The following is a 72,089-nucleotide window of genomic DNA, read 5'->3' as shown; positions in this document are numbered from 1 at the left end:
GCCAATGCGCTCTGACTGTCAGTGTAGATAGTGTTGGCAGTGTCGTGTCCAACACCCAAGTCATCCATAAGGCGTCTGAGCCATACACACTCAACCGTAGCTGGGAAGACTGCCCTGTACTTAGCCTCACAACTCGAAGTGGCCACAGTAGGTTGCTTCTTGCTCAACCATGATATACATGAACTGCCAAGCATGAAACAAAAACCACTTGTGGACACTCGCGTGTCAAAACAACCAGCCCAATCTGAGTCCGAAAAAGCATGTAAGTCTGGCGGCAATGATCCCCCCTTGGGATAAAACAATCCAAGATGTAAAGTGCCACTAAGGTAGCGGAAAATCCTCTTGATAGCCTGCCAATGCTTAGACCCTGGGCTATGCATAAATCTGCTGACCTGCGAGACTGCAAACTGAATATCTGGCCTCGTGTTGCATACATAAATGAGGCAGCCAACAGCAGTTTGGTAAAGAGTGACATCAGCAGGATCGCCAGCATCATGTAGACTCAACTTCAAACCTGTTTCCATGGGAGTGGCAATAGGTTTGCAATCCTCAAGTCCAAACTTACATAGCAATGTCTCTATGTAACTTTTCTGACACAAGGCAATACCACCATCACACAGCTTAAACTGTATACCCAAGTAATGATGTAACAGCCCCAAATCTTTCATCTTGAAAGTAGCATTCAAATCAGCCTTAAATTCAGCAATATGTCTTTCATTTGGTCCAGTGATTAGCAAATTATCAACATAAAGAACCACAATGAGAAATACATCATCCTCACGCTTTACATACAATGTGCTTTCTGTTGGACTGTTACGAAAGCCTCGTTTAACCAAATGAGTGTCAGCTTTCTCATACCAAGCACGAGGAGATTGCTTCAACCCATACAAAGCCTTCTTACATTTGCACACTTTGTCCTCTTGTCCTTATATGACAAAACCGCGAGGCTGCGTTACATAAACTTCCTCAAATATGTCACCATTCAAGAAAGCAGTAACAATGTCTGATTGATGTACATCCCAACCAAAATGAGCTGCCAATGCACATAGAAAACATACAGTAGTCATACGACAAGTGGGAGCAAAAGTCTCTTCATAATCTATGCCTTTTTGTTGTGCATAACCCTTTGCAACAAGTCGAGCCTTATGGCGATCGATCTCACCATCCGGCTTGCGTTTCAACTTGTAAACCCACTTCGTACCAATGGCCTTTTTGCCAGGAGGCAAATCACATAAAGTCCATGTGTCATTCTCTATAAGTGCATCATATTCTGATTTCATGGCAGCAATCCAATTTTCTAAATTCTGTGCTTCATCAAAAGACAAAGGCTCCTCAACATCATGTAAACTAGACACAGCCAAAGCATAACAATCTGATGCATAAGATGCATGGCGAGAGCCTGAACGAGTACGACTAGATAAAGGTGCATCCAATTTACTGTCACGCAAAGTGTGCACTAGCCATTTTGGCATACCTCTAGCCTGCTCATTTTCAGCCCTTTCCTCATCAAGTACATCATGTACATCTGCATCATTAATAGGCTGCTCTAAAACATTTTCAGAAACCCCCATAGGCTGTACATTTGCCTCATTGGAACTTACATTCGTATTTCCACCACTGAAAAGAGGCAACAAAGTGTCATAAATGTCCTGTGAGCTTACATTACTGTCTCTAGTACATGACAGTAAGGGCTGAACAGAATCTTCCACAAACACTACATCCCGTGAAACCAGAATACGTTTTGTTTGCGGATGATACAACCTGTAACCTTTGCTTTCAGCACTATAACCAACAAAAATACATTTGACAGCCTTATCATCCAATTTTCTGCGCTGCACTTGTGGCACCAAAGCATATGCCAAACAGCCAAAAACACGCATGTGCTCAATAGAAGGCTTTCTATCATGCCATGCTTCATATGGAGTAATAGACTGCAAAGCTTTCGTAGGACACCTGTTAAGTACATAAGCGGCACACATGATGGCCTCAAGCCAAAAAGAATGCGGCAAAGCTTGACTTTTGACCATACATCGTGCCATTTCCGTTAGTGACCTATTTTTCCTCTCAGCAACACCATTTTGCTGAGGTGTATAAGGCACTGTACATTGGTGTTTTATCCCACGACTAGCCAAAAATGCATTAAATTCATGAGACATATACTCCCCCCCTCGATCGGAACGGAGGGTGCCCATAGTACATTTTGAGACATTTTCAGCCATAGCCAAAAATTGTTTGAAGCACATAAAAACTTTGGACTTCGCTTTAAGCGGAAATACCCATGCATGCCTGGAGTAATCATCAATGAAAGTCACGAAGTATAGGTAATTGCCCAAGGACGGAGTTTGCATGGGCCCACAAACATCACTATGCACAAGCTGCAACCTGTATGTGGCCCTAACTGAACCATCCTTTGGAAACTTAGAACGCTGCATTTTACCCAGAATACAGCCTTCACAAACATGTTTGACAGGTGCTTCAAGAGGCGGCAAAGAAGCAACCATATCAGATTTCTGCAAACGCATCAAACTGGCAAAATTCAGATGACCAAAACGTGCATGCCAAAGTTTTGCATCTGAATTAGCCCTTGAATCTGCAACAACATTTGCAAAATTTTGTCCACACTTGTCATACAAAGTGAGCTTATACAGCCCACGGCACAAAAGCCCAGATGCAACAATTTCATCACCAAAACTGAGATCATGAACTGTACATCTGTCATCCACAAATTTGACTACAAGTCCAAGTCTAGCAAGTGCGGATACAGACAAGAGATTCTTCTTGATCCCAGGTACATAAAGTGCATCAACAAGTGTGAAGGAACTGCCATTAGCAGCAGTGAGCACAATTTTTCCAACTCCCTGAACTGGATAAGAGGCGTTGTTGGCACAAGTGACTGAATTCCCATGAGGGACAGACTTGAGAGAGGTAAACAATTCACGATGTGAGGTAATGTGCTTTGTAGCACCACTGTCGAAATACCACACATGTGAATCTGCAGCAACTGACAAGCATGCATCATGGACAACAGGATTGTAAGTGCACTCTGCGCTAAAAGCCCATTCTGCATCAACATCAGCATCACAATCTCCTTTCACAGAAGACTCAACAATGGCTACATTTGTAGTGGAACCAACATTTGCAGTGGAACCACCCTCTTTCTTCTTAGCCTCTTTGGCCTTCAACTTAGGACACGACTTGATCAAGTGATCATTGGCTTTACAATAATGGCAACGCATCTTCTTTTTGCCCTTATCACCAGAATTGCCAGATGAAGTGATGCCAACAGAAGCATTAGGAACAAAATTTTTGCCACTCGCAGCAGAACCATAAGAAGTGGCTGCATTACTGTTGCCACCCTTTCTTTGAGAAGCAATAAAAGCCTGTTCAACTGCACGCTGCCTAGTCCTGTTTTTTCTAGAAAGTGACTCTTGCAACAGCAATGTGTATAATGCATCAAACTTGACAACTTCAGGATTTCCTTGGGTCATTAGTCTCCAAGTACTAGCAAAAGTCTGGTAGGAATCTCGTAAGGCATCAAGAACAGTCTGCACAAGGGAACTGTCCGAAATGACTTCACCTGCAGAAATGAGTTGCTCATTGATATCCTTGACACTAGCAAGGAAAGTGTCCATATCATCTTCCTCATGCATAATCTTCGACTCTAGCTCTTTACGCAGCAAAGCAATTTTAGCCTCATTGCGGCTTGCATAAAGACCTGCTAGAATATCCCAAGCCTGTTTTGCAGATTTTGCTGAATGGATGTGAGGAATAATGGTGCGCTTCACAGACAACGCAATCAATGCATGAGCCTGCGCATCATTAGCATCCCAACGAGCTTGTTCTGCCGTAGGCAAAACAACTCTAACAGCTGCAATCCTTGCAGCAAGACCTGCAACATCCTCAACATCGCCTACATCTTCAGAACCAGGACGTACATCAATGCCCTGCACAATGTTCCAGACACCTTTTGACACAAGAACATGTTGCATCATATAAGCCCACATAGGGTAGTTGTCCCCATCCAACCTGTCCTCAGCAGCAAACATCTTGAACACATCTGTGTTGTTGTTGTCAGCCATGGTAAATGTTGCACTTGATGTGAAAACTGCCCGAAAATAGGAGAAATGGAGCGGGAACAACTTGTGCTATATAGCACAAACCATAGAAGACTATAAGGCACTTGTTATGCAGAAAACGGCACTGACAGAAAATCTGCACAAAATGACAAAATAGCTTGTGCAATACTGCCTGTTGTGGAAACGGAGGCCGAAATGAGCCCAAATCAAAATTCTGAGCAGACCGAGCTCTTCGAGCTCGCCCAAAATATTTGTCGACCTGCGAACGCTTGCCAAAGCTCACTAAAATCGGAGAAAGTGAGCAGGCGTGTGCTGGAGTAGCTGGCGACTAAGCCCGGGAGGACGTGACCTGCTCTGATCCCAATTGTTGGAATTAGGGTTGCAGAGAAACACACATTGCTTGGAGAAGAAGAAGGAAGCTCTAGGCACACAATAGAGAATGTGTGACTTAGTGTGCAATGGAAAGATAGATAGCCCTAGAGTGATGGGCGTATATACAATGCACGGGGGAAAAAACCTCCTAAAGAGGGAAAAAATGCCCCGGCGGTCCTAGTGTGTTCACACACATCACTACCACATGTTTATGGTAACAAAATCTTCAAGAAAAGGGACTTAGTTTTAGTGTACTCCCTTAAGCAACACATTCCCAAGTTTAAGAAAAAGGGAAACGGACCGTTTATCATTGAAAATGTATCTCCAAGTGGAGTTGTAAAGTTGTCCGCCCTAGATGGTGAACCAATGGCTAATTGGATTAGTGGATGTTGTTTAAAGAAATACAACTTGCCGCTAACCAATGAATTGTTAGAAAGAACCCTGTCGAGAAATTTTCGATCTTGCCAGGAAAGCACCGGGCTTATGGCTGTGAGAGTTTGTGAGAGAACTCAACAAAAACTATATGAAGGAGTTAAACCATAGATGCCATGAAGACTAGGGTTTGGAAAGAAGTGCAATCAAAGAAGACTCACTCTTTCTCTCTTGCACTCACACACACAAAGAAAGAACACAAAAGAGAATGTCAAAACAATACGAAGATGAAAACATCAAGGCTATGGTCATATCGTATCATGGGTAATATGAAAGGGTTAATAGATGAGTTAATGGCATTCAATCTTGGCTGACCAAATAGGCTACGAATTGTTCTTTGGAATTGTAGTTTTGTGCTTACCATAATATATATATTTTGTCTAGTGATTGGGATTAATTGTGTGTACAAATCCTCTTGGTTCATAGCAAGATAACTACGCTTACATCAAAAGAAAAATTATAGTCTATGAGAGGTAGTATGATGGGATCCGGTGATAGAAGTATTTCATTGAGCCTTTGAGGGCCGAAGAGAAACACTATACGTTGTTGAAAGTGTATTTTACGGCTAATCCATACGTTAATTCTAATAGATCGTACAGAGTGAAAGCGATAGAAATGATCATCATGTGGGTTATTCATCTAGGATAGTATGTGAGAAATGTAAATATGAGAAAAATGTAGATATGAGAGAAGTGAAGAGATGAGAAGTTTCCTTCCCAAGCCCTATTCTTGCCCGTGGGCAATAAGGATACTGCGGGGAGAGATGTACTTGTAGCTAGGAGAAGCTAAAATTTGTAGAGAGGATGAATTACTAAGAGTGAGAGAGATAGGTTTGGATAAGGAGATGAGATTAGATACATATATATATATATTTTGGATTAGAGATGAAAATGAAAACAACAAGAAATCAAGAAAACATCAATGTAGAACACATCTTACTTGACAAACCCTTCGGCACCATTATTGATGGAGAGAGAAGAAGAGGGAAGAATTCAACTTTGATTGATATGCCAAGTCCACGCCCTTCTTTGATTATAGTTGATCTTCCAAGGATAGCATGCAAGGATGGCTAGTCTTCCTCTAGGAGAAAGTGTAGGCTTAGGCTTATGTTAATGGCTAAGTACAATTAGGCATTACTACTCACTCCCTCAAGAATTCCTCTCATCAATGGCTTGAATTCTTGATTTTCTTTCCAAGGAAGAGGAGGACCCATTTTAAAGGTGAAGGGAACCCCCAAGGGTTTACACAAGAAGAGAGGAGCCAGTGTGAATAGGAATTGGAAAAGTTGGAAATGAGCTATCCCTGCATGATGTGGGCAGACGGGGGTCCAGTATTTTGATCATATCTCCTCAATCGTGGCTCCAGATAAAAAAGTAAAAATATGGGCAGAAACTTCAGCTCATTAGCTACGATTTTCATTTTAAAATCATTTTCCAACTCGGATTGGAACCTTGTGTAAAAAATTCATCAAAATAGGATCCATTTCTGTCAGCAAAAGTCTTCCCGTGGTCCCCTTAGCGTAGACTTTCATCTAATTCCAAAGGACACCTTATGCCATATGAAAGCATGACATTGCTCCTTGAAAAAGTTTTGTAATCATGCTTGCAATAATGCATTAAAATAAGTGTATCTTTGAAATCATGCCACCTAGTGTCCCACTAGGATTTGATTCCCTCCTAGTAGCTATTTAAAAAGAAATATAAGAAAAGTATAAAAAATACATAGAATATATATATATTGGAGTTTACCCTAGATATAAGATCTAGCTAGGGTGTGAGATGATAATGAGATAGTAGAAATAAAGAATCAATGCTTTTTGCCCCAAGTTAAAGAGGCGGAGCTATTGAGCTTTTCCCATAGTATTTTCTGATGGTAAAGTAAGGATAGGCTACCCTTAAGAAAAATAATAGGATGAGATAGAAGGCTTATTATTATACTTAAATATGCATAGGTACATTATAGGAAAGATAATTATGTATCTAAAAAGTTACAAGATAGATCTTGTAGCATGCGTTCCCACTATGTACGTGTCACAACACGACATCCACCCCCTCTAAACCTGCACATCCTCCGGTATGTGCCACATTATTTCTTTGTAAGATGAGCCCTCTTATACATCGTCCTTGATTTCTTCTTCACTGGATGATTCCAAATCTTCATCTTCGCTTTGATCTTTACCTGTGGTTTGCTCTTCTTCCTCATCAACATCTTCTGGATCATTGTCTCCTCTTCTCTTAAACATTTTGATCCTTTTTCCTACAATGGGAATCTTTACGTCTGTACCATCTAGTTCAGACAAGCTGTAAGTAGCATTTTCATGCACATGCTTTACAACATACGGTCCAAACCATCTTTTTGAAAACTTACGCATGACTGTGTGCTGGTTATCAAAGCTACTATCATACACCAAAACCCAGTCACCTTTGTTAATTGCTTTGCTCCTGAGTCGATGTCGCTTATCAAAGTATTCCTTGTTTTTCAACCTTGCATTTTTGAGTCGTTCTTTTGCAGCTTCAATGTCTCAGGTCTTCTCTCTAGCTTCCTTATACGCAGTGCAAGGAGATCTTCCTTGCTAAGCCCCTCTTGCCAAGGTAGTACATTCCATGTGGGAATTGTATCTTCAATCGGCATCACTGGATTTTGACCATACATTAGCTCCGTAGGCATGTAGCCATTTACTGAGCTATGTGTTGTACGATCAGACCATAAAGCATATGGTAACAGTTTTGGCCACTCACCAACTCTTCCTTCACAAGCCTTGGCCAAAGCTTTGATGATAGGAGGATGCCCTCTTTCACTCTTTCCATTGCCTTCAGGGTTGTAAGCTGTGGTAAGAGAAAGCTTGATTCCTAATCTAGAAAAGAACTCCTTGCTTCTTCGGCATCCAACTCACCTCTATCTGCACTGATCTTTCCCACACAACCATAACGGCAAATCACCTCATCAAGAGGGAATTTGCACACAGCTTCTGTGGTTTTAGCTCTTAATGCTCTTCCTTCAACCTGGTTAGTTAGGTCCTCTCGTGCAAGAACCAAGTATCTCATCTGCTAGAGTCCTAGAGACATTGTGACTAGATCCACAACCCATTTATAGTGCATGGATAGTGGATATGTAGGGTGCAATCCATCACGATGTTGAACATTTGAATACACTTGACAAGTTACACATGTCTCTACAAACTGAGATACATCTTTATACATACCCTTCCACCATTATTTTTCTTTCAGCTTGGAGAAGGTTGCCCATACACCTCTGTGTCCAGCCCATAGACTCTCATGAAACTCTTGCATGAGCTTTACTTGACTCTCTTTTTTATATATAACCCTTTGTGGTGTAGCACCCTTTTGTTTAGGATGCTTCCACAAGTAACCATCCCTCAAAAAGTACCCATATGCTTTCCTGCGTATCCTCTTGAATTCTTGTTCAGACCAATCATCCTGTTTTGTTAGAGTACTCAAGTAGCTTCCAATAAGAAGCCAATCACCTTCATAAGGCTCTTTCAAGAATGATTCAAGTAGATTAGTCATGCAGACATTGTTACCTTTGACATGAGAGATAGAATAGAACTTTGTGCCTACATCATCTCCCTCGTCAATCATTTGTGACTCATCTTCATACCTTGCCCTTGATAGCATATCTGCCACTGTATTGTCTTTACCTGCAATGTGCTTAAACTCAGGATTTAAGGACTTAATGTAGGCAATCCACCGCAACATAGCAATGTCTGGAGTTGAGCAGCTTGTAATCATCCCAAGAAGTGGTAGACAATCTGTTTCTACAACCACACATGCACCAATTAGGCACTCTTTCCCACTTTTCAAGGCTGTAACCATATCCCATAACTCTCTCTTTATCTCTGGATAGTTTCTTTGGCGAGCACTTAGCACCTTTGCTCCAAATCTTACCACATACCTGTGTCCTTCTTTGTCATCTTACCCTATTGCCCATCCAATCCCTGTAGGACTGGTGTCTACCGTCACAATTACTGGCCTTTGACACTCATAGTCTACCTTTCTCAAATTTGTTGCTGTTTGGAGCAACTCCTTTAGCTTTTTCATGCATTTTACATGTGCTTCTGTCCATTTAAACTTCTGATTCTTTCTAAGCAGCTGATAAAGAGGATCAGCTACATGTGCATAATGTGGAATCCAAATAACATAGAAGACACATGCACCCAGAAACCTTCTAACCTGAGTGATGCTAGTGCACGTTTCTTTCATTCTTTGGATGGCATCTACCTTTGTTGGACAAGGTTTCCTACCATATGGCCTGCACATGTGCCCCACAATAAGCACTTCATTGACACCAAACATAGACTTTTTCCCTGACAATGTAAGATTCACTTCTTCCAACCTAGACAAAATTTTATCACAATCATTTATGTGATTTACCACAAACTTGCGACATCCCTTGAGATCCAAAGCTTCATCTTTGTCAATTTCTTCACATCCTTTGATAGGCAAATCATCAATGAAAGGCATTTTTATTTGAGGAATAAAGTCACGTAAGACCTTATTCATCCCATTCATCGTATGTGCAACCGAGTTGGTTGCTCCCTGTGGCAAGGTACACATCCTTACCAAACCCAAAGGTGTCCTCATAGTTGTCAAGTCTCTGCTTTCGATTGCAAGCTGAAATTGATCATACCCTGAGTAGAGATCCCCCATTGAGTAGATTTCCCTCCCTGCAAATGCCTGTGCAAACTCATCCACAATTGGACCTGTACCTACATTTCTAATTGTCACCTTGTTCACTGGTTGCATATCTTGGATGAAGCGTAGAGAACCATTCTTCTTCAGAACTGTGAACCACCTGTTTGAGTATGGAGCACAAGAAGGCTCCAAGATTCCCATTTTGATTTTCTCATTCAGTAGCTCTACTAACTTTGGCAAATGAGCCTTTGGAACCAGAATAGGCCGCAGATTCCAAGGGACATGAGGTATTGTGAAAATTACCATAGGAGCTACAATAGAAGGATCAACACATCCTATCTCATGTGGCTCAAATGCAAAAGCCTTACCATGCTTTGAAAGAATTTCTTTGAAGCACTTTGTCTCCTCCTGTGTTAGAAACTCCTTGCGACCAATCTGCAAGTCTTGGAAAGACTCCTTTGTGAAGGTATGCCCAATCTTTTTAGGATTCCTCAAACTTGGTTGTAAAGAAGCCTGCTCAATCTTTTCTCTGTTGTTGGGTGGTAAGGGTGAAGCTACTGGTTTCACCTTCTTTGCTACACTCTTGTATTTAGTTTCAACATGGACTTCTGGGCCAACTGTTTGTCTTTCTTTAAAGGCTTCTATTTCTTGATACATTTCCATAGAGAAAACTTCCACAACTTCATTTTCAAGATGCAAATTAGACCCCATTATAGCATCAAGCTCACCCATAGTATCTACAAAAGAAACTTGTTCACACAAACCCAAAACATTTTCAGTAGGCTCTAGCAACCCACTCTTTTTCATGCCTATTTGTACATTATGCACATATTGCCTCTCACATCTCTTCAAATCTTCAAGTTTTGTAACTGATCCATTCTTTGTTACCAAGGAGCTCATTGAAAACGCTTCACCTATTTTTGGATCAGGCGAGACCCTTTTTCTTTCTTTACCACTGCAATCCCGCTTTACAATGGTACTTGGCCAAAACCCATCATTTCTCTATGATCAAGAAACTCTTTGCTCACCTTTGGTAGAGGATGTTCTCTGAGGTTGTCACGATTTCTTTCATGGTTCACACAAACTGTGAGAAATTGGACAGCTCGTTTACCATATTTGCTATGTATCCTAGCATATGCTGAACCATCATCCATTACTTTGTTTCCATTCGAACTCCCACAATGTAGAGCTGTCCAAGGATGAGATGATATGAAGATGTATCCTGTACAAAGAAGTTTTGGTCAATCTTTACATCGCCTATTGTTACCTTCACACCTGGACATGCTGCATACAATTCACCGGATGAATTGTTTGCCACTTTCACCATCCCACCATGATTTGTGTCCATTGGCCATTTGCACTTGTTGTAGAGACTCTTTGACATTATGTTTATTTCTCAACCATGGTCAATCAAGGCAACAAATGGCTCTTCAAGATCACCTACCTTGACCAAAGTTTCTGTAGTATCCCTTGCCCAATGACTTCGTGAATAGTAACTCCTAGGAATATCTTCAACTTCTTCATCATCATTTGAGAAATGCACTTGCTTCACTCTCCCACTAGATTGGTAGCATCCTACCACAACTCCATCATTCTCCTTATTTTGTAGTTGCATCGCTTGTGACTTTGAGGTTTCCCCTTCAACCTGTGGACGAGAAACTGCAGCAAGGGTTTTTCTCTTCCTCTTGATGATGTCAATGATCTCCTCATGGAATTCACGCTTTGCAATGCCAAGAACTTCTCCCATAGTAAACTCGATCTTGCTATTCAAGATCCTTTCCTCCAAGACTTTCTTTAAATCTGTAGCAACCTCAATATCAGATTGTAGTTTATAAGTTGGGCCTTTTGTCTTACCTTTCATTGGCTCTTTCTTCTTTCCTGTTGTAGACTCCTCCATGAGTACTTCAGGTGGAGATGCTCCTTGTGTTGAGCATGTTTGAGAAGGCATTGAGTCGCTTCTTCCCCCACTTCTAGAAGCTCTTTTTGATGGTCCTTCATCAACATTCTCACGTCTGTGCTTCTCTTCTACAATTGCCTCATTTTGTTGGCATTTTGTAATGTAGGCATGCACTGACAATGAGTCCACTGGATCATTCCATCCTGTTTCTAGACGTATGCAATCACCTGCTTCATGTAGAATCTCTTTTGTAAGCTTTACCTTTTTAGCTAATTGCATGACATTTGGCCAAATTTGACCATGATGGTCACTCACCTATTCATCACAAAAATGTTCAATTTTTACTCCATAAGTAGCTGCCTCAATTGAAGAGGTGGCATGCTTAGTTGCCATATCTTCAACTAAGGTTTGCATTACCCCCTTCCCAAAGTTAGTTCTCAAGGGTAGACCTGTCTCTCTTAAGTGGATTTTACCATCCTTAAAAAAGACAACATCTTTTGACAAAGCATCACTAAAATCATCACAACCCCTTCTTACATGGTCTGTACTATCACACCAAATACATCTATTAACAAACACTTCTTTGGGCTGTTGTCTTTGCCTAGGAAGTGGCCCTGATGGTTGGCCTTTTTCTTCAAGCTTTGCAAACTTCACCTTCAAGTCACGCATTCCCTTCACAACCTCATCTAGCATCGACTCATCAAACTTAGGAGCAATAAAAGTAGGCTTTACCATTCTGTCAGAAGTTGAGGTGGAAGGACTTGTAGTGTTTACTACCATCTTGTCCCTTCTTCTTTGTCGTTTGGCAAGCAGTGAGACAACACCTTCAACCTCATTCCAGTCGGTCTTTAGTCCTTGCTCAAAATCTTTATCTTCAAGAAGAAGCTCCAAATTTTCTTGAAACTCTTTACCTGCAACTTGTAAGAAAATATCTATCTTCTCTGCATCTAGTGTGGCCCTTTCTGTCCTGGTAAGTTGTGCATAGCGCCGCTCAAATTCCCTAAGTAGCTCTGTTATTGATAGTCCTTTCTTTGGCTTGACTACCCATTCTAAGAATGTCCTTTTGGTCACTCTCTCAGAGTCCTCCATGAAATATTCCTCCTTTAAAGCTACTTTAAGTTCTTCCCAATTTCTCCCATGCCCATCTTTAATTACCCTAACATGCTCTCTATGTTCTGGAGCAACAACTAGCTCAAAGCTTTGAATCATCTCACCTTCTGACACGCGATGCAGCTCCATCTCCTTCACATACTCGTGTAAGTACTTGGTTACATCTTTGCCATTCTGTTGATGACCTCTTGTATGGCCTTCGTTGCTGAAATCTCCCTTCTTTCAGAAGCCTGTTGTTGTTGCATGAACATTTCAAATGCTTGAAACATTTGAATTGTTGCTGGGTCAAAATGCATACCCTGTTGCTCAACATGATCACCCATGGTTACCCACAAACTCTCACCCTAGCAGATTCATGTCGGGTTCACCAAAAATATGTCGAGAAATTTGCGGTCTTTCCATGAAAGCACCGGGCTTATGGCTATGAGATTTTGTGAGACAACTCAACAAAAACTATATGAAGGAGTTAAACCATAGATGCCATGAAGACTAGGGTTTGGAAAGAAGGGCAATCAAAGAAGACTCACTCTTTCTCTCTTGCACTCACACACACAAAGAAAGAACACAAAAGAGAATGTCAAAACAATACGAAGATGAAAACATCAAGGCTATGGTCATATCGTATCATGGGTAATATGAAAGGGTTAATAGATGAGTTAATGGCATTCAATCTTGGCTGACCAAATAGGCTACGAATTGTTCTTTGGAATTGTAGTTTTGTGCTTACCATAATATATATATTTTGTCTAGTGATTGGGATTAATTGTGTGTACAAATCCTCTTGGTTCATAGCAAGATAACTACGCCTACATCAAAAGAAAAATTATAGTCTATGAGAGGTAGTATGATGGGATCCGGTGATAGAAGTATTTCATTGAGCCTTTCAGGGCCGAAGAGAAACACTATACGTTGTTGAAAGTGTATTTTACGGCTAATCTATACGTTAATTCTAATAGATCGTACAGAGTGAAAGTGATAGAAATGATCATCATGTGGGTTATTCATCTAGGATAGTATGTGAGAAATGTAGATATGAGAGAAGTGAAGAGATGAGAAGTTTCCCTCCCAAGCCCTATTCTTGCCCGTGGGCAATAAGGATAATGCGGGGAGAGATATACCTGTAGCAAGGAGAAGCTAAAATTTATAGAGAGGATGAATTACTAAGAGTGAGAGAGATAGGTTTGGTTAAGGAGATGAGATTAGATAAATATATATATTTTTTGGATTAGAGATGAAAATAAAAACAACAAGAAATCAAGAAAACATCAATGTAGAACACATCTTACTTGACAAACCCTTCGGCACTATTATTGATGGAGAGAGAAGAAGAGGGGAGAATTCAACTTTGATTGATACGCCAAGTCCACGCCCTTCTTTGATTAGAGTTGATCTTCCAAGGATAGCATGCAAGGATGGCTAGTATTTCTCTAGGAGAAAGTGTAGGCTTAGGCTTATGTTAATGGCTAAGTACAATTAGGCATTACTACTCACTCCCTCAAGAATTCCTCTCATCAATGGCTTGAATGCTTGAGTTCCTTTTCAAGGAAGAAGAGGTCCCCTTTTATAGGTGAAGGGAACCCCCAAGGGTTTACACAAGAAGAGAGGAGCCAGTGTGAATAGGAATTGGAAAAGTTGGAAATGAGAGATCCCTGCATGATATGGGCAGACGGGGGTCCAGTATTTTGATCATATCTTCTCAACCGTGGCTCCAGATTAAAAAGTAAAAATATGGGTAGAAACTTCAGCTCATTAGCTACGATTTTCATTTTAAAATCATTTTCCAATTCAGATTGGAACCTTGTGTAAAAAATTTATCAAAATAGGGTCCATCTCTGTCAGCAAAAGTCTTCCCGTGGTCCCCGTAGCCTAGACTTTCATTTAATTCCAAAGGACACCTCATGCCATATGAAAGCATGACAATGCTCCTTGACAAAGTTTTGTAATCATGCTTGCAATAATGCATTAAAATAAGTGTATCTTTGAAATCATGCCACCTAATGTCCCACTAGGATTTGATTCCCTCCTAGTAGCTATTTAAAAAGAAATATAAGAAAAGTATAAAAAATACATAGAATATATATATATTGGAGTTTACCCTAGATATAGGATCTAGCTAGGGTGTGAGATGATAATGAGATAGTAGAAATAAAGAATCAATGCTTTTTGCCCCAAGTTAAAGAGGCGGAGCTATTGAGCTTTTCCCATAGTATTTTATGATGGTAATGTAAGGATAGGTTACCCTTGAGAAAAATAATAGGATGAGATAGAAGGCTTATTATTATACTTAAATATGCATATGTACATTATAGGAAAGATAATTATGTATGTAAAAAGTTACAAGATAGATCTTGTAGCATGCGTTCCCACTATGTACGTGTCACAGCACGACAATGCATGTAGTCAAGCAAAAGAGGATTAAACGACAACAGGTTATTGATGAAGACCAATAGAAAGCTGCTTTCAAGAATCAACATATAGCGATTCCCATCAACAATCTAGAAATAGATGAAAAACAATGGGAATTGCCTAAAGATGATGAATAGTTAGATGGAATGGACCTGCACATCAAAGTACAGCTCAAAAATTATAACACCAATGCTCTGGTCGACACAGGAGATAGAGTATATGCAGTCAGTTATTCCACGTACAAGAAAGCAACAAGTCAAGCATTGATGGCGGGAATAGCAACTATCAAAAGATGCAACAAGAACCCAACACCAATATTGGGAGTAGTCAACTTAAATGTGATAGTACATGGATGTTCATGTCCTCGTTAGTTTGTATGCTTATCAGATGAACACATGAATGTGACGATAATTCTTGGAATTCCCTAGATGCGGACATACAAGGCAATACCTGATTCGGATACAAAGCAACTCAAGCTATCACCCAAAGGCGGACAAATCATTGTTCCAATTGCACCAAGCAAGGAGGAATGGAAGGGGAGTAATTAACAAAGCAAACCACGAAGCAATCAATATTCTCCATCCTCTCGGCAAGCAAATGCTACAAGTAGCATGCACGGAGTCAGGTAAATTTGGGTACCAAAAGCATAGCATAAGGACAAGCCAATTCAAATCTGGGTGCCCAAAACATCACTGACAAAACCAAAGGAGGTCCCAAAAGTCAGAACACAAAGACGAGCACCTCTGAACAAGGAACCTAACTTGAAATGGTTTGGCAGAAAAAGGAGCACTTATCGTCTCCACAAACCATAACACTAACTCACCCCATATCTCATACACAGAGTCTACATCATGCCTAGAACCAAGTTGCACCAAAAAATGTACATTTTGATGAAAAAGTTAATAATAATGATTATTTACTTTCTTACCAAAATGGGTGAAAATTGCAACTTTGACCTTATGGACCAAAGAACATGATGTGACAAGTCCATTGACTAGGTTTGAGCAAATTTGGATCTCAAAAACTCAAAATTCTTTTATATGTATAGTTTCAGAGACTGAAGCCTAAATCTGACACCATTTCCACCCAGTACATGAGCCCACACTGCACTTAGAACACCCAAATGCGATATGTTTCAAGCTTATGATGTCAAAAATACAAAAAGTTGCAAAAAATCCTCAACTGTAAATAATCGTGATTATTTATTTTTGCTGCAAATTTTTGCTAGAACTGTATGATTTTGATCTCTATGTGTTTTTATACATCTATGTATGCTCCAAAATTGATTTGAAGCAAATTGGACTCAATTTGCCAACAATTTAAACTCAAGGCATGTGAGAGTGGAATTTGCAGAATTTTCTAACTTTGGTATTGTATTCTTCTAACAGAAGCAATGCTGAGAAGGCCAAGAAAAGGGTGTCCCAGAAGGAAAAGTTGCAAGATCTTCCACCCTACCAGGCTAGACCCAACTTCAGTGAAGACGACCAAGGCAACATACTTATCAAGAGAACAACTTGAAGAAAACAATACATTGGTTTTCACAGGCAGGTTCAAGAGCGAAGAAGGACACCAAGTGGAACTGAAAATTCTACCAAAGGAAATATATGATGTGGTTGCAAACCCAGACACAAAAGAAGCCAACAGAAGGTTGGGCCTCTCAGACTTCTAAGACCAGGAAGCGTGCGATGTAGATTTCCAAAAGCCTATGAGTTATTGTCTACTATTAAAGAAGATGGGTCAGCCCAAATCACCGACCATCAAGGGAAAAAAGTCAAAGTAGTGAACACAACAGAGATTTTGGCCGAGGAACTGAAGCTGTCGACTAAAGGAATGACAATGCGGGCCCGAGACAAAAAGACAGCAGGCAGATTCACCAAGGACACTGCTGCTGCTGAGGCGGTCCGGGGCGGGCAACAAGAAGAGCAACCTCTAGACACCCTTCAAGGCTCCCGTGCTGCTCAATGGGGCTGGGGCACAACACAACACAAACCAAAATAACAAACCCACAGCCAAATCCCAACTACATGAGGGGCACCACCTAGTTTAAGAGCGAACTAGGACGCAAAAGAGGAGAATCGTTAGAGCAACCCACAAACAAGCAATTAATTTACACTAACCCTAACACCAATGGAACACTCTCACACACTAAAACACGAGAGAGAGAGAGAGAGAGAGAGAGAGAGAGAGAGATAGTTCTCGGGCTGCTTTGAAACGTATCGGCAATGATCAAGCAAACCCAACTATATATTTAAGAAAGAGAGAGGAAGGGGGAGGGGGTGCTTGTTGCATTAATACCTTCTTACAAATCTGTCATGACAAATCAAAGTGAGATTAGTATTTGTTCAACATAGCTTGCGTAAATTTCACCACAACACATCACAAAAAAAACCACCCCAATCACTGTCTTAAAGCCAAGGGAGTCCTCTCCACCCTGTCGCCCTCTTACAGTATGTGGGATTTATGGCTAGATTGATGACAACACCAGAGACAAGCTATCAAGAACTTAACAAAAAACACCAAGACACTTACGCATCATTGTTGTCCATTACTTCACGTTGGAAGGGAGACAAAGTATCCAAGCTTAGTCCAAATCCACCCTCCTTGATTCAACAAATGTTGGGCCTACACTAGTAGGAGAAATGATAGATTTCCTACTCTCAATTGAATGATCACTCTCTCTCTTACAATGGCATAGAGTTCCCTTGCTAATCCCCTATTACAACACATGCACATGCATAAGACAATGAGCTTCCACTCAAGAGCTCCTTCTAGAGAGGTTGAGCTTGGCTTCTCAAGCTATAGCATAGTGCTCTTGCTTATGGCTCCCCCTTTGTGCTAGCTACACCTCCTTTTATAGCAATTTTGAAGGCTAGGGTTACTCCTCTAACCATGGTTGGGTTAGATTTTCAGCAATTTATCTAATTTCTTTTGCTTGGAATTATCAAGAAGTTGGTGAGGAAAGAGAGAGGAGAGAAATGGAGGTGATAGGACTTTTCATAGTGGGTTAGTGTTAGTAGAGTTAGTATTAATTTACAAATGGAATTGGATATTTACAATGGGAGTATCCATGTAGGATACAAATAAGGAAGAAAAAAACTCTTAAGAGGTAAGAAAAGGTGGCTTTCTTACAAGGTTGATGCTCCAAGTGTCTTGAGTAGGGCCGATTTGACGCCTGTTGACGGTCCACTAGCTTTGACGGTACATTTTTTCTCCACTCTTGACCTTCCTTGAGAGACAAGATAATTGAAGCTGAGTAATCAACCACCATGATGCTGTCTTTTAAGAGAAGAGGCTGAATTTTGTGGTTTTTTTGATAGATATGGGTAAATTGGAGGAGGAAAAATGAGACTAGGTGGTCAATTTTGGAATGGAATTGTGTGTGGGAGGTATGAGTTCACCATGGTTTCTCTTATTCTTCAAGGTTGAGGAGAAGTTGAGTAGTGTGCAGAGAGGAGTGGTGAGAGAGATGGGGATGATGAGTGGAGAAGTTTGTGTGAAAGAGGAAAATGATAAAGTGGAAGAGAGAGTGTGGCTGCATAGCATGGGAAAACTGGGGTCCACTAAAAAAATCATAGCTCACAACTCGTAGCTCAAAAAATATGAAAAAATTTGAGGCAAAAGTTCAGCCCACGAGCTACAACTTTTGTTTGTATTACCTTTTCAAATTTGGAGAGCAAGTGAACTTTAAAAATTCAGCAAAACCGACCGTGTTTTTCCACTGCAAGGTCCTTGTGGGGTCCTTCTTTGGATGATTCTTTTGAATACCTCCAAGAGTGAGCCCTCCATAGTGCATGTATGCATGCCACCTACCCTTGACCTTATTTGGTAGGTCTATAATTGAAGATATTGTTGAGATTAGGATATAAGTGAATAGTACAACTAAGAAAATCAAATATTGAGGGGTCTAAAAAATATGTACAAGTCAAATATTAATAATATAAGTGGAAAAAATATAAAGGGGTCAAAAGAAATCTCTCTCATTATGAGGCTACCATAAAAAGATAAATACTTTTGGTGTTCTATTTTTTTAGAAAAAAACAAAATAGATGTAGGAAGGGAAAAATCAAAATAGTGAAAAAATATACACATAAATAAAACTAGTTTTTTTGGATTTTTGTTGGGGTGGAGTTGCACCAAATATAAGAGAAGCTTACATGAAAATATTTCTATATGGAATAAAGAGTATGAAAAATGGTAAGAAAAAATTGTGGTAATGGTGAGGCAATGTACAGAGCATAAATAACACACACCTAGGTAGAAATATTTAAATAAATACCAAAATAATTATGAAAAAATCTTTTATTTAGGCGCTATATATAAAGAAATATTTACATACGCATGGGCCATAATATACTTATATTTTTTTTATTTATTATTATTATTATTTTTTTGGCTCAACTAGCCCAATGACTAGCTAATTGAGGGTTTTTTAATAAGATATGGGAAAAGTCCCGTGACTCACGCACGCCTATGTACAGTGAAATGGTAGGGATAGCCACAATGTTTGGGTGATTTTGGTAGGGTGAGGTAACTCACTGTGGTAATTACAAAGAGCCGAAAAAACAGCTATCATTAGCCCTCCCCCTGGATGATGGTATATTCATGTACCATCATAGAGCATCTTTTTCAAAGAGAGTGCTTCAGAGTCCTTGACAAGATCTTCATTGTTTGGCCCCTCAGAATTTTGGCTGGAGTTACACTCATGCTTCATGTAACAATACTTACATGAGACAGTGGCCTTTGGACAGATCTTTGGTAGATCCTTTGGTAGAAGGCGACTCAAATAGGGCTTCAAGCGATACCCGTTTACCTTCCTGGAGTGCTCTTTACCATTCAATTCATAAGCTGATAGTAACTAGAATTGAAAGCCTTCTTGACTATGTATTGTCAAGTCGATTGTCATACCTTAGCACAAGCTCTCCTTCCTTGATGCCTTTGTCCTTCAGTTTCTTGTCGTGCGTTTCTTTCGCTTGTGTGGCTTTCCTCTTGTAGCACTCGTATGCTGCTTCTCTTTTCCACTCAAGCTCAGCTAAGGTAAGAAGTCGATCCATCCATGCTTCTTGATCATCTTGTGCTGATTTGCCATGAAGTCGCATTGTTGGAATGTTTAGCTCAATTGGCTGTAAAGCCTCTTGACCATAGACCAAGTGAAATGGTGTGAACTCCGTGGCTTCCCTATATGTGGTTCGATACGCCCACAAGGCACCATCCAAGAAGTCATCCCACAACTTTGTCTTGTTTTTCACCATCTTTCTAATGATGCCTGCAATGACACCCTTAGCTTTTTCTACCAAACCATTTGATTGGGGATAGTAGGGTGTACTGTGACGATGTAGAATGTGAAGTTCTTCACAGACTTCTGTGAGCAATCCCTTTCTAAACCCTGGACCATTATCAGAAACAATCTCCAAAGGTGTGCCAAATCTAGTGTAGACGAATTTGCTCACTGTCCTCTCATTTACCTTTGCCACACTTTGTGCTTCCACCCACCTAGTCATATAGTCTACAGCCACTAGAATGTAGAGTTTACCATTTTTTGTCCTAGGCAGAGGACCCATAGCATCAATGCCCCACTTTTCAAACGGTCCATTTGTAAGCACGATTTGCCTTGGACCATAAACCAATCTTCTATTCCCATTTACCTGACAATTGTGACAACTTTTACACCAATGTTGGACATCCACATGCAGACTTGGCCAAACATACCCCGCAAGCAAAATCTTCTTCACAGTTAATTCTTGGGCAAAATGACCACCACATGCTTCTTCATGCAAACCTTTTAGAATGGCTGGAATTTCCTCAATAGTTGGTACTCTTCTGCACACTTGATCCTTCCCTCTTTGATAGAGGGAGCCTTCTAGGAAGAGATATGCGCTTGCCTTCTTCATGAGTCTCCTCTTCTGAGCCTTCGTGAAGTCTTGTGGAAACTCGCCCTCCAAAATGTAGCTAATAATGGGAGTCAATGACTCCAATCCCTGGTATCTCGGTTGCTTGACAGTTGCTGCCACCATGATGACCTGCACTTCTTTCTCAACACATGTAACTACTTGTTGTGCAAGTAAATCGGCATCTTCATTTTGTTTCCTAGGAATATGATATAGTTGCACTTCTTCAAACTGATTAAACATCTTACGAATGGCATGAACTTTTGTCCTTAAGCTTTCATTCTTGCATGCCCAAATGCCATAAAATCTGTTTAACAATGAGATTGTGCAACACTAGCCCCTCCCCCCTGCTTTTCCTGTGGCTCGACGAAAAGCTCCATCAAAGAACAAGGTAAAAGCATTAGGAATACTTTTTGGTGGTGGCAATGGTAGGGTCTTTACTTCAGGCACCTTAATCTCCTTTTCATGCACCCTATAAGTGAGAATCCCTGCCAATTGTGCACGCACACTATCTTCTACCTTGAAAGAGTATTGAAACTCTTGCAACTCCATAATCCACTTTGAGATCCTAGTACTAAGATTCATTTGAGATGACACCCAAGGGAACAAATTCTCTGCAGTGAGAATTACAAAAGGTTTTGGTAGCAGGTAGGATCTAAACTTTCTCACCGCATGTGTCTCATGAGAAGTTTGAATGTTTTTGCACAAGCTTTGGGCTACTCTCCTCTTTGTGGATTGATCATGTCCTTAGGGCATGGCAGTTCCCTTTAATCATGTGCTAGCTCTCGCTCACTACATCACTACAGGGAATGTGTTACCATACACATGGTAATGAAGTGTGTGAAACACACTTGGGACCGTTAGGCATTTTCCCCTCTTTAGGAGTTTTTTTCCCCCGTGCATTGTTCTATACACATTCATTCTAGGGATATCTACTTTCCATTTCACACTAAGTAATACACTCTCAATTGTGTGCTTTGAGCTTCCTTCCTCTTCTCCAAGCTGTGTGTGTTTTCTTGCAACCCTAATTCCAACAAAAACTTTTCATGAGGGGATGATAGGATGTATTTCCTTGCAAAAAATAAATATCTCAATGATCATTGAATTTTTGTTGATAAATTCATTCTTGATGTTCTCTTGTGTAGTCAATTCTTTATGATTTTCCATTTGCTTCCACCTTTAGATTTGTAACAAACATTAGGAAAACATTGGGGCCTTGTTTGCGCCGTGCAAGAGTTTCAACTTGAGTAAATTTTTCATGCAATTCTTCTAGCATAAAAGTATTTTAAAATTATAGAGAATAAAAAAGAATTTTTTTTTTTTATAGTAATTAAAATTTTGCTACTAAAAATTTGTGCCTTAAAGGATCCTAAGAGATCTAAGTAGATATTTTACTTTGAAATAGAGAGGGAAAGTTCAAACTCATTTGAGCTAAAAAAATTGGCACCGAATCAATGTATTTCTATGGAAACTTTCACAAAGATCAGCCATTTTGCTAGACAATCCTGACTACGTACAATGCACAATCTAGCAGCAGCCAATATTCTTTACTCTTTAAGCGTAAATCGTCTCCCTTGGTGGGGCCTTCTTTGTTACATAATCTAATAGATTCTGGAGCACATTTGGTTACTTGGTTAGTTGGTTGTATTGTTGTTTCCTTGGGTTTTGTTGTGGAACACGAGCAGATGAGTAGAGCCAATTGATAGGCACTAATAATAGCTCAACTGGGGACTTGATGAGAATAGGGAAGAATCAAGTTGTGTCCCATGGTGCTCGGTTAGTCTTTAGCAAAAAGCCTCGGAAATTTCCTAAGCACACATTTGAACTCCTCTCTTTCATCCTTTGTAAGTGTTGTAGACAACATACCTTCTAACATTCCTTCATCTTCCACCTTTTGGTTCTCTTGAGGACCTACCTCCTCCAAGCCTTGACAAGAGGTCTCTTGGTTGCTTGGCTTAACCTTACCCCCATGACTTCGATGGAAGACCTCCTCTTCAGTAATGCTGCCGCTACTTTCTTCTTCTGAAGTGCTATCGGTCCAACCTTCTTCCGTCTCACTTTGAGATGATTCTTCATAGAGCTCCTCTTGGCGTTGCTCCTTCATGTCAAAGACAACCTTCTTATGATTGTCATTTCTGCAAATTAATTTCCCAATCTCCCAATCCTGTAAAGCTCGCATTTTCATTAGCCATGGTCTTCCTAGGATAAATGGGTAACCATTTCCCTTGGTAGACATGACATAGAAATCCACTGCCTTCTTAATGCCAAAGGCCTCCACAAAAACATTTTTACAAATGCCTACGCACCTAGCCTTGCTATTGTTTGCCATTTTCACTTTGATTTCAGGTGTCTCATGGATGTGCATGCCTAGTCCTTGCATGAGCCCTTCTGTCATAATGCAAATTTGTGCACCCCCATCCACTAGAACTTTCCTAACCAATTTTCCTTTTATGTAACAATCTAGCACAGGTGTAATATCCTCGTTCATTTCAGCATGTGCAATTTTTACAACAGGAAAACTATCTTTTACCTTTCTCCTAGTGCTAACTGCCTTTGTTAAATCCCTCCTAACTTGTGGGCATAATGCAAGAAACTGAGGCCATGAGATATCAGGACCCTTACCTCGCATGTCTTCCAACAGGTTGTATGGAGCCATACCATGTCCAAGAGGGAAGTCTTGGAGATTGATACGACGTCGAGTCCTCTTAGCTTCCTTGGTCTCCTTTGCCTTCTTGCCTTGTCCATGGTCACTCTGTGATGGGACACCCTCTTTCTCTTTACCTTTTCCTCGGCCACGCTTAATTCCATTGGCTTCCATGTCAACCTCATTTGAATTTGTCACCTCTACCACATGCACATTTGGATCTAGCAAAGGTGGAACTCCTTCTACCCCTTGTGGAGGTGGTCTTGGTCCATTTGGCCTTTGTAGAAGCCTTGGTTGTTGACCAGTTCCTTCACCTGCATTCATCATTGGGTAATTCAAGTTAGGTCTCCCTGGCTCCCCACGGGGCCAAGGACAATTATACATCCCATGTCCAGACTCTCCGCAATTCCAACATTGCAAGACTCTCCTAGGTCGTGGATCTCGCTCTTCAGACTTCTTTGCTTGTCCCTTTGGACCTACAACTTGTGCAAGGTGAATTGACAGGCTGCTTAAAGATTCGTTTAACTTCTCAATTACTTCCGCCGTTACCTCAGGAAGCTCCCTCGATGTTGATGCTTGTGACTTACCTTTGGGTCTAAGACCTTCTATTGGAACCTCTCCCCTTGAGCACTTGAGTTTCCTATATTTCTCAGCAGCCCTAGTTTCAGCTGCATCAAAAGTAGTAGGTGCACCCGCCTCAACTTTTACCTTAAGGTCAGGAAAGAGTCCGGCTATGAACCTCTCCTTCTTTAAAAATTATGCACCATCACCAGGGTTAGCAACATTTCGTATCCATAGAGCCCAAAGACGTAGAAACTCTTGCTTGTACAAGTAGTAGTCATCTAAGTCTTTTTGCTTATGAGAAACAATGTCTTGCCATAGTTTTTGAGTGTTTTGGGGATCAAAGAAGTATCTCTTAAAACGATTCAAAACTTCTATGTAATTCCCCTTAACTTCCTCAGGCAAAGAGTCAAACCAAGTACTAGCATCTTTCCTAAGGACCACCTCAAACATTTCTACACGTTCTTGATCGGTTACTATCCTCTTGATACGGCAAGACATCTTGAAATTTGCTAAAAATAATTATGCATCCTCTCCAGGCTCTCCAAAGAAAAGAGGATATCCAGACATTTCGCGTTGGCTCTCCATTATTATGAAAGATTACAACACGAGTTACAATAAGGGATACAATAGAGATTTAGAACCACTCGCCTGCAAATGAAGAAGTGAGAAAATACCACTCTAGGTTTTCTTCTTCAGCTATCCAAGCTTCAATAAGGTCTCGATTTGTTTGATCAAAACAAAAGGGTAGACTATTGATGAGCTCTAAGAAGGGTTGAAATTCTTCAAAGCTAAGGCGATAAACAGAAATCTCTAGAACTTCATTTTCTGGATCTAAAAGAGCAACCACGTCCCAAGTGATAAATTGCACTTGCTCTACAATTCCCAATGCACAAGCGGTTTGTATAAAAACTAGATCTTCATGCTCGTCGAAGGCCGTGATAAAGTAGCAATTGACTAGGAGCTCCTTTCCTTCGAGTTCCATATAGTCGGAGTGAGGCAACCTTCTCACAATTTCATAAAGAACATCCTCATCAAGTCCAATCAAGTTTGCAAGATTTAAAGACTCCACTTGGGCTACAGAATTCCTGGACAAAAACTCCTTAGGATTATGGTTAAATCATTCAAAAGCATAAAGAGATTTACAATGTCTCTATGAACAAAGTGTCATAGAAAGTAGAGAAGGATGAGAATTTATACAAATTTGCAATCTTCTCTATGCTCTCTTTATTAAGACAAGCTCTAAATAGCTCCCTATCTCCTTTGTTGAAAGCGAAAGGAAGACTATTAATAAGACGCAAATGAGGGAAAAATTCACCAAATGTGAGTCTATGAAGCATGAACTCTGGCCGCAAGTTTCCTGAAGAGTCTTCCTCAATGGTGAAATTAATGCACTCGCCAAACGCCAAATTTCACTCTATTTACCAATCTTAGGGCACACACTAGTTGGATGAATGCGCGGTCTTCCTTAGCGCCCAACAACAAGAGGAAAATGGAATCCACGCGTAGGACCTTCCGTCTTAACTTCACCACCCTCTTGTTATGAGGGAGACGCCTTACTACTTGCTCCTGCAACTCAATTGGTAATAGAGCTAGATCTCTAAGGATTGAAGTTTCACTGCACACACATTCCCAGTTAGAACAAATGATCGTTTTTTTGTTTCTTGTAACAACTTGGACAAAGAAAAAACAAACATACACACTATTTTGCCGGGCTGCACTTCATTTTAAAATAAAATGAACACATGTACATCAAAAGAAGTGTGGTAGTTGATGAGAGGTAGAATGACAGGGTTTGGTGATGCAAGAATTTCTCCTGCTCTTTGGGCACCAAACATGAACACCATTCGTTGTTGAAAATGGATCTTTCTACTAATTGCAACGTTTATTCTAATGTGTGGAGTAAAATGAAAGGGAAAAACCTCTATTCATGGGCCATTATCCATGGCCTATGCATGTCCTATAATGCTTAAAACAAAACAAAAATATAGACGTCCAAACTAAGGTCGTACCTAATGAGAGGCAAAATAAAAGGATTTACTGAAGCGTTTATCTCGGCCAACCTAAGAGGACCTAAAATTCTACGAATGACACGTTGAAATTGCAACTTAGTACTAACAATTATGTGTACCTTTTGCCTTGCAATGGAATGAAGGGATCATACAAATCTTCGTGATTCATGCAAACTACTTGACTATGCTAAAGGTTGATTCTACACAAAAATACACAAGCCGTCCTCCGTGGGGGCACCAATTTGAGGCGGTCCGGGGCGGGCAACAAGAAGAGCAACCTCTAGACACCCTTCAAGGCTCCCGTGCTGCTCAATGGGGCTGGGGCACAACACAACACAAACCAAAATAACAAACCCACAGCCAAATCCCAACTACATGAGGGGCACCACCTAGTTTAAGAGCGAACTAGGATGCATAAGAGGAGAATCGTTAGAGCATCCCACAAACAAGCAATGAATTTACACTAACCCTAACACCAATGGAACACTCTCACACACTAAAACACGAGAGAGAGAGACAGAGAGAGAGAGAGAGAGAGAGAGAGAGATAGTGCTCGGGCTGCTTTGAAACGTATCGGCAATGATCAAGCAAACCCAACTATATATTTAAGAAAGAGAGAGGAAGGGGGGGGGGGGGGTGCTTGTTGCATTAATACCTTCTTACAAATCTGTCATGACAAATCAAAGTGAGATTAGTATTTTTTCAACATAGCTTGCGTAAATTTCACCACAACACATCACAAAAAAAACCACCCCAATCACTATCTTAAAGCCAGGGGAGTCCTCTCCACCCTGTCGCCCTCTTACAGTATGTGGGATTTATGGCTAGATTGATGACAACACCAGAGACAAGCTATCAAGAACTTAACAAAAAACACCAAGACACTTACGCATCATTGTTGTCCATTACTTCACGTTGGAAGGGAGACAAAGTATCCAAGCTTAGTCCAAATCCACCCTCCTTGATTCAGCAAATGTTGGGCTTACACTAGTAGGAGAAATGATAGATTTCCTACTCTCAATTGAATGATCACTCTCTCTCTTACAATGGCATAGAGTTCCTTGCTAATCCCCTATTACAACACATGCACATGCATAAGACAATGAGCTTCCACTCAAGAGCTCCTTCTAGAGAGGTTGAGCTTGGCTTCTCAAGCTATAGCATAGTGCTCTTGCTTATGGCTCCCCTTTGTGCTAGCTACACCCTCCTTTTATAGCAATTTTGAAGGCTAGGGTTACTCCTCTAACCATGGTTGGGTTAGATTTTCAGCAATTTATCTAATTTCTTTTGCTTGGAATTATCAAGAAGTTGGTGAGGAAAGAGAGAGGAGAGAAATGGAGGTGATAGGACTTTTCATAGTGGGTTAGTGTTAGTAGAGTTAGTATTAATTTACAAATGGAATTGGATATTTACAATGGGAGTATCCATGTAGGATACAAATAAGGAAGAAAAAACTCCTAAGAGGTAAGAAAAGGTGGCTTTCTTACAAGGTTGATGCTCCAAGTGTCTTGAGTAGGGCCGATTTTGACGCTGTTGACGGTCCACTAGCTTTGACGGTACATTTTTTCTCCACTCTTGACCTTCCTTGAGAGACAAGATAATTGAAGCTGAGTAATCAACCACCATGATGCTGTCTTTTAAGAGAAGAGGCTGAATTTTGTGGTTTTTTTTGATAGATATGGGTAAATTGGAGGAGGAAAAATGAGACTAGGTGGTCAATTTTGGAATGGAATTGTGTGTGGGAGGTATGAGTTCACCATGGTTTCTCTTATTCTTCAAGGTTGAGGAGAAGGTGAGTAGTGTGCAGAGAGGAGTGGTGAGAGAGATGGGGATGATGAGTGGAGAAGTGTGTGTGAAAGAGGAAAATGATAAAGTGGAAGAGAGAGTGTGGCTGATAGCATGGGAAAACTGGGGTCCACTAAAAAAATCATAGCTCACAGCTCGTAGCTCAAAAAAATATGAAAAAATTTGAGGCAAAAGTTCAGCCCACGAGCTACAACTTTTGTTTGTATTACCTTTTCAAATTCGGAGAGCAAGTGAACTTTAAAAATTCAGCAAAACCGACCGTTTTTTTCCACTGCAAGGTCCTTGTGGGGTCCTTCTTTGGATGATTCTTTTGAATACCTCCAAGAGTGAGCCCTCCATAGTGCATGTATGCATGCCACCTACCCTTGACCTTATTTGGTAGGTCTATAATTGAAGATATTGTTGAGATTAGGATATAAGTGAATAGTACAACTAAGAAAATCAAATATTGAGGGGTCTAAAAAATATGTACATGTCAAATATAAATAATATAAGTGAAAAAATATAAAGGGGTCAAAAGAAATCTCTCTCATTATGAGGCTACCATAAAAAGATAAATACTTTTGGTGTTCTAATTTTTTAGAAAAAAACAAAATAGATGTAGGAAGGGAAAAATCAAAATAGTGAAAAAAATATACACATAAATAAAACTAGTTTTTTTGGATTTTTGTTGGGGTGGAGTTGCACCAAATATAAGAGAAGCTTACATGAAAATATTTCTATATGGAATAAAGAGTATGAAAAATGGTAAGAAAAAATTGTGGTAATGGTGAGGCAATGTACAGAGCATAAATAACACACACCTAGGTAGAAATATTTAAATAAATACCAAAATAATTATGAAAAAAACTTTTATTTAGGCCCTATATATAAAGAAATATTTACATACGCATGGGCCATAATATACTTATATTTTATTTATTTATTATTATTATTTTTTTTTTGGCTCAACTAGCCCAATGACTAGCTAATTGAGGGTTTTTTAAGAAGATATGGGAAAAGTCCCGTGACTCACGCACGCCTATGTACAGTGAAATGGTAGGGATAGCCACAGTGTTTGGGTGATTTTGGTAGGGTGAGGTAACTCACTGTGGCAATTACAAAGAGCCGAAAAAACGGCTATCACTGCAACTTTTGTTGACCTCATACAAAGGCAAATGGAAGAACCAGCATGCGTATACCATCAACACTTCCACTTTTTAGCAAAGTTACTCCCGTGGTACACCACCCCAAACCATGCAATTGCAACCACCTTCACCCAAGTGTTGAATTCGACAACCAGGCAGCCAATTGATCATGCACAGTATGTGTTGGCAATGCTAAAAATCACCAAGAAAGAAGGTAAATCACCTATCTGGGTGCGCGTGAAGTGCTGACGAGAATAGCTTATCATGTTATTGGCATGGCCGACAATTTGTCGCCAGCCCCAAATCAGAACACATGGATTGTGTTTGCACAACCTTCTTCCAGAACCACACGTCCATCAAAGAGAGTTTATAAGTCAAATGAAGAATCTGCTGAAAGCTTCCACAAACCTCATAGTAGTGAGAGCTTGGACAATGAGGAGAGAAGGGCCATAATTGAAGAGATGAAGAAGAAATTTGTAGCTGCACATCAAGAAGAACCTCAACAAAAGAAGGAGAGTTTTGAAAAGAAAAAAAAACTTATGAAAGAAGCTTCCATGCTGTAGGTGAGGACCGGGAAAGATGGGTCCAAGAGAGATAAGGGGACCCAAAACCAAGAACCCTACAAGGAAAGAAGCAGAGGACCCCGCAGACTTCTTTGAATGCATGTATGTAGAGGCAGAAGCCCTAACGTTAAAAGAAGCTCAAGAAGCGGAGAGGAAAGCAAGGGAAAAAGCGATCGAACAACAAAGAGAAGCGGAGGCTATGGAACAAACCAAGACATGTGACGACCAAGGGGAGATGTCTCTGAAGCCAACCTCACCCACTATAGAGCAGGTAGACCATCCAATGCCAAGCCCTTGCCCTTCACCAATAGTTGAACCAAATGAGAGTGAGGAAGACAAAGAAAAAGAGCGTGAACAACAGGCAGCAAAACAATTTTTGAACAACCAAAAGAAACAGAAGAAATTGAGGTAGAACCTGCTACGAATACCCACCAAGAAACATCCGAGTCATCCATGAAGCCTCAAGCAATAAAATCAGCTAAGGCAACCGCAACGCCTCAAGGAAAAGTAGAACCCCCACCGCAACAACAAGCAACCACCACAACACCACCCAAAGAGCCACACACTAAAATGACTGAAACCTCTAGATAGACTCAGGTAGAGCCTGAAGATTGGCAAACAAAAGACAAAGTCAACATGTAAGTCAATGAATATGCCAAGAAGATGCAAGTAATGACCAAAAAAATGTGAGCATCAACACTTAGTTGCAGTGCTAAGGCTAGAGATCTTGGGCTAGTCATCGATGCTCTACAGGGAGAGCTAGATGACAGGATGAACATAATCGGAGATCTATAAAGACAAGTCAAAGAGCTAAAAGATGAAGTAGAACAACACCAACTTGCAAAAGAAAAGCAAGAGAGAGATATGAAGGAGCTGGGAGAACTTTTAACCAAATTATCCGATGCTTGCAAGACCAAACATCAACAACTCACAGAGGTAACAAATGAACGTCGAACCACGTCTCTGTCAGTACAGAAGATCCAAGTGTAGCTCGATGTAGCAAACACATCTTTACAATACTCTAAGCAAAGAATCAATGATAAGGCAGCCTTTTTGAGACAGATAGAAGAAAATCCTGTTGGCCCCTCAATCAAAGGTACAGATGTAGTCTATAAGACTTTGTAAAAGAGAAACACGGATGTCAAGCTATAGTTGAAGCTAGAGCAATCACAGAGAAGAGATCTTGCACTGATGTGGGTACAACGAGAAAAGCAACTGGTCAAAGAGATAGCAAAGTTAAACAAAGTCAATCAGTTGTTGAACTACAAAACCATGTTCTTCCCTAAAAGAGGAAATGGTACTCACTCTTACATGATTGATCCTATCCCCTTGTCGGCTTAGCTCCCATTTTCTTTGATCCGAGTTACAACATTGGGGCAATGGAGAAGAGTCAAATTGATTGTGCAAATTATGCTCACTGGAAGTTCGAGAGTTTGAGTACCATACACTACTAGAGTTCTTAGATTTTAGACACATCCGAACTTGGTTCTCTCACATTTTTAGCCATGACTACACCTACAAACTTTCCTCTCCTAGCCACAGTGTGGGCTCGCCATTGCGACTCTTCATCATCACAATTTTGGAGCGTCGAGAGTCACTCATCAACCATACACATACTACATCACATGTAACATTGGTTTCATAGTTCATATTTGACCTCTGAAGGCGATAATAAAATCTCTCTCTCTCTCTCTCTCTCTCTCTCTCTCTCTCTCTCTCTCTCTCTCTCTCTCTCTCTCTCTCTCTCTCTCTCTCTCTCTCTCACACACACACACACACACACACACACACACACTCACTCACTCACTCACACACACACACACACACACACACATAGAGTCATATAGACAAAAGAATGATTAAAGATTTCTCTTAGGGTTACATAATTTGGCTTTTATAAATTCCTCTTAATAGGTACATTCTCATCAAAATAATCTATTCTCTAATACAAAAGTTTTTTCTTATCCACCAAGATTGAATATTACAAAAAATGGGTGATTCTTCTCAGTGTTACTCTAGTCAACAATAGGCGGCTTTGATGCTTGTGCAAGTAGTTTCATCTAGACAGTGACCATATGTCTAGCCAGCTTTTTCCTAACCCACCAAACACGGTGTTGTGAGTGTAGAAATTCCTATTGATATGGATAAGAATGACAATTTTGTTAGTCCTCAACAAGAATCTCATGGGGTTTGGATTAGGGCAATGCATGCATGAATCCTAGTTGACACACTAATCTACTCATTCACAATACACCAGAATCCAACACACAATAGGCACTCAATCAATTAGAGGGCAATAAGTTCTTAATACACACAAAAGAAGACACTAATACACAACTTGAAGGAAAATCAAGAGAGAAGCAATAGGCAACCTCATTGCATGCTTAACCAGTTTATGAAGAGAGTACACGCGGCTCCAAGCCTCCTTCCTCCTCCTCTCTACTCTAGGTTTTCTCTCAAAATGATATCTCCCCTTTCACAGGACCTACAATTTACTTATATGACTAGGGTTTTAAAAGAAAATGCCCGACAACCTAAGGCACATCAAGTAAAAATTTAGATGCAATTTGGAACTCGTAAAAGAGCCCGTGAACCAATACATAGTAAATGAAAAATATGCTCATGGGGAAGAGGTAAATGGTGCCAAAATGTCAAGCCTCGCCATATGGATGCTAGAAAAGGGAGAACCAGAGACATAAAATGTCAATCCACGGGAATTAACTGACTCTACTAGTGCATGGAGGCTACAAGAGATGCCTAATCTCTTAAAAAATCCAAGTCTAGTGTGCTCTCACCTAGATCAGTGTCAAGTGTGTGTCAAAGCTAACCTTCTTACCGCAAGTCTAATATGATGAGTTCAGGTAGCTACAATTCTCCAAAGGCAATGAGACTTACTATCAAGAAAGAGCAGAGTATTCTCTTCAACCTCATGTGCTCAAAATTTATTTTTGACACTTGGGCAAAATCGTGTCAAAGATAACTATCCTATTTTGGGCAGGTCAGCTTCGCACTTCGAAGCACTCTACAGCTTCCTTACATCATGACATGCTCTATCTATTCCTATGGTCATAAACCAATTTGGGTGTGTATTGTGTGTAAGGAATGAAAACAACTCGTAGATGGGCATGACTAAAAGCACAATTTTATCGCAAGAAATTTACGTAGAAAGGTAGAGCTTTCACCTATGACTCCGCTGGTATGCTCAAAATCACAATGCAACATCACATGAAGGAAACATGCACAACTGAAAATATAGATAACTCATAGTATCGTACTTTCAATTGTGCATGAAGGAGACATGCACAATTGAAAATATAGATAAGTCATAGTATTGTACTTCAAGGTACGCTCACTTTCATTACCCAAAAGACCTCTTCAAAAGTTACAAAAACTGGCTTTTATACCTTAGCCAAGGTTTAAGAAATGGGTCCCTAGCTAATTTGGCTCAGTAATAAGGCTTAGTAATTGCAATTAATTACAACTTGGAAGCCCGTGTCCCCTTTACACTCTTTGACAATCAATTGTGATACAACAAATTTGGACTTTTACGGAATTTCTCATCAATAAAAGAGGTTTTAATTTGTAAGCGGGAATGAAAAAATCATGATGATGTCCTTTTGATTATCCTATTAGTTGATGCTAAGTAGTAGTCAAGTTTCTTGGCTTGAGTTTGCTCTGTGTATTGTTCCAATCCATATTGGTACTTGAGCCTTAGATCCGTGTGTTCTATAGACATGAACTACATGGTTATCTGGTTCTTTTTCTCAATGGATGAGTATCTCACAAAATGAGCTCTCAGATTTGTGATGATTGGGCCAAATAGTTTTCTTTTGTAGGTGAGAAGTGAGTATAAAATGCTACTCCATGGCTCTGCATGTAATATAAGGGGAAGAACATTACCCTAGCATAGAATCCATGGATCACTTCTTCTGAAGGTTCCTTGACAAGGTTTATAGGCAGTTGAGTAGCATCTTTGAAATCTTGACGAACATAATGCAGGACAAGTCTAGTATTCCAGAATAAAGATGGATAGTTGATGATAGGTTCTCCACCATGTAGTCTTCAGTGAGATTTCCATTTGGTGGTGGTGGGAACCATGAGTAGTTGAGCCATATTGGCCGCTTCTATTATATGATGGAGTGCTGCCAGCTGCAAAATCGTGGAGCTAGACATTGCACAGGATCTTTCTTGATCCTTGGTGGTGCAATTGTGTGCAATATGAGATACCTAAGGGTGTCCATTTAACCATATTTCCCACCACTTGGGAATGTACCAATGTAGGATTGGTGCCTAGACCCTTGAGTAACCCCTCTTTTATTTGAAGCACTTCAAATTTGATAAGTGGGCAGGGAAGAGCTTGTTGATGCCAATCCTCATTGACATTTGCCGGTGTGAGGATATTGATATTGATAGAGTGTAGGATCCTTTCCTCTCACTACATGCACTCTTTCCAAATATGCTTCGTTTCCAATTCTACTTGATTCTTCAGTAAGGTTTCTTCATCCATAGTGATGCTTTTTGTGGGAGTAGAGGCGCCGGCTTCCTCTCGAGGGATCACAAGCTTAGTAATATTTCCTTCTAGAGTGCTTTCTTCTTCCAAATGAATTATAGAGCATCAATATCTCCCATCGCCATTTTTGGTTGATCTTCTCTTGATGTGTAGGCTTGAGATCTATCAGCCTCTTGAGCTTTGCTAAGATTGGCCTTAAGCTATGCAGCTTCCTTCTAATAGCCCTTTTCTTTCTACATAAACCCATCTGAGAGTTCTTGGTGTACTACATCTACTCGCTTCTTCAGAATTAATGAATTGTAGAGCATTAATATCTCCTATTGCCATTTTTGGTTGATCTTCTCTTGATGTGTAGGCTTGAGATTATTAGCCTCTTGAGCTTTGCTAAGATCCAACTTAAGCTGTGCTGTTTCCTTCTTGTAGCCCTCTTCTTTCTGCATGAACCCAACTGAGAGTTCTTGGTGCTACATCTGCTCTAGATTTACTTCCATCTCAAACTCTTTAATCCGTTTGTTGAGTGGTTTGTAGGACTCATCCGTGATTTGCAGTAGTGTAGCCACAGTGGGGTTGTCTCTGAGCTGGTTGAGTAACTGATTCTCCTCTTGGCAACAAGACTCTGACTTGGCTAGCTGAGCATATGCAATATTAAGCTCGACTTGCAACCATTGAACAAATGAGGTGGAAGCTTGTAGAGCAATGATTATCTCCTTGAGCTGCTACTCTTGTTGCTAGTTTCTTCTCCTTAAGGCTTCCAATTCCTCTTCATATTTTGTTGTCATCTCTTCTACTTTTGTGTTTATTGTATCCATGGCCTCTTGATATGCTTCATTAAAGGACCTCAGTACTTTTTGTTATGAACTCTAGACGTGGATGTAGGTGATGAAGTTGTTGATGTCGAGCATAAATCTCATCCTTCATTGTGTCCACTATTTCATGAGCATACTTGTCAAACTCATCTACATCTTCCAAGGTCTCTAATTTTCTGGAAGTTCTTGCTTCATGTTGATGTGATGGTACATCTTTGTCTTCCATCGGAAGTTCTTCGCTTGGCTTATTAGCTTGTTCTTGTTCAGACATCTATGGAGGCTCTGTCTATTCTTCAAAAATTTCCACATTGTAAGCACTGGTGTGTTGTTGAGCTTGGATGAGATGCGTATGGAAGTTCATATAGAGGTACTCCAAGCCCGCCAAAGGATCATCATCCTGGTAGTACATGGGATTATTGGATATTCTGATCTATTCAGGTGATGCTTTCCACTTTTCTTCAAAATCTACTTTTAGCCCTTGTTTTTGAGCTCAAATGCAATTGCTTATCTTTCTATTATTGTCGCTCTTTGGGTTGGATCTTTAACTGGCACGGCAAGGTGTGGTCTTTTCTTGGGCACTATCTCATCCACTCGAGTCTTTCCTCTTTCTCTTGTTATTCTTTCTTGGGGTGGTTCCTCCTCCTTTGTAGAAAAAGATCCTCTTTTGGGCAAGTTGGATGTTTGCTTTGAGCCTCATACAACATTAAATATTTTTTTCAATGAAGCTCTTCAATGTAAAGAGCCTACCAAAGAAGATTTTCTCAAGGCACAATAAAAATATAATGGATCCTCATCTTTCAAAAAGAGATAGTGAAAATGAAGATCAACAAGATAAAGATGTATCTATCATTCAAGAGCTAAATCTTAAAATACAAAATGCTGGTTCAATAAATCTTTGGAAGGACAATCAACTGATCTTTGATGAGAATACTACGATAATTATTTCATGTGTATAAGATGAAGTTTTTTTCTATCTTTCAATGTCGCTAATAATTCATTGATTTTATATATTTGTAGATTCGACCACCCAAAGATGAGTTCTTGAAACGGTCATCTAGAGTCATTGATCTTACCAAAGATGCTGCTTTGAAGCACTACATTAGCTACCTTGCTTGTCCTGATTTATTTATTTTCCACATGAAGTACTCCTTTGATGATTATCTGCCTCTGTTTGCATACAAGATATTCTCAAAGTACCTTGGTGGCTATGCTCTTCATCCAAATGCCACCAAAATAATTCTTTTGGAAAAATAGTCTGCAATCAATTTTTTTGGATATGGTCAAGCAATGCAAGGATTACTTGCATGAATTTATTTAGCATATACTGGATGTGCTCTTGCAAAAAGAATTAAAAATAACAAATATCTTTCTCCTTCCAAAAAATGATTTCTACTTTGACACAATGATCTAAAGCAAGTTAAATACAAAGAGGGCACATCAAGTATAGGTCAAGAGGATGTTGAAGACATTGAGGATATCGTTTGTGAGAATGATTTGTATTAAATATACAATGTATACTGGATCTTGAGGTAGAACCGAAACTCTTTCACTCCTCACTTTCTTAGGTTTCCATTGATGTAAAATTGCTTCTGTAGTAGAATCCTTTGAGCTTTGTTGTGTTTGATTTGTCGGATATCTTTATTGCAACAGCTTGTTTTTTATTTTTGAAAACTTCTTCTTCCTTATTTGTAGCAAGATTCTTCTATAAAACCAAAAAAAAAAACTTCTTTAAAGTTGTTTGCTATGTTTTTCCCTCCACCATGTTGTGTGTCAAAAGTATGTGAGCTTGATAATAAGATTTTTCTATTCCTTGCATGGATCATATTGTTGGACATCCATATTTCTTTGTGAACCATGGCATATGACCATGTAAAATATGATGCATGACACAAGAGCTTGAAGATCTAGCATTGATTTCATATTGTCATTGTCTATCACCTCATCAAGAGTCAACCCTTTTTTTCTCTCTAGAAATAACATCAAGAATTTATATTTGGTGAAATGTCCAGTATAAAATGTCATTATCTTTTGCATAAATCACTTTGTGTTATTAACATTACTTAAATTGTTCACCAGATTTTGTGCTCCTTCAACTTCTTTATGCATCAAGTATTCTTTTGCTTCAATATCTCACATTCATCCAACTTAAGCACAAATATTAATTTGCGTCATACATCCTCGCTTGTAGCGTTATAAAATTTGACCATTTGCTTCTGAAGCTTGCAAATTGAAAAAAAAATCAGACGATTCTGTAAAGTGTACCACTTGTCGTGCATTTTTGAACTCTTCGTTGATGAAATTTGAATCCTCCAAGTATTGTGAAACTTCATTGTAAAGACCTTGTCATGCTTAACATACATGAGGTGGTATAGGTAAGACAAAAGCTGACACCTTTTTACTTTGAGCTGGCTCTTTACTATTTTAAAGGTGCATGAATATCCTTTTTGACTGATACCACAATCATCTATGAAACTTTGAACATCTAAAGTATCAGTGGTTATTCTTTGTAGAAATTCATTGATTATATTTTTGCTTTATCTTCTTGAACTTTGAGGCCTCCAAAATATGTTTTGCAGCATCAGATGCAATCAAAGAGAAATATGAAGATTTGTTCGTTTGGGGATTAATATTTCCTTTTCAGGATGAAGCATGCCTGTGTAAAAATTTATCTCTGACTATCTAATGATCAAATATTTTGGTACAACAAGAATATGTACTAAAACAATATATCTTATTGCTCAAAACATGTGCTTAATACCTCCACTCCCAACTTTGAGGGTTTCAATGTTGGAAACACTTCTGCATCTTTGATGAAGACCAAGTGGAGTGGTTTGTATTCTTGTCCTTCTCACCTCCTTTTCAAGCTCAACAATGGTTTTTTTGGAGGATATAATAATGTTCTTTGAAAGAGTTTGTTTCTGGGGAAGCTTAGTGTTTTTCATTGATAAATTGAACAAAGATGGTTGTTGTTGCTTCAATATCTCTAGATTTAACATTGCTTCTTCTGTATTATTCATTACTAAGTTACTTCAATAATCTAAGAGACCATGAGACCTATCACCAAAAAAATGTAATAGAGATGTACGATTATGAAATGGAGGAGTAGACCTAGCAAAAAGATCCATAGGATAAAGTGTTTTATCACACCAAGGATCAAGATGTGTCTACATCTATATGGAGATGTTACTTGCTTGGTGAGTAACATCCTTTTTTTTGCTATCTGAACCTAAAACCGGCCACGTCTCCAGCCCAGAATCTTGTAGACCTGTTGTAACCAAGAAAAAAAGCAACTAACAGAGGGATAAAATAAGAGAATAAGGATGCTCCATGGAGAGAAAGTGGGTGCAAGGGGTTCTATAGTGGAGCAACGAGAGGGGTGTTTGTAGTGCTTAGAAGTCATTGGCAAATGACGACGAGTTGACGAGCAGCATATGGGGATCAAGTATGAAGCGATCCGAGAAGAGGACAAGAAGGAGAGTAAGCTACTGAGGAGGTCTCTGAAAAGGACTAAGGCTGAGACGAGAGCCAAAAGGGGAAAATGAAAGAATTCTCGAGTCTCCTCTGACAACTTCTACATTGTGGATTCTTCCAACACTTTTCTCTTGTAGAGCTTCCCTCATCCTCAGGAGGGTTCTAGCATCAAAGTGTGGCAAACGGGTCCTACTCTTTTCTTGCTAAAAGGGGCCACTACTGTCAAGCTCAACCAATGGGATGCAAGCAACAGGTGGCTACTTTACTAATTGATATAATTCTCCTACCAAGGATGTGCACAAAAGAAACAAGCTAAGGATAGGCTAGAGATGGACTGGGAATACTTTGGCAACACAAAAAAGACTTTTCAAAGCTCATTCCATAGAATGGACAATTGGTGATGTTGGTTTCACTCCATGACACCACAAGAACATTATCCCAAGCCTTTTCCCAAAATAGTGCTTATAATCATTGTCATGGAGACACATTTACATATGTCCATCATGGAGGCACCCCACTTGAAAAGACCCATGCTTGTAGAATCCATTCACATAATCACAATTATAATTTAAACATGCCATCCCCTCAATAATTTCATCAGCTATCATTGATACTGATGAGCTTGGAATATATAGTTCTCTATATTTGTCTCTAGCTTGGAGAAGTGTTGAGACTAAATATGGAACTTTATCAATGGTTTCCTCCATCCACCAGTTAATGAAAAAGCATGCATCCCTACCTAGGAAGAGAAGGTGATCAATGATGGTCTTTGGAAATAATCAACACAAGCATACTGTTTTTTCTCACTTACGGATATTGAAGGCAAGAGCTTTGGATCCCTCCATATACTTGAGGGTTTATTTTGGGGTTGAAAGTATTATCAAATCATTCAAGCCTTCAAATATTGGAGGCAGCCAAGGAAGCCCTTGCCCAGAAAAAGGTGTTATACGAGTGTCTTGATTCGCATCCACTTTCAACATGTGCAAAGGTACACGAGTTTACATTGAAAGGAGCTAGCAAGCAAACCATTTACAACGTCCTATTCTAGAGCTTGATTCTTCTTTCACCAATGTAATACATGGAATTCTATTTTGCAACACGGATGGTTGGTATACAGCAGGGAAGTATAAAATGTATTCCACATTCATCACTCACCACGAGAGTGAGACATGTGGAGGGCAAGTTGAGGCATGAAAAATTTACTTGGTCAGCCTAAAAACTTTCTCTGAAAGGAGGAGAGATAATTCTCTATCCTCTATCCTGAACGGAGGATAGAGAATGCTCTACATAATGTAATCCCAAAATGCCACTGTAGATTGCTATTGAGGAAACACACATGATGAAGTCAATGATATTTGTGTTTACTCCTGTTTTGTGTGTGATAGAAAGAACATATACTCACAACCATGGACGAGCCAATTGCACAACCACAACTCGAACTCTACAACACTACGAGGTTAGTTATCTACATCCAGTTCCTCATGCCTATGTGTTTGCTTGGTGCAACACATTAATGCTACGGTGCAGGGCACAACTTCCGTTTCTTATAATTTTTGGAGAGAACATAGTGCCAGCTCTCTACCATACTTTTGCATGAAATACATTGTATAATTAGCATTATCACTTTGCTCTTGACTGCCGCAGACAAAATGTTTAACTAGTCACATTGCTTTTATGTAGCTTGACTCAAACATTGTCCTCTAGTTTACACAATTGTACGATATCCGTACATGATTATCAAGTCGGTATTGCAGCTCAATTTTTATAGTTTCTTTATGCTTTCCATATTTTTTGAGACTATCAAAGCTTCCTTTTGTTTAGCTTAGTCACATGTTTTCCTCACCAATGCATGCTCAATCTCGATCATCATATTTATATATCAAATAGGTACGCACTTATTTTCTCATGGTTTGGCAATTCAACTTATGTAGTGGAATACTCAATGCACTATGTACATGTTACTCTCTCTCTCTCTCTCTCTCTCTCTCTCTCTCTCTCTCTCTCTCTCTCTCTCTCTCTCTCTCTCTCTCTCTCTCTCTCTCTCTCTCTCTCTCTCTCTCTCTCTCTCTCTCTCTCTCAATAAAACAAAATTGACTACACTTGATTGAGAATAGTACAGGTATCTCAAAGATAGGTCCACGGTCTAGAGAGTAAATGGTCAATATTACTAGGATGAGCAACTACCAAAGTAGGTTATGGAGTAGGTTAAGATGCAACCCTAGTTTTTCTCCACTCAATTATCCTCTTTAGTAGCCCGTTGCTGTATAGGGAGCACCATGGGACACAACTTGATTCTTCCCTATTCTCATCAAGTCCCCAGTTGAGCTATTATTAGTGCCTATCAATTGGCTCTACTCATCTGCTCGTGTTCCACAACAAAACCCAAGGAAACAACAATACAACCAACTAACCAAGTAACCAAATGTGCTCCAGAATCTATTAGATTATGTACAAAGAAGGCCCACCAAGGGAGACGATTTACGCTTAAAGAGTAAAGAATATTGGCTGCTGCTAGATTGTGCATTGTACGTAGTCAAGGATTGTCTAGCAAAATGGCTGATCTTTGTGAAAGTTTCCCATAGAAATACATTGATTCCGGTGCCAATTTTTTAGCTCAAATGAGTTTGAACTTTCCCTCTCTTATTTCAAAGTAAAATATCTACTTAGATCTCTTAGGATCCTTTAAGGCACAAATTTTTAGTAGCAAAATTTTAATTACTATAAAAAAAAAAAATTTCTTTTTATTCTCTATAATTTTAAAATACTTTTATGCTAGAAGAATTGCATGAAAAATTTACTCAAGTTGAAACTCTTGCACGGCGCAAACAAGGCCCCAATGTTTTCCTAATGTTTGTTACAAATCTAAAGGTGGAAGCAAATGGAAAATCATAAAGAATTGACTACACAAGAGAACTATCAAGAATGAATTTATCAACAAAAATTCAATGATCATTGAGATATTTATTTTTTGCAAGAAATACATCCATATCATCCCCTCATGAAAAAGTTTTTGTTGGAATTAGGGTTGCAAGAAAACACACACAGCTTGGAGAAGAGGAAGGAAGCTCAAAGCACACAATTGAGAGTGTATTACTTAGTGTGAAATGGAAAGATAGATATCCCTAGAATGAATGTGTATAGCAACAATGCACGGGGGAAAAAAACTCCTAAAGAGGGAAAAATGCCCTAACGGTCCCAAGTGTGTTCACACACATCATTACCACATGTGTATGGTAACACATTCCTCCTGTAGTGATGTAGTGAGCGAGAGCTAGCACATGATTAAAGGGAACTGCCATGCCCTAAGGACATGATCAATCCACAAAGAGGAGTAGGCCCAAAGCTTTGCAAAAACATTCAAACTTCTCATGAGACACATAAGCCAAGCTGATCTCTCCAGCTGAGAGCCTCTCCCTATCATAGTGGGAATGCACCACAATCTGCCTTGTGCAAGCATGAAAAATTGGGTTACTCTCACAACTACCAATGCACTCTGACTGCTAGTTGGACAGTGTTGGTAGTGTCCTGTCTAACACCCAAATTAGCCATAAGGCATCTAACCCATACACACTCAACCATAGCTTTGAAGACTACACTGCACTCAGCCTCACAACTAGAAGTGTCCATAATAGGTTTCTTCTTGCTCAATCATGATATACATGAACTTCCAAGCATGAAACAAAAACCACTTGTTAACACTCGCGTGTCAACACAACCAGCCCAGTTTGAGTCCAAAAAAGCATGTAAGTCTGGCAACAATGATCCCCCCTTGGGATAAAAAAGCCAAGATGTAAAGTGCCAGTCAAGTAGCAAAAAATACTCTTGAAAGCCTACCAATGCTTAGACCCTAGGCTATGCATAAATCTACTAACCTGTGAGACTGCAAACTGAATATCTAGCCTCGTGTTGCACATGTAAATGATGCATCCAACAGCAGTTTGGTAAAGAGTGACATCAACAAGATCACCAGCATCATGTAGACTTAACTTCAAACCTATTTCCATGGGAGTGGCAATAGGTTTGCAATACTCAAGTCCAAACTTACATAGAAATGTCTCTATGTAACTTTTTTGACACAAGGCAATACCCCAATCACACTGCTTAAATTGTACGCCTAAGTAATGATGCAACACCCCCCCCCCAAATCTTTCATCTTGAAAGTAGCATTCAAATCAGTCCTAAAATTAGTAATATGTGACTCATTGGGACCAGTGATCAACAAATCATCCACATAAAGAACAACAATCATAAGTACATCGCCCTCACGCTTGACATAAAATGTGCTTTCTATTGGAGTGTTACAAAAACCTCGTTTGACCATATGAGTGTCAGCCTTCTCATACCAAGCACAAGAAGATTGCTTCAACCCATACAAATATTTCTTACATTTGAACACTTGATCCTCTTGTACTTTCTTGACAAAATCACGAGGCTACATTACATAAACTTCCTCAAATCTGTCACCATTCAAAAAAGCAATAACAATGTCTGATTGTTGCATATCCCAACCAAAATGAGCTGCCAATGCACATAGAAAATGAATAGTAGTCATCCAACAAGTGGGAGAAAAATTTTCTTCATAATCTATGCCTTTTTGTTGTGCATAGCCTTTTGCAACAAGTCGAGCGCCTTATGGCATTGAACCTCACCATCCGGCTTGCATTTTCACTTGTAAACAAACTTTGTACCCATGGCCTTTTTTCCAATAGGCAAATCACATAAATTTCATGTGTCATTTTCTATAAGTGCATCATATTTTGATTACATGGCAGCCATCCAATTTTTTCAATTTTGTGCTTCATCAAAAGATAGAGGTTCCTCAACATCATGTGGGCTAGACACAGTCAAAGCATAATAATCTGATGCATAAGAGGCATGGCAAGAACCTGAACAAGTACAACTAGACAAAGGTGCATCCAACTTACTATCACGCAAAGTGTGAACCAACCATTTTGGCATACCTCTAGCCTGCTCATTATTAGCCCTTTCAATAATAGGCTGATCTGTAAAATTTAAGGAAACCCCCATAGGATGTGCATTTGCCTAATTTGAATCTACATTCGTATTTTCACCGCTGAAAAGAGTCAGCAAAGTGTCATAAATGTTTTGTGTGCTTACATTACTATCTCTAGTACATCACAGCAAGGACTGGACAAAATCTTCCACAAGCACAACATGCTGTGAAACCAGAATGTGTTTTGTTTGTGAATGATACAACCTATAACCTTTTTTTTTAGCACTATAAACAAAAAAATAACATTTGACAGCCTTATCATCCAATTTTGTGCGTTGTGTTTGTGGCACCAAAGCATATGCCAAACAACCAAAAACATGCATGTGCTTAATAGAAGGCTTTCTGTCATGCCATGCTTCTTATGGAGTAATAGGCTGCAAAGCTTTTGTAGGACACCTGTTTAATACGTAAGTGGCACACATGATGGCCTCAATCCAAAAAGAATGCGGCAAAGCTTGACTTTTGACCATACATTGTGCCATTTCCGTAAGTGACCCGTTTTTCCTCTCACAGCAACACCGTTTTGCTAAGGTGTATAAGGCACTATACATTAGTGCTTTACACCATGACTAGCCAGAAATGCATTAAATTCATGAGACATATACTCCCCCCCTTGATCGAAACGGAGGGTGCCCATAGTACATTTTGAGACATTTTCAGCCATAGTACCCAAAAATTGTTTGAAGCACATAAAAACTTCGGACTTTGCTTTAAGAAAAAATACCCATGCATGCTTGGAGTAATCATCATTATTGAAAGTCACAAAGTAAAGGTATATTCCCAAGGACAGAGTTTGCATGGGTCCACAAACATCACTATGCACAAGCTGCAACCTGTATGTGGCCTTAATTGAACCATCCTTTGGAAACATAGAACACTGCATTTTAACCAAAGTATAGCCTTCACAAACATGTTTGACAGGTGCTTCAAGAGGTGGCAAAGAAGCAACCATATCAAATTTCTACAAATGCAGCAAACTCGCAAAATTCAGATGCCCAAAACGTGCATTCCACAGTTTTGCATCTGAAGAAACAACCCTTCAATATGCAATTGCATTTGCAAATTTTTGTCCACATTTGTCATACAAAGTGAGCTTATACATCCGTCGACACAAAAGGCCAGATACAACAATTTCATCACCAAAACTAAGATCATGAACTGTACATCTGTCATCACAAATCTGACTACAATTCCAAGTCTAGCAAGTGTAGATACGGAGAGAAGATTCTGTTGGATCCCAGGTACATAGAGTGCACCAACAAGTGTGAAAGAACTACAATTTGCAGCAGTAAGCACAATCTTTCCAAGTCCCTGAACCAGATAAGAAGCATTGTTGGCACAAGTGACTCAATTCCCACAAGGGATAGACTTGAGAGAGGTGAACAATTCACGATGTGACGTATTGTGCTTTGTAGCGCCACTGTCAAAATACCACACATGTGAATCTGCAACAACTAACATGCATGCATCATGGATAGCAGGATTGTAAGTGCACTCTACTAAAAGCCCATTCTGCATCAACATCAACATCACAGTCTCCTTTCATAAAAGACTCAAATATGGTTGCATTGTAGTGGAACCAACATTTGTAGTGAAACCACCCTCTTTCTTCTTAGCCTCTTTGGTTTCAACTTAGGACACTCCTTGATCAAGTGATCATTAGATTTACAATAATGGCAATGCATCTTCTTCTAGCCCTTATCACCAGAATTTCCAGACCAATTGCTACCAACAAAACCATTAGAAACAATTAATTTTCCACTCGCAAAAGAACCATTAGGAGTGGATACATTGCTGTTACCACCCTTTCTTTGAGCAGTAATAAAAGCCTATTTAGCTGCATGTTGTCTAGTCTTGTTCTTTTTGGAAAGGACTCTTGCAATAGCAATGTGCATAATGCATCAAACTTGACAACTTCAGGATTTCCTTGGGTCATAAGTCTCCAAGTACTAGCAAAATTTTGGTAAGGCATCAAGAAAAGTTTGCACAAGGGAACAATTTGAAATGACTTCCCCTCCAGAAATAAGCTGCTCATTGATATCCTTGACATTAGCAAGCAACGTGTCCATATCCTCGTACTCATGCCTAATCTTCAACTATAGCTCTTTACGGAGCAATGCAATTTTTGCCTCATTGTGGCTTGAATAAAGACCAGCTAGAATATCCCAAGCATGTTTTGTAGATTTTTCTAAACAAATGTGAGGAGTAATGATGCGCTTCATAGACAATGCAATCAGTGCATGAGCCTGCACATCCTTTATATCCCAACGAGCTTGTTCTACCGTAGGCAAAACAACTCTAACAACAACAATCCTTGGAGCAAGACCTGCAACATCCTCAACATCGCCTACATCCTCAGAACCAAGACGTACATCAACGCCCTGCATAATATTCTAGACACCCTTTGACACAAGAACATGTTGCATCATGTAAGCCCACATAGGGCAATTGCCCCCATCCAATCTCTACTAGCAGCAAACTTCACATACACAATGTTCTTATGCTACATCTTATATAGACTTCATTTTCACCTTTTTCAAGTGCATGTGGGATTATGCAAGGTGCCACATGGAATTCCATGATAAATTGCCCCCCCAAAAGGCCTTGAACTTCACTAAAATTAATTCAAAAAAAAATCATGCTCCTCTCCAACTTTTACCTCTTGCCATCTAATGCTCATTGACCCGGTTTCTTTGCCATCAAGACCAGACAAAAGTGCCCCTTCTTTTTTTATTTTAGAGACTCTGATTTTTGCCAACCAAGGTCCCAAAGCTCATGAAAATTCATTTGAAATCGTCATCAAGCTGGAACTTACTAGTTGGGCATTCAATTCACAAGCTATCACTTTTGGTCAACTTTGCATGACATGGAATACCTTCTCAAAACCCTGTCAAGGCCCAAATATGTCAAATGACATGAGTGCCGATGCGGTCAAGTGGGTGCATACCCAACCCCTAGAAAAATTTCAACCGTTGTATCCTGTCATCACCAAATCCGATTTGTGATCTGAAAAGACCGAGAGGCTCTTTAAAATAAGCGCTACATCTTTATCCATTAAGACCAACTCTGGATGCTTGCTCAATCTTCCTTGTCCTTCTCAAATTTGTGACCACTTTCAGCTTTAAACTACCACAACTCACACACCGTGGTTTCATTAGAGGAACCTTCTGGACCAACTCACTCAACACTTCAAGCTCTACCTTTTCAATCAAATAACTATCCCTTCATACAATCTTCACTGCCAACCCAATTAGCCCGCTTTGAAGCACCTTTGGTCTAAAATACTACATAAAGCAAACATTTTTGCCAATTTGATTCCATAAGCAATTTTAATGTAGAACGTAGTTTTGTCAAAGTTCAAAAAAACAAGTAAAACTCTGTTTTTCATCTCGTGCCCGCAAAGCACCACGACAACAATGATAGCTTTGAGATAGATTTTGGGGTCTTTGCCCTTCCATTCAGTTCCTTAACTTTTCAATTGTGCTACACCATCCCTATACTGGCAGTTATGACTAACGTTTCATCTAGAAAAGAAACCTACTTAAAATGTCTTCCATCAAGTTTTAAAAAAAGAAGTCCAATCGCCTGCATAAACCTGCCCTCAATACATGTATTAGTATGATATATATGATCCTTTATTCCTCCTCTAGCTGCTTTGTGGCTTAGGAAGACATCAAGCTTCTTATTCACAAAGTTTTCCCTAATGGCTTTAGAAGGATAGACCTAATTCACACCATCACTAAAGCTATTTCACTAGATGATTGGCCCAACTTTAAGTTTAAAATCATTAATCTTATCTCTTTGACTAGGTGATAGGCCCATACACAATGGACCTACTGCCAACCCATTGTGTATAGCGCCTAGGATAGAGAGGGTACACACACACACACACACACACACACACACACACACACACACACACACACACACACACACACACACACACACACACACACACACACACACACACATACTATTACTTTGACTAGTAAAAAGTTGGCCCAAGCATGACCCACACTTTCCTATGGAGAATTATGGTATAGTTTCCTAACTTCGCTTTCACCTCAAGATTGTTTATGCTATCATAGGACTATACCCTTCATAGGGTGCTTGGACTGTGTGATAACACCCCTAATGGGGCACCTTGCTTACATCATTGTTTTCTATGAGACTTACTTATATGTAACTTAATGAGGAGGGTATGTGCTCTATAAATGCATGACGCAAGGTTTTCTTCCCCTCTCTACCTCACAACAATGTTGCTCTCTTTTTTGCACTTGCTTGCTCTCTGATGATTCCCCCTTTCTATCCAACCCTTTCCCCTATGTGAGTTACCATGGAGGCTGTCATTTCTGGCCATGGGCCTTGAGAATCTCGCATCAAGATGATCAGATCGTGAAGGGATCCACCCTGTTGGCCTTACTCATTACATCCTCTTGTGGTGATCACTATTTAAATGAGGTAGGTTGGCTCCATGCCCCTCCCTTAGCATTGCCGTTGCCTATTGGGTGAGTTTGTGAAAGAGAGAATTGAGGGAAATTGTAACATGTGTTTACTTTTTGGCTATGGATTTGGTGGAAAAAGATGTTGCTTCTCATGTCTTTACAATACCGAGATTACCTCTGTATTTTTTTGTTTTACAACCTCTTTTTTTTGTTTCTTTGCACTAGGTCTATAAATGAATGTTTTGAGGATTTGGGTATACTGTTCATTAAAATAAAAGTTAAAAAACATTAAAAGATTTTGATATTCTTTGGGAATTTAGACTAGGAACTCCTAGCCTAATGGCCACGCATTATAATTAGAAGCTATTTTTTTGAGGGGTTGTCTTTTCTACGGATTGGTTATTGATGTTGTTACTTTGCATATGGTCTTCTGCATAGGGGTTTGGGTTTTTGCATACTGTTATTGATATGAAGGTTTTTTAAGCCGTTTAAAGTGCTCCAAAATTCTTTGTATACACTGTGCCCATTATGATTTTTTGTAGGCAAATAATTTTGTGGCGTGGCTTTAAAAATAAATGATGTAGTGGTTAATCTTAATGCACTATGGTTCCGGTTTTTAAAACCTTAATGAGCTATGGTTTGGATTTCTAAAACCCCTACATAAACAAAGTCCTAGTTCTAGATAATACCTTTTTTTAGGGTCAAAATGGGAGTATTAGATACCTGTCACTGCTTTGAGTCTAGTGGGACTCTATCTTGATACTAAGCCTGCCTTTTCTAAAGAAGTAGTAGGGGTGGTATGACCCTTGACACTTGCAGGTAAGGTAATCATGTGTTAAGCAGGTTCTCCCCAAAGGGAGGTTTTTATTTGAGCCCGGTTGTGGACACTTTTGTTTGCATACTTTGAGGTAACCTCTGACTCCATCTGGAACCAAGTTCATACCAGGCTCCCAACACATTAAAGATGCCACTTTTTGTGTTTTGTGATAATTTTTAACTCGAGTGAAGGCTAGGCTCACTAGATTTAGTAGGTTTTCTTCCTAATTTGGTTTGACGCTTACGAATACAGATTGAGGTATGATGGATACTATAAGCTAGAGTGGCCTATGAGATTTGATTTTTCTTGATAACATAGCCAAGTTTGATGCCTTAACATAACAATGGAAGTTTTTAAGGGAGATATGCAAAGATGTTGATTAGCTTACTATATGTCTTTATGGTACTTGTGAAAAGAGGAGTTAGAGCCTGACAATATGGCAAAGTAATATTTGAATAACTGACCTATAGGCTAATATGGGAATTATGACACTTGGATCAAAAATCTGATCAGAATGATATGCGTGTTAAATATCTATTGAAGGTCTTATAAAAATTGGGGCAGTATAGAAATCATACATATAAGTACTTCCAATCATTAGGATAATAAACGTTTTTACAAAACAATAAAAGCTAAAGAACTGGAAGACAGGACCACTTTGGACAATGGCTTTAAGTTAAAAGAATTGTAAGTTGGACATGGATAACAACTAATATAGTCCGTTGACACCTGTAATACACATTCAAGGCTAACGTATCTGTTGTCTTGTTTGAACGAATGTAGGTGAGAAGTCTATCTTGGCATTTTTTTGTCTTAGCTATTGTCCGCCTTTGACATATCAAACTCATATCACTCTATGGAATAGATAGCACATAACTTTCTTTATACTTGTATATTAGAATGAGACCTCATTGTTACAACAGTGTATAAAAATAATTCTAAGACTGAGTTTTTTTGGTGCTACCCTTGGTCACTTGTGTAAAACGAACTATCTTTTGAACTTATATGTTCATTTGTGTTTATTTATTAGAATAAAGTAACTACACACACACATACACGTAATAACTCTTTGGTCTTACTTTCATATTGTAGATGGGATTTGCTTCCTTGCCCTAACTATGCTTGTCTGCTTGATTTCTTGGTTGCCCTCAATTACATTGCTCAAGGGAGTGTGATTAGCTTGTGGTGAGCACTTGATTAGCTTCTTGTGAGCGAGAGATTATCTTGTAGGGGCTTGTTGCTGGTTTGGTGTGTCATTTTATGAAATAGAAAAAGATAGAGAGAGAGAGAAAGAGAGATTAGTGTAGATTTAATGCATAATGTTAAGTTAGCACTCAAGTAGATTGAAAAAAAAATAAAAGCTTCTTTCTTTTGATTGTTAAATGTTAAGTTAGTGTTATATTAGAGTAAAAAGTGTCCTATTTAAAACATGTTGATTTATATAAAAAAATGAAAGTAAGACCAAAAAAGTTAAATATTGAACAAAAGATTTTTCATTTTTTTTCTAAGAAAAGAAGAGGGGTATGAAAGTATAAAGAGGATAGATAGATCAAGCCCCAAGTGTTCCTGAGAGTCCCTTAAAGGCTCTTATTGTGGTTCCAAAGAGAGACAAATCCATCTTAGATAAAATTTTCAAGGAAATGTAAAAAAAGAGAGGATAGATAGATCAAGCCCCAAGTGTTCCTAAGAGTCCCTTAAAGCCTCTTATTGTGGTTCCAAAGAGTGACAAATCCATATTAGATAAAATTTTCAAGGAAATGAAAAAAATGAAGTTAAAGCTGACAAGGCTAGAAGAAAAGGGGCACCCGTCAGTGTAATATGACTAATTTTTGAAGTTCTTAAAGTCGAAAAGAATGTAGTAGGCCATATCTTTCCTTTAGCACGATTTGGAAGATTGTTGAATAGTCTATTAGATAGAGCTTATATGAATGAGTTTAAGATATAAAAAGAGAAAATATATTCTCTTTTGCTAAAAAATAATACACTAAAGACACATTTGATAAAGATTAATGAATAACAAATAGTCTGTGTATGGACAGTATGATAAAAACGTAGTTAAAATTGAGATTTTTATTAATATCAATGTTTTATATTTATATTTTTTAGCTTAAAATACATGGGTAGGCTTAAAATAAGTTGAAAAAGTAGTAGAGACTTAAAAATAGGGTTTTATGAGTCGCGACCTCAAATTTGTGTTTTCAGTTAAATAAAGACGTTTTTTGCAATTCTACTCACGATGCCTTACAGACCAGACCTATTCCCATCGTTTTGAGTACCTAAATTGCTCTGTTCTGATCTTGTATGACAAAGTTATGATATAAATAAATTGTCACAAGCAGCAGGAAAACCTACAAGCAACAACAGGTTAGCTTACAAACAGATTTACACAGGTAATATCTCTTTTGTTTTATCCAATCAAGAAGTGATTATACTCTTTTATGATGATACAAAATGATATTTTCTAATTGATTATCATGTTGAATTAGTTGCACGAGTATGTTGTTTTGGATATTTTGTAGACGATGCAAAAATCAATATGTGAAACAGGATCTGTGCAAGGTGTCATGATATTGGGATTGTGATCGTGTTGCGATTACGATTATGATGATTGTTTCCATCAAGATATTGAGATTGAGAGTGTGATTGAGAATGAGAGTGAAAGTGTGATTGAGATTGTGATTGTGATTGAGAGTGCGAGTGTGATTGAGATAGCTCGGGGGTGGTCGGGAGGTTATGAAACTGAGTTATGCTCTTCTTGTAACTATTATGCATACAAACACCTTTATTTCATCTATTCACTCTGTATACTCTGTATTTTTTTATTATCGATGTATTTCACTCTCTCGTGTCGCGTTACAAAGTGTATTAGAGCGGTTTCAATCCTGCGGTAGCGATGGAAGCATATGAGCAGCGATTGAAGGAACAAGCGGAGATTATTCGATGGCTCAATGAAGATCTTAATAGATGTGAGAAAGAGGATAAAGGAAAGGAAATAGCTGGTGCAGGAAGACAAAGTGGAGGAGAAGATGGAAGTTAAACATGGAAACGGTCCATCGCCATCTCCAAGAGATGAAGGATCAAAGAAGAAGAAACGAAAGAGGAGCGATGATCAAGACGATGACGATGCAAGAGAAGCTGCAAGATTAATCATGTTTTGAAGAAGGCTAGACTCAATAAAATATACGGCACATGAGATAGAGGTGAAGATTTGAAAGCTTCGATTGAAGAGCTCCAAGATTTGGATTATGCTTTTGATATGTAGAGCAAGGACACCAGAATTACAAATGCTCGAGCAAAGCCATTGATAAGGAAATACGCACCAAGATGGTTGGATTGGAGACTATTGATGATGCGGATGATAAATGTAAGTCATCTAACCCTTAATTATGATACTTTATGTCTTTGATGCATCATTTGAAAGCTTCTATGATCAAATTTATGCATAAAATATAAGATTTGAAATTGAATTTCTTAATTCATTGGAGTGGTACACATTGATTTTTGTCCTCTAATCTGGATTAGATATTAAACGTGAAATTAAACTGAGAAATCAAGAGACTTCTGGACTTAACTATTGAAAATAAAAGGTTCACGAAAGGACTAATTAAAAACATGTCTTTTCTTTGAATAGTCATAATAAGGAGAAAATTTATATCTTAAGCATGGGTATGCATGATGTAATTATTGGTACCAATTAGATGACCGAAAATCATGTTTTTATTGATTGTGAAGAAAGAGAAATCTCTCTTAAATCATTGGATGAGGTAAGTCACACTCTTAATGAAAAAGAAAGAGATTCTAAATCTAGTTTTGGGCCATTAAATTGATAAGGTGACTTAAACAAGAGTATGAGGCTTTTATAACTTTTACATATGAGCTAAAAGATAAACCTAAGGACAATAAAACAGTGTATGTAGAAAATCTTCTAGATGAACTCAGGGATGTTTTTCTTGATGACCTTCCATGTATGTCTTCTCCTAGATCACTAGACCATGGGATATGTCTATATCTATATTTCGAATCGTACTCATGATCTCCTTATATATTCAACATAGATAAACTTTTGGAACTAAAACTCAAACTTGACAACTTGTTAAAGAAAGGGTAAATGAGGCCTAGTGTATCTCCTTGGGGCTGCCCTCTTCTTTTCTAGAGGAAGAAGGATGGGACTTATAGACTATGCATTGACTACACGTGTCTTAATAAACTAACCTCTAAAAATAAATATCCCCTTCTTCACATCGATGAGCTGATGAGTCAACTTAGCGGTGCACAAGTATTTTCAAAGTTTGACCTTCGATTTGGATACGACCAGATTACAATTCAGGAAGGAGATAGTTTTAAAATTGCATTAGAAACATTGAAAGCAAGGGTGGCTGAAAATTATATTTTAGAAATTTTAAAAATTGAAAAACCTTTTGTGGTAACATGTGATGCAAGCGGGGAACAAATGGGATGTGTCTTATGTCAAGAGGGGAGAGTTGTGGCAATGTGAATTCAGGAAGTTGAGAAGACATGAAGTAAATAATGAGTTTCTACTCTAGCATTATATCTCTTGTATAAATTAGAGAAAATATATTCATTAAAAAAAACATTAAAGAAATATTTGATAAAGATTAATGAATAACAGATAGTATGTGTATGGACAGTATAATAAAAACGTAGTTAAAATTGAGATTTTTATTAATATCAATGTTTTTATTTATATGTTTTAGCTTTAAATATGGGTAGGCTTAAAATAAGTTGAAAAAGTAGTAGAGACCAAAAAATAGGGTTTTATGAGTCGCGACCTCAAAGTTGCGTTTTCAGCCAAATAAAAACGTTTTTCGCAATTCTGTCTACAATGCCCTATAGGCTAGACCTATTCCCGTTGTTTTGAGTACCTTCATTGCTTTGTTCTGAGCTTAAATGCCAAAGTTACGACATAAATAAATTGCCAGCAGCAGCAGGACAACCTACAAGCAGGAGGTTAGCTTACAAAGAGATATACACAGGTAATATCTCTTTTGTTTTATCTACTCACGAAGTGATTATACTCTTTTATGATGATACAAAATGATATTTTCTAATTGATTATCATGTTGAATTGGTTGCACGAGTATGTTCTTTTGGATATTTTATAGATAATGCAGAAATCAATGTGTGAAACAGGATCTGTGAAAAGTGTCATGATATTAGGATTGTGATCGAGTTGCGGTATCGATTATGATAGTTGTTGCCATCAAGAGATTGAGATTGAGAGTGAGAGTGTGATTGAGATTGAGATTGTGCACAAGATTGAGATTGTGATTGTGATTGAGAGTGAGAGTGTGATTGAGATAGCTCGGGGGTGTTCGGGAGGTTATGAAACAAGCTATGGTCTTCTTGTAATGGCTACCTTGTATCCATACAGACTGTTTATTTCATCTATTTACTATGCATACTCTGTATATTCCTTGTTTATCAATGTATTCCACTCTCCTGTGTTGCATCACAGTTAGGCCAACCTATAGGAAAAACCCCTCAAATAGAGAAGGATTTTTAAATAGATGCATATGGTATGATAATACTCATCATGCAACGAGAGACTCTGAAAATTTCAAAGATGCCTTGATGAAGGATCTTGGTTTATTAAAAGATGGAAAGATTCGCTTAAGTGAAATAGGTAAGCTCCTGGGGACAAACTTTGGCAAAGGTGGGATGTAGAAGCTAGTTGACGACATAGCCATGGGTTTGATTTTCTGGCGAGTTTCATTTGGAAAGATTTTATAAGAAAAGAGGATTGTTTGTAGCTTCTGCACTATCGAGGAAATATTTTGAAATAGCATACCACTATCAAGACTTCTATAAATCACGGAGACAAAATTGTTTCTAGCATGGACTCAACACTACAAACCCCCTTCTCTATCTCCTAGGAGATTCCATGATGTCACTTGGTTGACCTCCTTTCTTTGATGGTAACATTGTTTTCCCTCTTGTCACTCTCCATTTGGTTTGTTGCTTAAAGACTAGTTGGCAACGAGTTGCCAATCTAGCCTTTATGTGAATTGTTTCCTACTATATATAGTAAAAAACTTGGTCATGAGCAGGTTCAATTTTGTTGCCCTTGTCCATCATCTTTCCAAGACACCACTAGTGCAGCTTGGTCAGTTTTCACCTTGGGCCTGCCCATTTGCCTTTACTTCAATTTCAATGTGTTTTGAACCGGTTTACCAAGACTGTGGACCCAAACAAAGGTCTTTTCATAGATTTCTTTTTCCTATCTTTGCTAGTAACTTTCCAAAAGCTTTCCTTTCTTTGCTAGTAACTTTCATTTTTCTTTTTGTGGTGCTTTCTTTCCTAACCATATTGCATCTGGGAAGCAATAGGCATTTTAATGCAAGTGATTGTGGAATACTCTCAAAAACCAACACTTGGACCCGCTAGAGGCCTTATTTAACATATGGAGAGTTATTCTACAAAATGCTGAATATTGTGACAATATTTTGTATAACTCGTGGAGCTTCCTACAATGGAAATTTCTTTGGTTATGCTAATAGGTTGATTTGTGCATTCCTTCTCATTCAAACTTCATTTTATATGGCTTCTATATGGGTGTGCCTATTAGGATGACTTTGCTAAGAGAGTATTATGTTTAATTATGCATCCCCAAAATTCTAATAGAGGTGGCAAGACTACATAAGCTTCTTTCTTTGATTGGATAACTTTGCTTGACTTTTGGTTTGGTTGAAAAATCTCGCTTGCTATTTGGAATTTCATGGCAATCACTGCAACTTTCATTTGATTTAAGTCTTACCTAGACTTGATGGAGGTAGGAGATTAACCTTGTAAATACAAGAGGTCTCATCAAAAGTTTTGTCATTTATGGTTCTTGGTGTTTGGGGCACTGACCATGATTTTAATTTAGTCATGGCATTGAGGATGACAATTGGACAAAGTCAAGTTTGTACCACAAATTTCTTGTATTTTTGCAAATCTATGAAGTGATGTTTGTACCAATTTGTAGAAAAAAATTCCTTGGGATTGTTAATTGTGAGAGTATCATTATCTGTGAGAGTCATCGTAACTAATGAAGGCATCTAGGGCACAAATTCTCATGCACAGTTTATGAGGCCATTTTTATTTCTCCATTATTAAGGAAATTTTACTTCTATAGATCATGGAGGCACGGAGAAGTCCTATGAAAACTATTTGGGCATGGAGGTCATCTTTATTAACACAGATGACCCTCTTATGCAAGCTAAGTCCATTAAGGAGTTCATATTGATGCAAAAAATCTACTCAATATCACTATATTTGGCAATTCATAGAGGTCCAATGAAAACCGCTTGGACATGGAGGTCATCCGCAGATGATCCTCTCATGCAAGCTAAGTCTGTTAGGGAGTGAATATTGAATAGAAACAACGAATTAATTTCAAATCTTTCCAACTCAAAGAGATCCCATGCAATTTCCTCACGCAAGGGGCTCATCTACGCTAATGCGGATGACCCACTCATGCCAGCTAGGCCATAGTAGCATGCATAAAGAGCTGCCAAGAACGGGATAAGGGGGTTGACTTTTCAGGTCAAGGGGGTCATCTACGTTAACATGTATGATCCTGTGATTCTAGTTAATGCAGATGACCCTCTCATTCCAACTAAGAAATAGTGTGTCCAAAAACCTACTCGATATCATTATTTTTGGCAGTTCGTAGAGGTCCAATGTAAATTGCTTGGACATGGAGGTCATCCACAGATGATCCTCTCATTCAAGCTAATTCCATTGGAGAGTGCAGATCCATGAAAAAAACTAATGAATTTTTGCGAGCTCCAAGATATCCCATTCAATTTGCTCTCTAGCAAGGTCACATGTGTTAATTCGGATGACCCACTCATGCTAGCTAGGCCATAGCATGTGCAAAGGGCTTCCAACAATGGGGTTAGGGATTTGACTTTGCTTGGTCAAGGGAGTCATGTGCATTAGTGCGGATGAACCTCTTATTCCAATTCATGCAGATGATCCTCTCATTCCAACTAAGCCATAGTGTGTCCAAAGGGCTGCCAACAAGAAGGGAAAAGGGGGTTGGGAAAGGGTTAACGTAGACGACCCAAGATAAGTCCTTTATGGGTTGCAAATCAATAAAAGATAAACTATTGAATTTATTTATTTTTTTCAAGGTAAGGGGGACATCTGCGTTAACATGGACCCACTCATGCCAGCTAGGGCCAAAGCGTGTGCAAGATAAGGAGGTTGACTTTGTGACTTTGCTTTTGCAAGGGGGTCATCTGCGTTAACATGGATGACCCTCTCATGGATCTGATGGTAAGAAGGGGTAAGGGAGGTGGTCATCATCCTAAACACAGATGACTCCTCTCATGCGTTAGAGAGAGAGAGAGAGAGAGAGAGAGAGAGAGCTCTAACATTAGTTGGGAAGCTCATTGATCACAGTAAGGGCCAGTGGATGATGCTACAAAGATCCATGTGAGTGGTTACTCTCTTCTTGGCAGTGAGATTTGCTAGCGGAGAGGGTTGTGGAGATGCGTTTATGTAATAGGACTAATTTTTGAAGTACTTAAAGTCGAAAAGAATGTAGTAGGCCATATCTTTCCTTTAGCACGATTTGAAAGATTGTTGAATAGTCTATTAGATAGAGCTTATATGAATGATTTTAAGATATTAAGAGAGAAAATATATTATCTTTTTCTTAATAATATACTAAACACATTTGATAAAGATTAATAAATAACAAATAGTCTGTCTATGAATAGTATAATAAAAACGTACTTAAAATTGATATTTTTATTAATATCAATGTTTTATATTTATGTGTTTTAGCTTAAAATACATGGGTAGGCTTAAAATAAGTTGAAAAATTAGTGGAGACCCAAAAATAGATTTTTTATGAGTTGCGACCTAAAAGTTGTGTTTTCAGCCAAAGAAATACGTTTTCCGCAAATCTGTCTACGCTCCCTCATAGAACAAACCTATTCCCATCGTTTTGAGTACCTGGAAGTCTATGTTCTGAGTTTGTTTGACCAAGTTATGACAGAAAAAAATTGCCAGTAGCAACATGGTAACGTACAAGCAGCAACAGGTTAGCTTACAAACAGATATACACAGGTAATATCTCTTTTGTTTGATCCAATCAAGAAGTAATTATAATCTTTTATGATGGTACAAAATGATGTTTTGAATTTGATTATCATGTTGATATGGTTGCACGAGTATGTTCTTTTGGCTATTTTGTAGACGATGTAGAAGCCACTGTGTGAAACAGGATCTCTGCAAGGTGTCATGATGTTGAGATTATGATTGTGTTACGATTTTGATTGTGATCGTTGTTGATATCAAGAGATTGAGATTGAGAGTGTGATTGAGATTGAGATTGTGCACAAGATTGAGAGTGAGATTGAGAGTGAGAGTGAGAGTGTGATTGAGATAGCTCTGGGGTGGTCGGGAGGTCATGAAACGAGCTATGCTCTTATTGTAATGATTACCTTGTATCCATGCAGACTCTTTATTTCATCTATTTAGTCTGCGTACTCTGAATATTATTTGTTTATTATCAATGTATTTCGCTCTCCCGTGTTGCATCACAATCAAACAAAAGCTAGCTGCTACGCCCTCTACTTATCTGCTCAGGTGTCCGCCTGTGTGAGATGACCAAAATGAAGGTAAGGGTTCTTTTTTATTCCAACCCCTAGAGAGAATCGGCCCTAATGTGGAGGACTATCCTGTCATTGAATGTTGAGCTTATATGTGAAGCTACTCAAGAAAAATGGTCATGAAAGTTTTTAGCATCGTTAGTGAAATAATTACGTTTACAATTTCATAAGAGATGGTTCATGACACCACTCTTTTGACAACATATATATGCACGGGAACATATGTGTGCATAAAACATGTGTATATACTACATAAAACGACAATAAAAGATTTTATGAGCACATGTTTGGTGATGCCATATTGATGACAACATGAAGACATGTTTGGTGATGATATATTGATGACAAGTTACACAACAGATTCATAGAGAACTTATGATCACAAGCTAATCGATAGCCTTGACACCTCTTTATTGAACCTTTGTATTCATTATTATATTCGATAGGAGAGGAGTGATGTAACTCCTCGTGAAATATTCATTGTAAAAGGAGTGATTTAGCTCCTCCTAAAATATTCATTGTAAAAGGATTGATGTAGCTCCTCCTAAAATATTCATTGGAAAATGAGTGATGTAGCTCCTACAAACATTTGTCGGTTCAATGATTTATACAATATAACGGTGGGTGTATATAGAGCTATGGGTTTTTCCCTTGATCCCCCAAGGGTTTTTTCATCCACAATTAGGGGCCCTTATTTGAGAGGGGGTGTTGAGATTATATGTGAAGATACTCAATATATGGATTACATATATACCTTCTCTATATATATAGCACCCAGGTCCCCTCTATATAAACATCATCTCATGTGTGGATTCTACACACTTTGGGGTTCTATTTTTGTGCTCTCTCTTTCTCTCTCAACATGGTATCACAGTAGGACGTTTTTGTTTTTTATGTTTCTCCTAATTGAAAATGATTTTGCAAAAACAACCCGATAAATCTATCAAAATTGATGTGCTCTACAACTTTGCAGAACTTACTTTTTTCAAATTATGCATCGATTTCTGTTGGAGCTATATGTGGCTCACTCTACTCAACTTGGTGTCACCTATATATTTGTATCTTGTCCTCAATATGAATCAGTATTTGGGAGCGTATATGGTGTGTCTCTTGTCTCGTCTCTCTCTCTTTCTCTCTACATCTCAACATGGTATCAGAGCGGTAACGATCACGCGCAGATCAATTCATGGTGACAAAACAATATGTGTATGCGATTCGCATGTAAGATTTAGAATTGCTATAAATTTTGTTTTTGAGCGTTGATTCTTGTTAACTGTGATTATTTTGTGTTAAGAAGAATATGATTAGTGTTTTGTGTGGCGTTTATTGCTAATCAATCTAATCGTTGATTACGTTTTCTTGTTGATGACACCCAGAACTTCATCTCAATTTTTGGGGGTGTTTTGCTCAAAATTTGGAGAAACAGGAAAACCGCGATGGAGCGTAGCGCAATGGCACTTTTCATCCAAAACTTGTTCGTCTCCTCGAGCTCTTCGATTTGAGTTCTAGGTTTGCGTCAATCGGAGTTCACAGTAGAAAGATATGCTGTTTTTACTGCAATTGAGCTTGACGCAGCTTTCTTCGTCCTACTTCGTGAAGCGGACGCGATCATTTTTCTTATTTTGGCGTTAACTTTTTGGAGAAGATTTAGCTTTTTTCTATTCGTATTGTGGCCGTCAATCTTGCGTCTCACGCCACTTTATTTTGAGGACTCTTTTATTATTAACGTCTACTTTACCTTGCCTTTTTTGGGTGACGTCTCTCACATCTTTGGACGTTCCTTGAGCATCCTTCTTGCGTTTATCATTGACAGAACGTAGTCCTCATATTTATCTGATTCTCAAATGCGGCCTTCACCATATATGGTGTGCAGATTTTGCGATCTTATCTTATACGTTGAGGCGGTCCGGGGCGGGCGGTCCGGGGCGGGCAACAAGAAGAGCAACCTCTAGACACCCTTCAAGGCTCCCGTGCTGCTCAATGGGGCTGGGGCTAAACACAACACAAACCAAAACAACAAGCCCACAGCCAAATCCCAACTACACAAGGGGCACCACCTAGTTTAAGAGAGAACTAGGACGCAAAAGAGGAGAGTCGTTAGAGCAACCCACAAGCAAGCAAGGAATTTACACTAACCCTAACACCAATGGAACACTCTCACACACTAAAACACCACAGAGAGAGAGAGAGAGAGAGAGAGAGAGAGAAAGATATGGTGTACAACTTAGCTTCAACTTTATATTTTGCACAAAAAGGAACTTAGAGCTTGCGGAATCAAGTGACAAGATTTGGTTATAGCATCACTAGCACATTGTCTTAGGGTTATGGGAGCCCTCTCACCATCCACCCTCTTACAATGGTAGCCAAACAATAGCCAATGAATCACAAGCAACAAAACAACAACCTTCAATGAAACAAGTCACCTTATGAAAATGAATGAGTTTGCCAAGCCAAATTGGAGGAGAAGCGTGAGCCTTTGGACATGAATTGCACCCAAAACTACCAATTCATTGATGTTGGGGTAGATACAACAATGGTAGGAATAATATCTTCTACTCGCACTCACTCAAACTAGCTCAAGCTTTTCTATGCACCAAGGTGATGGTGAATAGAAATCTTACTCTCTCTTTACAACCAAGATAGAACTGGCGTGTGGCACGCTCAATCTAGTGTGCAATGGTATAGTGATGTCTTTTACAAGGAGGAATGGGTTCTATTTATAGGTTTTAGAAGCCTTGATTAGGATTAAGCCTAATCAATTTTATTAGGGAAGATCAAGGATTATGAATTTTTATGAATTTCAAATGAGAATGGGGTCTCTCTTTTCTCTTGAATCACATGGATGTGGGCTCAAGTAAGAGAATTATTGATGTGGTGAAAGGAGAGAAACTTCCATGGGAGTGAGTGAATTTGGTTTACTTGTGCGGTTGCCTACTCCATATGTTGATAGTGTGGGTGCATTTTTACAAGAGAAGTTAGTTGTTAGTGGTAATAATCACTATAATTGTTAGTGATACATTTACAATGGGTAGGATGAGTTGATTTGATGAAGGAAGAGGGGTGAATTAAAAGAGAATCATTGAGATGGTGAAGCTTTGAAGAAGCTTGAACTCACCCTTGTGTAGATTGTGGAAAAAATGACCGCTGGTCTTCTTCTTCTTCTTCGCTTCTTTACGCCGCCGCCACGGTTGACCACCACGATGAAAAGAGGATTTGCTGATGAAAAATCCTCAATTTGCAGAAGTTATCATGGTTAAGATGCTGAATTTTAGATATTTTCGGCAGAGGTAAATGAAATTGTAACATAGAAGCAATAGAGAGAGACATGGAGAGGGTGTATGTATGTAGAGATTCATAAAAGAAATATAGGGATGAGAGAAGCCATGGAAATTGCAGGTTTGAGTGAGGGAAGGAGAGGGAGGGATGTGTAAGAGTGAGTAGGTGTGTGGAAGGGTGAGAGAAGACTAAGGGCTACTTGTGAGAAAAGTGGGCAGACTGGGGTCCACTCAAAAAATCATAGCTCACCGCTGGTAGCTCCAAAAATCATAAAAAACTTTAAGGTGATTATTCAGAGCGTGGGCTACATTTTCTCTTTTGACCACCATTCCAAATTCGGAGTGGAGATAGGTGCCAAAATTCTCACCAAAAAGCCTGGTTTTTTATGCCTGCAAAAGTCTTTTAGTGGCCCCCTCCTTTGTTGAATTTGTACAATGCATCCAAGAGTGAGCCCCTCCTTTGTCATATTATAATACAAAGCATCCAAGTTTCCCTTTACCCATGCATGGAGGAGGTTTATTGGTGAATAAAGAAATATATACATGGTGGGATTAGTGTATGGACTATTCATGGACTTTAGCTCATGAATAAGCACATGGTGTTAGAATAATGAGTAAAAATAATAATAAAAATATGGAGGAGTTATGGATATGGAAAGATATTGGAATCATATGATATGGTCCCTCCTTGAAGTATTTTGGGTGAAAGAGGAAAAGGTATGCAAGTAAATAATATAATAAAAGTAACCAATGAGTAGAAATCAATTTTTTGTTTTCACGAGGGTGAGCGTGAAAATGTGGGAGTGATTTGTATAAAGGAAAAATATGAGGTTAGAGTATGTACATATTCGCAAAAAATATAATTATGGTGTAAGAGAATGAAAGAAGGTGTACATAGGTTTAATAAAACACACACCTAAGTAGAAATATTTACATAAAATACCAAAATAATTATAAAAAATCCCTATATTTAGGCCATATATACAATGAAATATTTACACACAAAGAGGCCATAATATACTTTTATTTTTTTATTTTTTTATTTTTTTTGGCTCAAATAGCCCAGTGACTAGCTAGCTGAGGGTTTTTAAGAAGATATGGGAAAAGCCCCCTAACTCACACGCCTATGTACAGTGAAATGGTAGGGATAGCCATAGCGTTTGGGTGAATTTGGTAGGGTGGAGTAACTTACTATGGAAATTATGGAGAGCCGAAAAACGGCTATCATTAGCCCTCCCCTAGGATAATGGTATATTCATGTACCATCATAGAGCATCTTTTCCAAAGAGAGTGCTTCAGAGTCTTTGACAAGATCTTCACTGTTTGGCCCCTCAAAATTTTGGCTGGAGTTACACTCATGCTTCATGTAACAATACTTACATGAGACAGCGACCTTTGGACATATCTTTGGTAGATCCTTTGGTAGAAGGCGACTCAAATAGGGCTTCAAGAGATACCCGTTTACCTTCCCAGAGTGCTCTTTACCATTCAAGTCCATAAGCTGATAGTAACTAGAATTGAAAGCCTTCTTGACTATGTATGGCCCTTGCTATCTAGTTTCAAACTTGGCATCAAAATGATTGTCAAGTCGATTGTCATACCTTAGCACAAGCTCTCCTTCCTTGATGCCTTTGTCCTTCGGTTTCTTGTCGTGCGTTTCTTTCGCTTGTGTGGCTTTCCTCTTGTAGCACTCATATGCTGCTTCTCTTTTCCACTCAAGCTCCACTAACGTAAGAAGTCGATCCATCCATACCTCTTGATCATCGTGTGCTCCTTTGCCATGAAGTCGCATTGTTGGAATGTTGAGCTCGATAGGCTGCAAAACCTCTTGACCATAGACCAAGTGAAATGGTGTGAACTCCGTGGCTTCCCTATATGTGGTTCGATACGCCCACAAGGCACCATCCAAGAAGTCATCCCACAACTTTGTCTTGTTTTTCACCATCTTTCTAATGATGCCTGCAATGACACCATTAGATTTTTCTACCAAACCATTTGATTGGGGATAGTAGGGTGTACTGTGACGATGTAGAATGTGAAGTTCTTCATAGACTTCTGTGAGCAACCCCTTTCTAAACCCTGGACCATTATCAGAAACAATCTCCAAAGGTGTGCCAAATCTACAACAAATGTAAGTGTAGACGAATTTGCTCAGTGTCCTCTCATTTACCTTTGCCACACTTTGTGCTTCCACCCACCTAGTCATATAGTCTACAGCCACTAGAATGTAGAGTTTACCATTTTTTGTCCTAGGCAGAGGACCCATAGCATCAATGCCCCACTTTTCAAAGGGTCCATTTTAAAGAACTATTTGCCTCGGGCCATGCACCAACCTTCTATTTCCATTTATTTGACAATTGTGACAGCTTTTACACCAATGTTGAACGTCCACATGCAAGCTTGGCCAAACATACCCCACAAGCAAAATCTTCTTCACAGTTGATTCTTGGGCAAAATGATCGACCACCACATGCCTCTTCATGCAAACCTTTTAGAATAGCTGGAATTTCCTCGATAGTTGGTACTCTTCTGCACACTTGATCCTTCCCTTTTTGATAGAGGGAGCCTTCTAGGAAGAGATAGAAACTTTCCTTCTTCATGAGTCTTCTCTTCTGAGCCTTCGTGAATTCTTGTGGAAACTCAGCCTCCAAAATGTATCAAATAATGGGATCCAATGACTCCAATCCCTGGTATCTCGGTTGCTTGACAGCTGCTGCCACCATGATGACCTGCACTTCTCTCTCAACACATGTAACTGCTTGTTGTGCAAGTAAATCGGCATCTTCATTTTGTTTCCTCGGAATATGATATAGTTTCACTTCTTCATACTGATTAAACATCTTACGAATGGCATGAACTTTTGTCCTTAAGCTTTCATTCTTGCATGCCCAAATGCCTAAAATCTGTTTAACAATGAGAAGTGCATCTCCCTTTACCATGAGACGTTTTATCCCTTGGCCAATGCACATCTTCAAACCATGAAGTAGTGTGTCGTATTCTGCTTCATTGTTGCTAGTTGAACCTGGTAGATTGACCTTCTCTTTCATGACCACCTCTCCACTTGGGTTGAGCAACACTAGCCCTCCCCCTGCTTTCCCTGTGGCTCGTCGAAAAGCTCCATCAAAGAACAAGGTAAAAGCATTGGGAATACTTTTTGGTGGTGGCAATGGTAGGGTCTTTACTTGAGGCACCTTAATTTCCTTCTCATGTACCCTATAAGGGAGAATCCCTGCCAATTGTGCACGCACACTATCTTCTACCTTGAAAGAGTATTGGAACTCTTGCAACTCCATAATCCACTTTGAGATCCTAGTACTAAGATTCATTCGAGATGACACCCAAGGGAACAAATTTTTTGCAGTGAGAATTACAAAAGGTTTTGGTAGCAGGTAGGATCTAAACTTCCTCACCGCAAACATGAGAGAAAGCATCATGAGTTCTTCTTCTGTGTAATCTCTCTCCAAAGCATTCATGACCCTACTAGCAAAGTAGATGGGTCGCATCCTTGTACTGTGGGGATCTTGTTGTAGCAACACAGCACCAATTTCTCCCCTTCCAACACTAGAGCTAACAAAGAATGTGTACTCCCAACAAGGAGGCATGAGTGTTGTTAGCTCTGACAAAATGACTTTAATGTTACAAAAATACTCTTCAAGCTCATCAGACCATGCAAATTCTACTTGTTGTGTCAACTTTTGCAAAGGATGAAGCAACTCCGAGGCTAAGTGAATGAAGCGTGACATATACTTCACCTTCTGAATGAAAGAGATGACCTCCTTAAGACTCTTCGGTGATGGGAGCTCAATAAGAGCCTTTTCCTTTGAAGGATCCACCTCAATGCCTTTATAGGAAACCTTGTGACCGAGCAAGATCACTTCATCCTCACCTATGTGGCACTTGTCAAGGTTGAGTTGACCTCCCATGTCGTAGAGCTTCTTTAAACCTTCTTCTACCCTTTGTAGATGCAATGATTTTGAGCTATAAATGCAGAAATCATCAATGAACACCCTAATTGACTTTCCAAAGAATGCTTGGAACACCATGTTCATGAAACGTTGGAATGTTGCAGGAGCATTTGTCAGACCAAATGGCATGACTCTAAGAGCATAACAACCCCAAGGAGTGATAAAGGTTGTTTTCAATTGATCTTCCAATGCGATACCTATTTTAAAGTAGCCTCAGTAGCCATCACACATAGTGTACTTCTCATGACCAGCTACCTCATTTAGTATCTCATCGTGAAATGGGAGGGGAAAGTGATATCTTTTTGTTGCCTCATTGAGTGGACGGTAATCCACACACACCCTCCACTTTCTGTTTTTCTTAGGAGTGACAGCAACGGGAGAGACCCACTCTGAATTCTCCACTGGATAAATGAAACCTACTGCTAGAAGCTTTCTTACCTCCTTGAGTAGAGCCTGCTCCTTGATGACTCCTAGCCTTCGTAGCTTTTGAGCTTTAGGTTTGGCCTCTGGCTTTAGCTCAATCTTGTGTTGAACATCATCTACTCCATGCACGTCGGTGTAGTCTTTAGCAAAAATCTTAGGAAATTTTCTTAACACACCTTTGAACTCCTCTCTTTCATCCTTTGTAAGTGTTGAAGACAACATACCTTCTAACATTCCTTCATCTTCCACATTTTGGTTCTCTTGGGAACCTACCTCCTCCAACCTACCTCTCTTTCATCCTTTGTAAGTGTTGAAGACAACATACCTTCTAACATTCCTTCATCTTCCACATTTTGGTTCTCTTGGGAACCTACCTCCTCCAACCCTTGACAAGAGGTCTCTTGGTTGGTTGGCTTAAACCTTACCCCCATGACTTCGATGGAAGACTCCTCTTCAGTAATGCTGCCGCTACTTTCTTCTTCTGAAGTGTTATCGGTCCAACCTTCTTCCGTCTCACTTTGAGATGATTCTTAATGGAGCTCCTCTTGGCGTTGCTCCTTCATGTCAAATACAGCCTTCTTATGATTGTCGTTCCTGCAAATTAGCTTTCCACTCTCCCAATCGTGCAAAGCTCGCATTTTCATTAGCCATGGTCTCCCTAGGATAAATGGGTAACCATTTCCTTTGGTATACATGACATAGAAATCCACTGCCTTCTTAATGCCAAAGGCCTCCACAAAAACATTTTTACAAACGCCTACGCACCTAGCCTTGCTATTGTTTGCCATCTTGACCTTAATTTCAGGTGTCTCATGGATGTGCATGCCTAGTTTTTGCATGAGTCCCTCTGTCATGATGCAATTTTGTGCACCCCCATCCACTAGACCTTTCCTAACCAATCTCCCTTTTATGTAACAATCTAGCACAGGTGTAATGTCCTCATTCATTTCAGCTTGTGCAATTTTCACAACAGGCACACTCTCTTTTACCTTTATCCTAGTGCTAACTGCCCTTGTTAAATCCCTCCTAACTTGTGGACATAATGCAAGAAATTGAGGCCATGAGATATCAGGACCCTTACCTCTCATGTCTTCCAACAGGTTTTATGGAGCCATTCCATGTCCAAGAGGAAAGTCTTGGAGGTTGATACGACGTCGAGTCCTCTTAGCTTCCTTGGTCTCCTTTGCCTTCTTTTCTCGTCCATGGTCACTTTGTGATGTAACTCCTTCTTTCTCCTTACCTTTCCCTCGGCCACGCTTAATGCCATTTGCTTCCATGTCAACCTCTCTTGAATTTGTCACCTCTACCACATGCACGTTTGGGTCTGGCAAAGGTGGAACTCCTTCCACTCCTTGTGGAGGTGGTCTTGCTCCATTTGGCCTTTGTATAAGCCGTGGTTGCTAACTAGCTAGTTCCTTCACTGCATTCATCACTGGGTAATTCAAGTTAGGTCTCCCTGGCTCCCCACGGGGCCAAGGACAATTATACATCCCATGTCCAGACTCACCGCAATTCCAACATTGCAAGACTCTCCTAGGTCGTGGGTCTCGCTCTTCAGACTTCTTTGCTTGTCCCTTTGGACCTACAGCTTGTGCAAGGTGAATTGACAAGCTGCTTAAAGATTCATTTAACTTCTCAATCACTTCCGCCGTTACCTCAAGAAGCTCCTTACATGTTGATGCTTGTGACTTACCTTTGGGTCTAAGACCTTCTATTGGAACCTCCCCCCTTAAGCACTTGAGTTTCTTATATTTCTCAGCAGCCCTAGTTTCAGCTGCATCAAAGCTAGCAGATGCACCCGCCTCAACTTTTACCTTAAGGTCAGGAAAGAGTCTGCCTATGAACCTCTCCTTCTTTAGAAATTCTGCACCATCACCAGGGTTAGCAACATTTCGTATCCATAGAGCCCAAAGACGTAGGAACTCTTGCTTGTACAAGTAGTAGTCATCTAAGTCTTTTTGCTTATGAGAAACAATGTCTTGCCATAATTTCTAAGTGTTTTGGGGATCAAAGAAGTATTTCTTGAAACGATTCAAAACTTCCGTGTAATTTCCTTTAACTTCCTCAGGCAAAGAGTCAAACCAAGAGAGAGAGGGAGAGAGAGAGAGAGATATGGTGTACAACTTAGCTTCAACTTTATATTTTGCACAAAAAGGAACTTAGAGCTTGCGGAATCAAGTGACAAGATTTGGTTATAGAATCACTAGCACATTGTCTTAGGGTTATGGGAGCCCTCTCACCATCCACCCTATTACAATGGTAGCCAATGAATCACAAGCAACAAAACAACAACCTTCAATGAAACAAGTCACCTTATGAAAATGAATGAGTTTGCCAAGCCAAATTGGAGGAGAAGCGTGAGCCTTTGGACATGAATTGCACCCAAAACTACCAATTTATTGATGTTGGGGTAGATACAACAATGGTAGGAATAATATCTTCTACTCGCACTCACTCAAACTAGCTCAAGCTTTTCTATGCACCAAGGTGATGGTGAATAGAAAGCTTACTCTCTCTTTACAACCAAGATAGAACTGGCGTGTGGTACGCTCAATCTAGTGTGCAATGGTATAGTGATGTCTTTTACAAGGAGGAATGGGTTCTATTTATAGGTTTTAGAAGCCTTGATTAGGATTAAGCCTAATCAATTTTATTAGGGAAGATCAAGGATTATGAATTTTTATGAATTTCAAATGAGAATGGGGTCTCTCTTTTCTCTTGAGTCACATGGATGTGGGCTCAAGTAAGAGAATTATTGATGTGGTGAAAGGAGAGAAACTTCCATGGGAGTGAGTGAATTTGGTTTACTTGTGCGGTTGCCTACTCCATATGTTGATAGTGTGGGTGCATTTTTACAAGAGAAGTTAGTTGTTAGTGGTAATAATCACTAGAATTGTTAGTGATACATTTACAATGGGTAGGATGAGTTGATTTGATGAAGGAAGAGGGGTGAATCAAAAGAGAATCATTGAGATGGTGAAGCTTTGAAGAAGCTTGAACTCACCCTTGTGTAGATTGTGGAAAAAATGACAGCTGGTCTTCTTCTTCTTCTTCGCTTCTTTACGCCGCCGCCACGGTTGACCACCACGATGAAAAGAGGATTTGCTGATGAAAAATCCTCAATTTGCAGAATTTATCATGGTCAAGATGCTGAATTTTAGATATTTTTAGCAGAGGTAAATGAAATTGTAACATAGAAGCAATAGAGAGAGACATGGAGAGGGTGTATGTATGTAGAGGTTCATAAAAGAACTATAGGGATGAGAGAGAAGGGTAATGGTGAAGAGGGTGGGAGAAGCCATGGAAATTGCAGGTTTGAGTGAGGGAAGGAGAGGGAGGGATGTGTAAGAGTGAGTAGGTGTGTGGAAGGGTGAGAGAAGACTAAGGGCTACTTGTGAGAAAAGTGGGCAGAATGGGGTCCACTCAAAAAATCATAGCTCACCGCTGGTAGCTCCAAAAATCATGAAAAAATTTGAGGTGATTATTCATAGCGGGGCTACATTTTCTCTTTTGACCACCGCTCCAAATTCGGAGTGGAGATAGGTGCCAAAATTCTCACCAAAAAGCCTGTGTTTTATGCCTGCAAAAGTCTTTTAGTGGCTCCCTCCTTTGTTGAATTTGTACAATGCATCCAAGAGTGAGCCCCTCCTTTGTCATATTATAATACAAAGCATTCAAGTTTCCCTTGACCCATGCATGGAGGAGGTTTATTGGTGAATAAAGAAATATATACATGGTGGGACTAGTGTATGGACTATTCATGGACTTTAGCTCAATGAGCACATGGTGTTAGAATAATGAGTAAAAATAATAATAAAAATATGGAGGAGTTATGGATATGGAAAGATATTGGAATCATATGATATGGTCCCTCCTTGAATTAGTTTGGGTGAAAGAGGAAAAGGTATGGAAGTAAATAATATAATAAAAGTAACCAATGAGTAGAAATCAATTTTTTGTTTTCACGAGGGTGAGCGTGAAAATGTGGGAGTGATTTGTATAAAGGAAAAATATGAGGTTAGAGTATGTACATATTCGCAAAAAATATAATTATGGTGTAAGAGAATGAAAGAAGGTGTACATAGGTTTAATAAAACACACACCTAAGTAGAAATATTTACATAAAATACCAAAATAATTATAAAAAATCCCTATATTTAGGCCATATATACAATGAAATAACTACACACAAAGAGGCCATAATATACTTTTATTTTTTTGGCTCCACTAGCCCAGTGACTAGCTAGCTGAGGGTTTTTAAGAAGATATGGGAAAAGCCCCCTAACTCACACGCCTATGTACAGTGAAATGGTAGGGATAGCCATAGCGTTTGGGTGAATTTGGTAGGGTGGAGTAACTTACTATAGCAATTATGGAGAGCCGAAAAACGGCTATCAACGTCTTCTCACAACAAGATATGGCTATGAATATTCTTGTCAACGGCTTTCCTTCTGGCTAGTGTTCTATTCCTTCTTTCCAAGGTCAAGGATTTCTAGGCTGGAAGCAAAGATGTTGTTAATTCTTGAAGGCGATGAACTGTCCGATGTTGTTCTTGGAAATCGTGTTTGTCCGCCTCAGCCTGTTGATACGGTTAATGATAGCGTGCTTATCACTCAAGGACCTATATTTGAAGATTAGAATGTTGCCTATACGGATTGGCAACGACGTGATAAAGCAGCTCATCGGTATATTTTTTCTACTCTTACTGATTTCCTTTTGCTTGATATGTATGAACTGCCTACTTCCCACAACGTATGGAAGTACCTTATTGCAAATTTTCAAAAGAAATCTGTTACAGAAATACTTTATTTGAGAGGGTTGCTTAACAAGTTACAATATGAAGTTGGTACTGCCATGACTGGACATATTGAATCTTTCAAATCTATTATTAATCAACTTGCTGCTGTCGGTGATCCTGTTCCACAAAAGCAACTGATTACACTTCTCCTTGATACAGCGAAGGACTCTTCTTATGATAACATTGTTACTATTCTCTCTAATAAAGATGGTCTTGATTTCGACCAAGCCTGCATGTCTTTAATTGAATACTCTCAACGTCAAGAACGTTGTAATGCTGGTTATGATACAGCTATGATTTCACAAGAGGAGATTAAGTCACAACAGATGGAACGTGATTTTTATGCTTGAAGGCGTCCATTTCAATGAGGAAACCGCAGATGTGGCCGTCGCGGTAATATTTTCTCTCGTCTCAAAGTTCCTAATAAACAATGTTCTTACTGCAACAGAAATGTCCATACTGAAGATGATTGTTGGGCACGTCAGTATGATGAAGAATACAATATTACCACAAAACAACCACGTTTATCTAGAGACTCTTCTTCTTCTTCTTGTGAATATTGTGGATGATCTGATCATCCAACTCATATGTGCTATAAGCGTCGATTCGACACAGATCGTGATAGAGAATATGCTATTGAACATCGAAACAACATTTTACCAGAAATAAGCTTCGTCCTATGTTCAGTTGCTCTAGACAGAATACTTCATGTACATGATGGATCACTTTTTATTGTCGATTCTGGTGCTACAAGAAATATGACATATCAGTCTAAGTGGCTCCATAACTATCATTCACTACCAGTTCAACGTGTTGTTTATCTTGTTGATGATACTACTTGTCAAGTAAAGGGTATTGGATACTTATATCTTGGTACCTTATCTTCTTCCACTCGAATTTTGCGAGGAGTATTACATGTACTAGATCTTCAACATAATCTTCTTTCAGTTGCTAGACTTGTTGATCATGGTCTGTTTGTTGGATTTGATCATACCAAATGCCAAATTGAGAAATATGGACAGACTATAGCCACTGCTCCTCGAAACGGTAATTTGTTTGAAATCTCTCTCAACGATGCTGTAGAAAATGTTGTCACTGCTCCAGGTGATCATGATTGCAAAGTATGGCATCACCGTTTTGTTCATGCTGATTTCTTAAAACTCCTTGATCTTCAACGTCGTGATATTGTTCATGGCATGGATCTGAAAAGCCCATCCCCATATGGGAATTTGTGAATTTTGTGCTCTTGGAAAACACAATCGTAAACCCTTTCCTCTTTCAAATACAACTCATTCTCATGACATATTGGATCTTGTTCATACTGATATATGTGGACCTCTACCTTCTTCAAGATCACAATATCGCTACTTCTTTACTTTCATTGATGATTTCTCAA

At 39.2% G+C, this 72,089-nt stretch overlaps 1 pseudogene; it reads right to left on the bottom strand.

Moving 5' to 3' along the window:
* Positions 1 to 37,027: 37,027 nt before the first annotated feature.
* LOC147453223 (uncharacterized) lies at positions 37,028 to 37,984 on the bottom strand (annotated as a pseudogene).
* Positions 37,985 to 72,089: the final 34,105 nt, after the last annotated feature.

This window comes from Adiantum capillus-veneris, chromosome 8 (assembly GCF_014529385.1).
Source record: "Adiantum capillus-veneris isolate H3 chromosome 8, ASM1452938v2, whole genome shotgun sequence".
NCBI lineage: Eukaryota > Viridiplantae > Streptophyta > Polypodiopsida > Polypodiales > Pteridaceae > Adiantum > Adiantum capillus-veneris.
This window is presented reverse-complemented; position numbering and strand designations above follow the sequence as displayed.